Raw genomic sequence first — 71,261 nt, 5'->3', positions numbered from 1 at the left:
GAGTGATTGGAAGCTTGGATCTTGGATTTTGAAGAAAGAAGGATGTTGCTGGACAGCTTGACCCCTCATCAGTGTTTTGGCCATATCTCATGAGCCGTAACTCCGACTGACGAGATTCAAAATGTTATGAAAACTAGACACAATTTCGGACGACTTTCGTGTTTTGAGAAAATGTTGATTCCAAAATAAACTCGACGAGTTGGTTAGAATGTTCCAGATTCGAAGATGCCTTGCCGTACACGCTGTATACGCAGATTATCGAAAAAACTCGACGAGTTTTTGGTAAAAACTCGTCGAGTTGACACTGTTTTCAGAATTCATATATAGAAACTCTTCTCATTCGAACCCTAACTTTTTGTGGAGGCTAGCTGCGACTTTTGAAGACCAGAAGGGTTCTAGGAGCTGCTATTTTCGAGATTGCAACATAAGAGACAAATTAGAAGAGAATCAAAGGCAAATAATCATTCTTTTTTTCTTAATCTTTGTTTTGAACCATGTTTGAATAATTAGATTTTGATTTTAAGTTATTACTTGCTTTAGATATGAGCTAAAAGCATTTTACTTCTGTTTGGATGAGATAATTTTATGAATATGGTTTGATTGAGTGGTTGAATTGATATTAATTTGGTTATTCATCTTGTTAAGCTTATTAAAGATCCTTATGTATTGATGATAAATGTTTTTAGTTAACAAATAAGTGATTGAGTTGCATGAATATCTTCTTGATTACTTGATTCATATAGTTTTATGAATATAAGATTGTATGCCTAGGAATAGTGAATATGAAACTAGGGTTAACTATAAAATATGTAAATCAATGTGTGAGCATGTGTGATGAACATCTATACATGAGTTGATTGAATTGAACAAATTTGATTAACTATTATTATAAGTATTGCTTGATACGAACTAAACACTAGGAAACTTGTTAGTTTAATCAACTGGTCATTGTTTGAATTAACTTGTCTACTAAAGGATTGGTAATAATGAACATGAACCCAATCACATTAGGAATCGGTAACCATTGACATATTAATCCATTGCACTTGCCAGGAAATCAACCATAGGAATAAGTGAAGCGAATCTGAACAGAAGTCTCTTTTATCATTGAATCTAGTTGTCCTTTCTTGTTCTTCTTAGTTGTTAATTGTCTTTGTTTGAAAGTTAATTGATTGATTAAGTTTCTAGTCTTGCAAAACTAGAGAAATCCCCTCTTTTATTAATTGTTTTTAATTAGGTAATACAAGTACTTAATTTGATTGTTACTGTTCCTTGTGTTCGATACCCTACTTGCTTAAACTATACTATTAATCGAAAGGTTCACTGGCTTTGGTGTGTTTAATTTGTGTTTAAAGTAATAGGATTAAAACTAGTGCATTTTACACACATCAGGAACAAATTCCGCAACCGTTTTCTTTAAACGATTACTTTGATTTTAAAACAAAGCATAAACAAATCGGTCTTTTGTGGCCGTGAAATTGGGGATGTCACAGTTGTTATCAGAGCATTAGTTTAAGCGAACTAGGAATTTGTAGGTTTTCTAGACATAAACTTAGAATGCTAAGCAATGATTGTGAGATGAGTGTCTACCATATTTTAGGCACGAGCACTAGTATATTTTAGGAAAGATGCCTAAAATGCTTGTATGTGCTAAATGCTATATGTTTTCCATATATGAAATTTTTTGTTTGGATCTATGGTCTGTTGCCGACCAGATCTGGAAACCTTATGTATTTAGGATTCTAAGCGTATGACTACGATATTAGAACTAGCTTGTAAACGTTTCGTAGTGATAAGGAGATTTATACGTCTATCGTAAATAAAGTTTTCATATCTTAAATTCTTGCCCGGTACACCGAGCGTCTGTTTGGGTGTACAAAACATTATGGTGAAGACTCGTAGAGAATTGAATAAATGGAGGAAACGTAAGGCTTATGATAGAGAATGACACCTATCGGAAGATATCGTAAGAGTGGTGTCTTGCCTTTAGTTTATGTCTAATGAAATAACAGAACATTTAGAGGAGTACGGTACGTCTAAAGTACACCTTCGATTGGCAGAATGATGGAACAATTGGTGTTATTCCTGAAGTTGTCCCATCGGATGAACTTTCCACCACCACCCAAGGTGAAGTAGGATTGATGATTGGAGATACGCATGGAAGAAGTCCTAGTAGAGTCTAGGAAATTTTTTATAATTATTTGGACTGTTAAATTGTTTGGTGATTTTAGGACTTGGGGACTGCGAGACAATACTTGGGACGAGCATGAGTAGGTGTGAATAGTAGTAGAGATCTATACTACTGGAAGCACATGACTCACACTTGGATCAGGGAAAGTCACAAGGTTACCAAGAAGCTTGTAATTGAGTTCGTTTTTATTCAAGTATGTCGTTACCATTGTTTCGGTAATGACTAAAAGATGACTGATATAATGACCCTAGTGGTCATATCAAATTGAGTCCGACTACGATTAGTTTGTTACGTGGTTCAGAGAACCGAGTTCGATGTAGCATTTGACTTAAGTCAGAAGATTGAAATCAATGCGATCGATGGCATCGCGCTCGGTGTTTAGGAAGCTTGTAACTAGAAATGTTGCATGTAAAAATGTGATTATATCACATTAGAATATGAAGGAAGGTATATTCCATTCTGGAGTTTGACTCTAAGAGACCCGAGTGTAAGCGTTACATCATACGATGAGAGGTCATTAGAACGTGACCCATCGGTCTATTACAACAGATAAAGGAAACTACTTATCCTAAGAAGAAGGAGTCCTGAATAAGGATTTATTTAGTAACTCGAAGGTTACGATTGAAAGTCGAACATAGTACAAAGAGCAGGTGCAATATTGAGCATCACGGTGATTACTTATGATGGAAGGATGACGTATGGAATCATTATACAAGCCCTATTTTCGTTGATGATTCCGGGACGTAATCATCCTAAGGGGGAGATAATTGTAACGCCCGTAGATCAGGGCTAGTCAGTTTAGAGACGATAAGCATCAAAAATCACTTTTGATGGGAGATTATTTAGAAAGATTAATCTTAACTAAGTTATAGTATATGTTACAAGGATTCCGTACATATAAAGAACGCCGAAATCCGAGTTATAACGAAGAAGTTATGACCTATCGAAGATTAGCGAAAGAACCGGCACGACACAACGCGACGAAAATAGTGAATTTACGTTTGAGCGATATTTAGCCAAAACAAACTAAATGAGAATTGAAGATCTCATCGATAGTAGTGCAACGACGGAAAGACAGACGAAAACGGATGTCAGACGAAGGAGTTATGACTTTATAACGGAGTTTTCCTGTCCGGGCCTACTAATTATAATATAAAAATAACATAATAAAAATAAATTCAAAATTAGCAGATGGAGTCTAAATGAAAGTTGTAGATCTTGTTTTTACCTACGCATCAATATAAAGACTGTCGAAAACGGAGTTCGTATGCGAAAGTTATGATTTTATGAAGTTCGGGGTGCGAAACCCCAAAACTGTCAGATACCACGATGTGGCAAGTCTTCTGACACCTCCTGGAGTCCCCCAAATACAACTTGCGATGACACATGCAGTGACGATCAAGCCCACGACGTGGAAACAGTGCCCACGACGTGGAAAATGAGAAATTTGCCCTATAAATAGAAATCAAGGGCCAGCCGTGTTTGGTTGCTCATTCTCTCATCTCTCACCTGTATTGCATCGATTTACGTGCAAAGAAATATCACGAAGCCCCGGTATCAACCCCGAGACCCGAAGAAAGTCTCGAAGCCCAAAGATCCTGAGAAGAAAAAGAGTTTCCGAGCCGAAGTTCTGCCCGTGAGAAACTCGGTGTGTGAAGTGATCCCGGTTTCACCGAAGAATACTACTACTACAAGCCATAGTGCTGTCCGATCATCTTCTGATCAAGTGACTGTGTGTTCACTTTTTTCTAACACATAAATATTAGGTATTTGCTATGAAATACGTGCTATGTGTATAATATAAAGTTGTCTATACTTGTGGGTGTATAGTCCCTTTAATAAACACAATTTTAATACATGTATTGTTTGAATGTATTAAGTATATGTTTTGTGTGAGTGTGTGGTCACTTTCTTCTAACACATAAATATTAAGTATTTGCTATGAAATATGTGCTATGTGTATAATATAAAGTTGTTTATACGTTTGGGTGTATAGTCCCTTTCATAAACACGATTTTAATACAAGTATTGTTTGAATGTATTAAGTATATGTTTTGTGTGAGTGTGTAGTTACTTTCACCTTACATATAGATATGAAGTATTTGCTATGAAATACGTGCTTTGTGTTTATATATTGTTTGTTTACTTGAGACAGATGCTGAATGATTGTTTCATACAAGTTTTTAAATGATTAAAACTGTATATGTAATTTATATCTACAAATATGTTGGGTAGAACCTAGGTAGATGAAATAGTTGATATAAGACAAAATGATAAGAAGTTTGAATGATATTGATGTTCTAGTCAACTAGTGGAATAGAGATGGTGACCATAGACTGTTCTAGACAATCCAATGAAAAGTTAACAGGTTTGCAACCTGTAGGTGTTTTGAACTCAATGTGTTCATTAGTTATTTTTTAACTCTTTGTGTTCACTAGGTGTTTTGAACTCAATGTGTTCATTAGGTATTTTGATCTATATGTGTTCATTAAGTATTTTAGAACTCAATGTGTTCATTAGGTATTTTGAACTCTATGTGTTCACGTGGTGTTTGAACTCAATGTGTTCATTAGGTATTTTTGAACTCTATGTGTTCACTTGGTGTTTGAACTCAATGTGTTCATTAAGTGTTTTTGAACTAGATGTGTTCACTTGGTGTAGTTGAACTAAGTGTGTTCGCTAAGTGTTTTAGAACTAAGTATTCACTAGATGTTTTGAATTAAGTGTTCATTAGGAGTATTAGAACGAGGTGCTTGTTAAGTTTCTTGAACTAAGTGTTTACCGGTTGTAATTTGAGGACCTTGGCAACGATGTGACTTCGTGCCTATACCTTATGTCAATCCTTAGGAATAAAGGATAGATGATTCTTAGGGTAGATCCTTAAGATAAATGGAGGTAATGGGGATGGGTAATTGGGTTGATTGTCTGATGATTGAATATATATATATATATATATATATATATATATATATATATATATATATATATATATATATATATGACATAATATTGGGGGGTTAAAACCGTATATGCTCACCAGGCTCCCAAGCCTGACCCACTCAGTTTAATTGTATCACAGGTATCGATACGAAGCTGCTTTGCACTGACAGATAAAAGGAGATGTAAATCACTAGAGTAAATGAATGTATGTTCTGTTTATGCTTATGTGTCTATATCGGAACATGACATCCCGAGATTTTATTATTTAATGAAAATACATTGTGTTTGAGAAATGTTTTGATAAGTTTTTATCATATCTTGTTTTGGGAACAAATTCCACAACCGTTTTCTTTAAACGATTACTCTCATTTTAAAACAAAACATAAGCAAATCGGTCTTCTCTGGCCGTGAAATTGGGGATGTCACATTTGGTATCAGAGCATTAGTTTAAGCGAAATAGGAATTTGTAGGATTTCTAGACTTAAACTTAGAATGCTAAGCGATGATTGTGAGATGAGTGTCTTCCATATTTTAGGCACGAGCACTAGTATATTTTAGGAAAGATGCCTAAAATGCTTTTATGTGCTAAATGCTATATGTTTACCATATAGGAAATTGTTTGTTTGGATCTATGGTTTGTTGCCGACCAGATCTGGAAACCTTATGTGTTTAGGATTCTAAGCGTACGACTACGATATTAGAACTAGCATGTAAACGTTTCGGAGTGATAAGGAGATTTATATGTCTAACGTAAATAAAGCTTTCTTATCTTAAATTCTTGCCCGATACACCGAGCGTCAGTTTGGGTGTACAAAACATTATGGTGAAGACTCGTAGAGAATTGAGTAAATGGAGGAAATGAAAGGCTTATGATAGTGAATGACACCTATCGGAAGATATCTTAAGAGTGGTGTCTTGCCTTTCGTTTATGTCTAATAAAATAACAGAACGTTTAGAGGAGTACGGTACGTCTAAAGTACACCTTCGATTGGCGTAATGATGGAACAATTAGTGTTATTCCTGAAGTTGATCCATCGGATGAACTTACCACCACCAACCAAGGTGAAGCAGGATTGATGACTGGAGATATGCATGGAAGAAGTCCTAGTATAGTCTAGGAAATTTTTTATAATTATTTGGACACATTCGTATGTGTTAAATTGTTTGGTGATTTTAGGACTTGGGGACTGCGAGACAATACTTGGGACGAGTATGAGTATGTGTGAATAGTAGTAGAGATCTATACTACTGGAAGCACATGACTCACACTTGGATCAGGGAAAGTCACAAGGTTACCAAGAAGCTTGTAATTGAGTTCGTTTTTATTCAAGTATGTCGTTACCATTGTTTCGGTAATGACTAAAAGATGACTGATATAATGACCCTAGTGGTCATATCAAATTGAGTCCGACTACGATTAGTTTGTTACGTGGTTCAGAGAACCGAGTTCGATGTAGCATTTGACTTCAGTCAGAAGATTGAAATCAATGCGATCGATGGCATCGCGCTCGGTGTTTAGGAAGCTTGTAACTAGAAATGTTGCATGTAAAAATGTGATTATATCACATTAGAATATGAAGGAAGGTATATTCCATTCTGGAGTTTGACTCTAAGAGACCCGAGTGTAAGCGTTACATCATACGATGAGAGGTCATTAGAACGTGACCCATCGGTCTATTACAACAAATAAAGGAAACTACTTATCCTAAGAAGAAGGAGTCCTGAATAAGGATTTATTTAGTAACTCGAAGGTTACGATTGAAAGTCGAACATAGTACAAAGAGCAGGTGCAATATTGAGCATCACGGTGATTACTTATGATGGAAGGATGACGTATGGAATCATTATACAAGCCCTATTTTCGTTGATGATTCCGGGACGTAATCATCCTAAGGGGGAGATAATTGTAACGCCCGTAGATCAGGGCTAGTCAGTTTAGAGACGATAAGCATCAAAAATCACTTTTGATGGGAGATTATTTAGAAAGATTAATCTTAACTAAGTTATAGTATATGTTACAAGGATTCCGTACATATAAAGAACGCCGAAATCCGAGTTATAACGAAGAAGTTATGACCTATCGAAGATTAGCGAAAGAACCGGCACGACACAACGCGACGAAAATAGTGAATTTACGTTTGAGCGATATTTAGCCAAAACAAACTAAATGAGAATTGAAGATCTCATCGATAGTAGTGCAACGACGGAAAGACAGACGAAAACGGATGTCAGACGAAGGAGTTATGACTTTATAACGGAGTTTTCCTGTCCGGGCCTACTAATTATAATATAAAAATAACATAATAAACATAAATTCAAAATTAGCAGATGGAGTCTAAATGAAAGTTGTAGATCTTGTTTTTACCTACGCATCAATATAAAGACTGTCGAAAACGGAGTTCGTATGCGAAAGTTATGATTTTATGAAGTTCGGGGTGCGAAACCCCAAAACTGTCAGATACCACGATGTGGCAAGTCTTCTGACACCTCCTGGAGTCCCCCAAATACAACTTGCGATGACACATGCAGTGACGATCAAGCCCACGACGTGGAAACAGTGCCCACGACGTGGAAAATGAGAAATTTGCCCTATAAATAGAAATCAAGGGCCAGCCGTGTTTGGTTGCTCATTCTCTCATCTCTCACCTGTATTGCATCGATTTACGTGCAATGAAATATCACGAAGCCCCGGTATCAACCCCGAGACCCGAAGAAAGTCTCGAAGCCCAAAGATCCTGAGAAGAAAAAGAGTTTCCGAGCCGAAGTTCTGCCCGTGAGAAACTCGGTGTGTGAAGTGATCCCGGTTTCACCGAAGAATACTACTACTACAAGCCATAGTGCTGTCCGATCATCTTCTGATCAAGTGACTGTGTGTTCACTTTTTTCTAACACATAAATATTAGGTATTTGCTATGAAATACGTGCTATGTGTATAATATAAAGTTGTCTATACTTGTGGGTGTATAGTCCCTTTAATAAACACAATTTTAATACATGTATTGTTTGAATGTATTAAGTATATGTTTTGTGTGAGTGTGTGGTCACTTTCTTCTAACACATAAATATTAAGTATTTGCTATGAAATATGTGCTATGTGTATAATATAAAGTTGTTTATACGTTTGGGTGTATAGTCCCTTTCATAAACACGATTTTAATACAAGTATTGTTTGAATGTATTAAGTATATGTTTTGTGTGAGTGTGTAGTTACTTTCACCTTACATATAGATATGAAGTATTTGCTATGAAATACGTGCTTTGTGTTTATATATTGTTTGTTTACTTGAGACAGATGCTGAATGATTGTTTCATACAAGTTTTTAAATGATTAAAACTGTATATGTAATTTATATCTACAAATATGTTGGGTAGAACCTAGGTAGATGAAATAGTTGATATAAGACAAAATGATAAGAAGTTTGAATGATATTGATGTTCTAGTCAACTAGTGGAATAGAGATGGTGACCATAGACTGTTCTAGACAATCCAATGAAAAGTTAACAGGTTTGCAACCTGTAGGTGTTTTGAACTCAATGTGTTCATTAGTTATTTTTTAACTCTTTGTGTTCACTAGGTGTTTTGAACTCAATGTGTTCATTAGGTATTTTGATCTATATGTGTTCATTAAGTATTTTAGAACTCAATGTGTTCATTAGGTATTTTGAACTCTATGTGTTCACGTGGTGTTTGAACTCAATGTGTTCATTAGGTATTTTTGAACTCTATGTGTTCACTTGGTGTTTGAACTCAATGTGTTCATTAAGTGTTTTTGAACTAGATGTGTTCACTTGGTGTAGTTGAACTAAGTGTGTTCGCTAAGTGTTTTAGAACTAAGTATTCACTAGATGTTTTGAATTAAGTGTTCATTAGGAGTATTAGAACGAGGTGCTTGTTAAGTTTCTTGAACTAAGTGTTTACCGGTTGTAATTTGAGGACCTTGGCAACGATGTGACTTCGTGCCTATACCTTATGTCAATCCTTAGGAATAAAGGATAGATGATTCTTAGGGTAGATCCTTAAGATAAATGGAGGTAATGGGGATGGGTAATTGGGTTGATTGTCTGATGATTGAATATATATATATATATATATATATATATATATATATATATATATATATATATATATGACATAATATTGGGGGGTTAAAACCGTATATGCTCACCAGGCTCCCAAGCCTGACCCACTCAGTTTAATTGTATCACAGGTATCGATACGAAGCTGCTTTGCACTGACAGATAAAAGGAGATGTAAATCACTAGAGTAAATGAATGTATGTTCTGTTTATGCTTATGTGTCTATATCGGAACATGACATCCCGAGATTTTATTATTTAATGAAAATACATTGTGTTTGAGAAATGTTTTGATAAGTTTTTATCATATCTTGTTTTGGGAACAAATTCCACAACCGTTTTCTTTAAACGATTACTCTCATTTTAAAACAAAACATAAGCAAATCGGTCTTCTCTGGCCGTGAAATTGGGGATGTCACATTTGGTATCAGAGCATTAGTTTAAGCGAAATAGGAATTTGTAGGATTTCTAGACTTAAACTTAGAATGCTAAGCGATGATTGTGAGATGAGTGTCTTCCATATTTTAGGCACGAGCACTAGTATATTTTAGGAAAGATGCCTAAAATGCTTTTATGTGCTAAATGCTATATGTTTACCATATAGGAAATTGTTTGTTTGGATCTATGGTTTGTTGCCGACCAGATCTGGAAACCTTATGTGTTTAGGATTCTAAGCGTACGACTACGATATTAGAACTAGCATGTAAACGTTTCGGAGTGATAAGGAGATTTATATGTCTAACGTAAATAAAGCTTTCTTATCTTAAATTCTTGCCCGATACACCGAGCGTCAGTTTGGGTGTACAAAACATTATGGTGAAGACTCGTAGAGAATTGAGTAAATGGAGGAAATGAAAGGCTTATGATAGTGAATGACACCTATCGGAAGATATCTTAAGAGTGGTGTCTTGCCTTTCGTTTATGTCTAATAAAATAACAGAACGTTTAGAGGAGTACGGTACGTCTAAAGTACACCTTCGATTGGCGTAATGATGGAACAATTAGTGTTATTCCTGAAGTTGATCCATCGGATGAACTTACCACCACCAACCAAGGTGAAGCAGGATTGATGACTGGAGATATGCATGGAAGAAGTCCTAGTATAGTCTAGGAAATTTTTTATAATTATTTGGACACATTCGTATGTGTTAAATTGTTTGGTGATTTTAGGACTTGGGGACTGCGAGACAATACTTGGGACGAGTATGAGTATGTGTGAATAGTAGTAGAGATCTATACTACTGGAAGCACATGACTCACACTTGGATCAGGGAAAGTCACAAGGTTACCAAGAAGCTTGTAATTGAGTTCGTTTTTATTCAAGTATGTCGTTACCATTGTTTCGGTAATGACTAAAAGATGACTGATATAATGACCCTAGTGGTCATATCAAATTGAGTCCGACTACGATTAGTTTGTTACGTGGTTCAGAGAACCGAGTTTGATGTAGCATTTGACTTAAGTCAGAAGATTGAAATCAATGCGATCGATGGCATCGCGCTCGGTGTTTAGGAAGCTTGTAACTAGAAATGTTGCATGTAAAAATGTGATTATATCACATTAGAATATGAAGGAAGGTATATTCCATTCTGGAGTTTGACTCTAAGAGACCCGAGTGTAAGCGTTACATCATACGATGAGAGGTCATTAGAACGTGACCCATCGGTCTATTACAACAGATAAAGGAAACTACTTATCCTAAGAAGAAGGAGTCCTGAATAAGGATTTATTTAGTAACTCGAAGGTTACGATTGAAAGTCGAACATAGTACAAAGAGCAGGTGCAATATTGAGCATCACGGTGATTACTTATGATGGAAGGATGACGTATGGAATCATTATACAAGCCCTATTTTCGTTGATGATTCCGGGACGTAATCATCCTAAGGGGGAGATAATTGTAACGCCCGTAGATCAGGGCTAGTCAGTTTAGAGACGATAAGCATCAAAAATCACTTTTGATGGGAGATTATTTAGAAAGATTAATCTTAACTAAGTTATAGTATATGTTACAAGGATTCCGTACATATAAAGAACGCCGAAATCCGAGTTATAACGAAGAAGTTATGACCTATCGAAGATTAGCGAAAGAACCGGCACGACACAACGCGACGAAAATAGTGAATTTACGTTTGAGCGATATTTAGCCAAAACAAACTAAATGAGAATTGAAGATCTCATCGATAGTAGTGCAACGACGGAAAGACAGACGAAAACGGATGTCAGACGAAGGAGTTATGACTTTATAACGGAGTTTTCCTGTCCGGGCCTACTAATTATAATATAAAAATAACATAATAAAAATAAATTCAAAATTAGCAGATGGAGTCTAAATGAAAGTTGTAGATCTTGTTTTTACCTACGCATCAATATAAAGACTGTCGAAAACGGAGTTCGTATGCGAAAGTTATGATTTTATGAAGTTCGGGGTGCGAAACCCCAAAACTGTCAGATACCACGATGTGGCAAGTCTTTTGACACCTCCTGGAGTCCCCCAAATACAACTTGCGATGACACATGCAGTGACGATCAAGCCCACGACGTGGAAACAGTGCCCACGACGTGGAAAATCAGAAATTTGCCCTATAAATAGAAATCAAGGGCCAGCCGTGTTTGGTTGCTCATTCTCTCATCTCTCACCTGTATTGCATCGATTTACGTGCAAAGAAATATCACGAAGCCCCGGTATCAACCCCGAGACCCGAAGAAAGTCTCGAAGCCCAAAGATCCTGAGAAGAAAAAGAGTTTCCGAGCCGAAGTTCTGCCCGTGAGAAACTCGGTGTGTGAAGTGATCCCGGTTTCACCGAAGAATACTACTTCTACAAGCCGTAGTGCTGTCCGATCATCTTTTGATCAAGTGAGTGTGCGGTCACTTTCTTCTAACACATAAATATTAAGTATTTGCTATGAAATACGTGGTATGTGTATAATATAAATTTGTTTATACGTGTGGGTGTATAGTCCCTTTCATAAACACGATTTTAATACAAGTATTTTTTGAATGTATTAAGTATATGTTTTGTGTGAATGTGTGGTCACTTTCTTCTATAACATAAATATTAAGTATTTGCTATGAAATACGTGCTATGTGTATAATATAAAGTTGTTTATATGTGTGGGTGTATAGTCCCTTTCATAAACACGATTTTAATACAAGTATTGTTTGAATGTATTAAGTATATGTTTTGTGTGAGTGTGTAGTCACTTTCACCTTACACATAGATATGAAGTATTTGCTATGAAATACGTGCTTTGTGTTTATATATTGTTTGTTTACTTGAGACAGATGCTGAATGATTGTTTCATACAAGTTTTTAAATGATTAAAACTGTATATGTAATTTATATCTACAAATATGTTGGGTAGAACCTGGGTAGATGAAATAGTTGATATAAGACAAAATATTAAGAAGTTTGGCTGATATTGATGTTCTAGTCAACTAGTGGAATATAGATGGTGACCATAGAGTGTTCTAGACAATCCAATGCAAAGTTAACAAGTTTGCAACCTGTAGGTGTTTTGAACTCAATGTGTTCATTAGGTATTTTTGAACTCTATGTGTTCATTAGGTGTTTTGAACTCAATGTGTTCATTAGGTATTTTGATCTATATGTGTTCATTAAGTATTTTAGAACTCAATGTGTTCATTAGGTATTTTGAACTCTATGTGTTCACTTGGTGTTTGAACTCAATGTATTCATTTGGTATTTTTGAACTCTATGTGTTCACTTGGTGTTTGAACTCAATGTGTTCATTAAGTGTTTTTGAACTAGATGTGTTCACTTGGTGTAGTTGAACTAAGTGTGTTCGCTAAGTGTTTTAGAACTAAGTATTCACTAGATGTTTTGAATTAAGTGTTCATTAGGAGTGTTAGAACTAGGTGTTCGTTAAGTTTGTTGAACTAAGTGTTTACCGGTTGTAATTTGACGACCTTGGCAACGATGTGACTTCGTGCCTATACCTTAGGTCAATCCGTAGAAATAAAGGATAGATGATTCTTAGGGTAGATCCTTAAGATAAATGGAGGTAATGGGGATGGGTAATTGGGTTGATTGTCTGATGATTGAATATATATATATATATATATATATATATATATATATATATATATATATATATATATATATGATATAATATTGGGGGGTTAAAACCGTATATGCTCACCAGGCTCCCAAGCCTGACCCACTCAGTTTAATTGTATCACAGGTATCGACACGAAGCTGCTTTGCACTGAGAGATTAAAGGAGATGTAAATCACTCGAGTAAATGAACGTATGTTCTATTTATGCTTATGTGTCTGTATCGGAACATGACATCCCGAGATTTTATTATTTAATTAAAATACATTGTCTTTGAGAAATGTTTTGATAAGTTTTTATCATATCTTGTTTTGGGAACAAATTCCACAACCGTTTTCTTTAAACGATTACTCTGATTTTAAAACAAAACATAAACAAATCGGTCTTTTCTGGCTGTGAAATTGGGGATGTCATAGTTAGTATCAGAGCATTAGTTTAAGCGAACTAGGAATTTGTAGGATTTCTAGACTTAAACTTAGAATGCTAAGCGATGATTGTGAGATGAGTGTCTTCCATATTTTAGGCACGAGCACTAGTATATTTTAGGAAAGATGCTTAAAATGCTTTTATTTGCTAAATGCTATATGTTTACCATATAGGAAATTGTTTGTTTGGATCTATGGTTTGTTGCCGACCAGATCTGGAAACCTTATGTGTTTAGGATTCTAAGCGTACGACTACGATATTAGAACTAGCATGTAAATGTTTCGGAGTGATAAGGAGATTTATACGTCTAACGTAAATAAAGCTTTCTTATCTTAAATTCTTGCCCGATACACCGAGCGTAAGTTTGGGTGTACAGAACATTATGGTGAAGACTCGTAGAGAATTGAGTAAATGGAGGAAATGAAAGGCTTATGATAGTGAATGACACCTATCGGAAGATATCGTAAGAGTGGTGTCTTGCCTTTCGTTTATGTCTAATAAAATAACAGAACGTTTAGAGGAGTACGGTACGTCTAAAGTACACATTCGATTGGCGTAATGATGGAACAATTGGTGTTATTCCTGAAGTTGTCCCATCAGATGAACTTACCACCACCAACCAAGGTGAAGCAAGATTGATGACTGGAGATATGCATGGAAGAAGTCCTAGTATAGTCTAGGAAATTTTGTATGATTATTTGGACACATTCGTATGTGTTAAATTGTTTGGTGATTTTAGGACTTGGGGACTGCGAGACAATACTTGGGATGAGTTTGAGTAGGTGTGAATAGTAGTAGAGATCTATACTACTGGAAGCACATGACCCACACTTGGATCAGGGAAAGTCACAAGGTTACCAAGATGCTTGTAATTGAGTTCGTTTTTTTCAAGTATGTTGTTACCATTGTTTCGGTAATGACTAAAAGGATGACTGATATACTGACCCTAGTGGTCATATCAAATTGAGTTCGACTACGATTAGTTTGTTACGTGGTTCAGAGAACCGAGTTCGATGTAGCATTTGACTTAAGTCAGAAGATTGAAATCAATGCGACCGATGGCATCGCGCTCGTTGTTAAGGAAGCTTCTAGCTAGAAATGTTGCATGTAAAAATGTGATTATATCACATTAGAATATGATGGAAGGTATATTCCATTCTGGAATTTGACTCTAAGAGACCCGAGTCTAAGCGTTACGTCAAACGATGAGAGGTCATTAGAACATGACCCATCGGTCTGTTACAATAGATAAGGGAAACTACTTTTCCTAAGAAGAAGAAGGAGTCCTCAATAAGGATTTATTTTGTAACTCGAAGGTTATGATTGAATGTCGATCATAGTATGAAGAGCAGGTGCAAGATTGAGCATCACGGTGATTACTTAGGATGGAAGTATGTCGTACGGAATCATTATACAAGACCTATTTTTGGTTATGATTCTGGGACGTAATCATCCTTAGGGGGAGATAATTGTAATGACCGTAGATCAGGGCTAGTCAGTTTAGAGACGATATGCATCAAAAATGACTTTTTGATGGAAGATTATTTAGAAGGATTAATCTTAACTAAGTTATAGTATATGTTACAAGGATTCCGTACATATAAACAACGCCGAAATCCGAGTTATAACGAAGAAGTTATGACCTATCGAAGTTTCGCGAAAGAACCGGCACGACACAGCGCGATGTAAATAGTGAATTTACGTTAAAGCGATATTTAGCCAAAACAATCTAAATGAGAATTGAAGATCTCATCGATAGTAGTGCAACGACAGAAAGACAGACGAAAACGGACGTCAGACGAAGGAGTTATGAGTTTATAACGGAGTTTTCTTGTCCCGGCCTACTAAAAATAATATAAAAATAACATAATAAAAATAAAGTCAAAATTAGCCGACGGAGTCTAAATGAATGTTATAGATCTTGTTTTTACCTACGCGTCGATATAAAGAATGTCGAAAACGGAGTTCATATGCGAAAGTTATGAATTTCTAAAGTTCGGGGCGCGAAACCCCAAAACTGTCAGATACCACGACGTGGCAAGTCTTCTGACACCACCTGGAGTCCCCGAAACGCAACTTGCGATGACGCATGCAGTGACGATCAAGCCCACGACGTGGAAACAGTGCCCACGATGTGGAAAATGAGAAATTTGCCCTATAAATAGAAATCAAGGGCCAACCGAGTTTGGTTGCTCATTCCCTCATCTCTCACCTGTATTGCATCGATTTACGTGCAAAGAAATATGCTAAAGCCCCGGTATCAACCCTGAGACCCGAAGCAAGTCCTGAAGCCCAAAGATCCCGAGAAGAACAAGTGTTTCCGAGCCGAAGCTCTGCCCGCGAGAAACCCGGTGTGTGAAGTGATCCCGGTTTCACCGAAGAATACTACTTCTACAAGCCGTAGTGCTGTCCGATCATCTTTTGATCAAGTGAGTGTGCGGTCACTTTCTTCTAACACATAAATATTAAGTATTTGCTATGAAATACGTGCTATGTGTATAATATAAATTTGTTTATACGTGTGGGTGTATAGTCCCTTTCATAAACACGATTTTAATACAAGTATTTTTTGAATGTATTAAGTATATGTTTTGTGTGAATGTGTGGTCACTTTCTTCTATAACATAAATATTAAGTATTTGCTATGAAATACGTGCTATGTGTATAATATAAAGTTGTTTATATGTGTGGGTGTATAGTCCCTTTCATAAACACGATTTTAATACAAGTATTGTTTGAATGTATTAAGTATATGTTTTGTGTGAGTGTGTAGTCACTTTCACCTTACACATAGATATGAAGTATTTGCTATGAAATACGTGCTTTGTGTTTATATATTGTTTGTTTACTTGAGACAGATGCTGAATGATTGTTTCATACAAGTTTTTAAATGATTAAAACTGTATATGTAATTTATATCTACAAATATGTTGGGTAGAACCTGGGTAGATGAAATAGTTGATATAAGACAAAATATTAAGAAGTTTGGCTGATATTGATGTTCTAGTCAACTAGTGGAATATAGATGGTGACCATAGAGTGTTCCAGACAATCCAATGCAAAGTTAACAAGTTTGCAACCTGTAGGTGTTTTGAACTCAATGTGTTCATTAGGTATTTTTGAACTCTGTGTGTTCACTAGGTGTTTTAACTCAATGTGTTCATTAGGTATTTTGAACTATAGTTGTTCATTAAGTATTTTACAACTCAATGTGTTCATTAGGTATTTTGAACTCTATGTGTTCACTTGGTGTTTGAACTCAATGTGTTCATTAGGTATTTTTGAACTCTATGTGTTCACTTGGTGTTTGAACTCAATGTGTTCATTAAGTGTTTTTGAACTAGATGTGTTCACTTGGTGTAGTTGAACTAAGTTTGTTCACTAAGTGTTTTAGAACTAAGTATTCACCAGGTGTTGTGAATTAAGTGTTCACTAGGAGTGTTAGAACTAGGTGTTCGTTAAGTTTGTTGAACTAAGTGTTTAGCGGTTGTAATTTGAGGACCATGGCAACGATGTGACTTTGTGCCTATACCTTAGGTCAATCCTTAGGAATAAAGGATAGATAATTATTAGGGTAGATCCTTAAGATAAATGGAGGTAATGGGGATGGGTAATTGGGTTGATTGGTTGATGATTGAATATATATATATATATATATATATATATATATATATATATATATATATATATATATATATATATATATATGATATAATATTGGGGGGTTAAAACCGTATATGCTCACCAGGCTCCCAAGCCTGACCCACTCAGTTTAATTGTATCACAGGTATCGATACGAAGCTGCTTTGCACTGAGAGATTAAAGGAGATGTAAATCACTAGAGTAAATGAATGTATGTTCTGTTTATGCTTATGTGTCTGTATCGGAATATGACATCCCGAGATTTTATTATTTAATGAAAATACATTGTGTTTGAGAAATGTTTTGATAAGTTTTTATCATATCTTGTTTTGTGAACAAATTCCACAACCGTTTTCTTTAAACGATTACTCTGATTTTAAAACAAAGCATAAAAAAATCGGTCTTTTTTGGCCGTGAAATTGGGGATGTCACGGAGTCCCTTAGTCGACTCGATGAGTCGGGTAGGGTTTACTCATTTTCGAGATTCTAAATGAGTGCAGTGATGGTATAGACTATTGGTCTGCATGAACTTTTGGTTTTCTGACATTTGATGAACTCGACGAGTCACTTAGGGGACTCGACGAGTTGACTTGGGATTCAGTGGAATGGACTCGGGAGGAACACAACGAGTTGTTCGATGTACTCGACGAGTTGGGGTCAACATGGACTGTTGACTTTGACTTTGACCAGGTTTGACCAACGTTGATTTTGAGGGATGGTGACAAGTTAATCACATGATGATTATATGTAGTTGAGATGGAGCAGTGCATGGGACTTATCTGATTTATCTTGTCAGTTTAACCTCCGCGAGAGTTAAGTCTTCTCACCATACCGATGGGTCTAAGGCACCAAGGCCGGCCCATTTTATGATATGTGGATTTTCGATTGATTATGTGTTATGTTAGTATCACATCTGCATGGAAGACCCTGAGGGGTACCCATGGCAGTAGATTGAGACCACGAGGGGGTTCCCGTGGGATTTGGTGTAAGACCTTGAAGGGTTTCCATTAGTGGCAGACGCAGAAAATTGTCACAGCAGTGGCACAAATTTTTTTTGTCCGAATATAATAACATAAAAAAAAGTTAAAAGTATTAGTACATCAAATCGATCCATTACATCTTAATATCTAAATTTGACATCTACAGGTACACATTTTTTGAAACCGATCCATTACATCTTCGATCTTCACTTTCATAAGTGCTTGTTTTTCAACATAAGAAATCATGGCATCGTTCAAAAAAACATCACCTATTTTGTTACGCAAATCCGTCTTCAAAAACTTCATCGCTGAAAAACATCTTTCAACCGTTGCGGTTGCAACGGGTAAAACCAAAACCAACTTCAACAACCTATAAACCATAGGATAAGACCGATGTTTCCCCGTTTCCACCATCAAACGAGAAAGGTCGGAAATTCCTTGAAAACTAGTGAACCGGTCATCTTTATGCAAAGCGTGATAATATATTTCAAGTTCACCATCAAGTTGCATCCTCTCCGCATCATCAAAATCTTTTGTGTATAACTCACTCAACTTTAACAATTTTGTTTTGTTAAATTTAGCAAATGAATCACAAGGACTCAAAGCCCCCATGTATTCTAGTAATTGGGTGCTAATTTCACTAAATCGGTCCCCGAATTCTATAATTTGCATATCCATGACGGTGTTGAAAATTTCAACTTCAAAATGAAATTGATTAGTAACTTTAGTCTTACGGCCTCTTGATGTGACATAATTTTCCGTCATCTCCACAATATTAATATCATGTTTTTGACAAAAAGAGAATACCTTCGATAAAAGTTTAGCAAACCCCGTGTCTCTTAAAGACTTCAATGCGTCCATTGTCCCTCTAACCAAAGAAGCCGCTTCTAAAATATCTTGATCCTTTTTTTGAAGATGCTTTGACAATACGTTCGTGAGGTGTAAAATTTCATACATCAAATATAAGTAAAACACAAAATCTAACGTCTTGAAATATTTTAAGATACCAAATGCTTGATTTCGGTTACTTAAAGTGGATCCTTCCTCTTCGACATAAGCAAGAACATGACGAACCTCCGGAAATAAGTTCATCAAACTTGTGATGGTTTTGAAATGTGAACCCCATCTTGTATCTCCTGCTCGAATAAGAGAGCTCTCTTGGTTTAACCCCCTTCCAGTTTCAAGTTCACCATTTCCAATTGACATTTGCACCCTTTCTCTTTGACTTTCCCGTAGCATGTCTTGTCTTTTACATGAACCACCTACCACATTAACCACCAAAGAAAGTTGCTCAAAGAAATCATCAACACCATCATGCTTCTTTGCTACACCCACAATAACTAACTGAAGTTGGTGTGCAAAGCAATGCACATAATGCGCTGAATCATTATCTTGTAAAATCAAAGCTTTTAAACCATTAAATGCACCACGCATATTGCTTGCTCCATCGTAACCTTGTCCTCTTACCTGATAAAAAAAAGATAATAAACATTAAAGCGAATAATATTCAAATAAAATTCTTAATAAGGAAGAAAAAATGTTATATTTACCTGAGACATACTCAAATTGTTACGGGTAAAAACGTCATCTATGGCTGCTTTAAGAGTCAAAGAGGATGTATCCTTCACGTGCACCACTCCAATGAATCTTTCCTTCACCACTCCACGGTTGTCGACATACCTCAAAACTATGGCCATTTGTTCTTTTTTTGATACATCACTCGATTCATCAACCAATAAAGAAAACACATCTTTACCAATTTCTTTGCAAATATCTAAAACTATCTCTGTTGAAAAGCATTCAACAATTTGCTTTTGAGTCCTCGGGCACGTCACTTGATTATTTTGAGGAGCATTTTCTAATGTAACATTGCGAATGCCTTCATTATGGTCTCTCAAGAAAGATAATAACTCCAAGAAAAGCCCTTTATTAAGAGAGTCACTCGACTCATCATGACCCCGAAATGGTAAACCATTTTTCAATAAAAATTTACAACACCAAATTGAAGCAACTAAACGAAGTTTATAATTACTCTCCTCAATCTTGGTTTGCTTGTTGAAGGCTGCACTAATAGATTGTTTTTCTTTCAATAAAAATTCACAATTTTCTTTTGCTTTGTGATGAAAACTATCAATACCACCAATATGATCTCTCAATGATTGTCTTTTATTCCAACTATCAAAACCTTGTGAAACAAATGCATCTCTCCCATGTTGTTTTCCCACCATGTCTCCACATACATAGCAAAATAAACAAAATGCTTTGTTCTCTTTTATGCTATATTCTAACCAATCAAAGTCATCAAACCACTTAACAACAAAACGTCTTTCTTTTAAACCTATTTTCTTTGAAGGGAAAATATAACCCCTTGGTTGACAAGGTCCTTGAAGCAAATATGCCCTCCTTATTTCATCTCTTTGATTTGGATGGTAAGTTGTAATCTTTAGTCTTACACCCGGGTCTTTTGGAAGATCTTTCAATTCAACATTTGTAATTGGAGTAGTTGTAGGTTGTGGATTTACATTAGAAACCGAAGGGAATGATTGATTAGAAGGACATGCTCTTTTAGAGGATGCTTCAAAACTTAAATCATTGGAGCATGGTCTTTTGGAGGATTCTCCAACACTTGATTTATTGATGCTTGTTCTTCCAAAAAAAGACCCAATTTTATCCTAACAATTCAATATCAAACAAATAAGCCATGCAATATTCCAAGTAATTTCAAGGTTAACAAATAACAACTACTAATTTCAAGTAAACAAGTAATTTCAAGGTTAACAACTACTAATTTCACCTAAACAATAAGAAATTTCAACAAAAAAGCAACTAATTTGACTAATTTCATAAACCTAAAATTATCAATACTTACTTGTTTCATTGTATTTGTAGGATTGAAAGGAGTTCCAAGCCAAGCCAAACAAAATTGAATGGTTGAACACTTGAATCGATTGAAAGAAACAAGTGTCCCAATGTACGATTTTTTTTTCTTCGTCGATGGCCTTCACTGCACAGTTCACAGTGCCGTTTTTTTTTTTTTTTTTTTTTGCTTTCTGTAATCTCGTTCGTAGACAAGGGCACAAGGCCAGCACTCCAATTTCTTTTCTTTCAAAAGCTGATGGACACCTAATAGAGATTGGGTATTGGGCTAATTCTATTGGTTAAAAAATTAAATAAGCAATTTGGGCATTTGGGCTACAAACTCAAAATGCATTTGGGCTAATTCTAAATTGAGGTATTGGGCTAATTTTGTTTATTTGTTGGACTAGCATTTTTTATTGTTTTATTTTTTGGGCCTCGATTTCTCAAAAGTATAGTGTCACCCGAACGAATTTGAAGCCGGTGCACCTAATAGATTTTTTTTTACCCTAACGGACCGAAGCGGAGCAGTGGCCCGGGACCCCCCGGGCACCACACACATCTGCCACTGGCTTCCATGGCATCCCAGCATAGTTGCATGTTTAGTTTGTATGATATTTTCTTGGTAGGGAAGACCATGTGGGGGTTCCAATGGCAGTTAGTGAAGACCATGTAGGGGTTCCCATGGCAGGAAGACCATGTGGGGGTTCCCATGGCATGGAGTTAAGACCACTTGGGGATTCCAGTGGCACTAGGTGTAAGACCCTAGAGGGTTTCCATGGCTTTCTATATGTTTGTATGCATGACTTATGTGGTATATGTAGCTTTTATAGCTAATATGACATGTGTATATGGGGATTATATATGGGGTATGATCTGGGGAACTCACTAAGCATTAGCTTATAGTTTGTGGATTTGTTTCAGGTACATCTGAGCCCAAGGGCAAGGGCAAGGCTTGATGGCATGGCATGCACTCTCTCTTTAGCATTTTTATGTGACACTCTGATGATTTGAAATAATATTGTTATTGTTAAGAATTTTAAAGCAATTGTGTTGAGATTTTATGGTTTATGGAAAGTGTATTTCACTATTTAAAAATGAAAATTTTCTTTTGAAAATTGGGTCGTTACACTGCAGTGTTGGTGGAAGTTTCATGGGTAGGTTGTGTGGGGTCATTCGGCCAGTTATGAGATATTTAGCCTTCCTCTAGGAGTGAGGATTAAGCACGCGCCATGCATATTTATATTGTTAGGGCGTTGTGATGATACTTGAGACAAATATGGGTAGGTGTTGAAGGTAGTATGGGTTCGTACTACTATAAGCACATGATCCATATGCGTAGCAAGGAAGTCACAACCCATAGGGCTTTGTTGGGAGTTGGTTCCTGGATTATTATATGGAATGTTTGATATCTTCCTGGTACATTTATAGCATGGTGGTTACTAGACGATTTGTGACTGGATCAGGAGATGGCGTTCAGGAGGGACGAACAGTGCCTGAGGTCATTGGTCAGATGAGGTCGGATGAGTTGGACGCCAGGATTCGAGAGATCTTGCATGATGACGTTGCTACTCTATTACGGGCGAAGTTGCCGGAGATGTTTGGGTCTCTTAAGACCGCTATGTTGGAGTACTTTGACGAGCGCTATGCAACTTTTGCTGAGACGGCTGTCGATGCAGCCGTAGCCACCGCTACTGGTGGGACCAACTGGGCTTTCCAGTACCGAGACTTTGATAACACGAAGCCAACGAATTTTGATGGGGTTTAGGAACCGATTATAGCCATGAGGTGGATGTCAGATGTGGAGGGATGTTTCTTCACATGTTCATGTCCTACTGACCAGAATGTCAAATGTGCCCTAAACCTGCTGAGGTCCGAGGGAAAAGGACTGGTGGAGGTTGATGACAAGGTCGTATACAGATGATCAGAGAGTTACTGTTACTTGGGAGCAATATGTTCTGCACTCACTACAGTCTGCAGGTTTATGGGGAGCGGTTAGCTCAGTAGTTCTTGGAGTTAAGGCAGGATGTTGAGACGGTGACGGAGATCACCCGTATGTTTACTGAGAGGGCGATGTTTTGCCGAAATTTTGCTTCCGAGCAGGCTCGAATGACACATTATTTGAGCATGCTCAAGACTGACATTCGTCAGTTTGTTGCCACCCAACATTGTGATACACTGTAGGAGTTGCTGTAGGCCGCTAGGCGGTGTGAGCTTGAGATTGAGCTATAGTTATGAGAGAAGAGACAGGCCCCAACACAGTCACAGCTGATGCCAAAGCGGTCTAAGACCGCTGATTCTAGGTCGGGAGGCCAGCATGGTCACACTTGTGGCAAGTGCAGGAAGGGTCACTTAGGGGTTTGTAGATCTGATAGTGTGTGTCTTAAATGCGGGAAGGAGGGTCACTTTGTGAGGGATTGCCGCCAGCCAGACCCAGTTAAGGATATGAAGATTTTCTACTACTGCCATTAGGTTGGTCACGTGAAGACCAACTGTCCATAACTTGCTGCCAGGCCGGAGCAGGCTCCAGCACCAGCTACGCTGAGGATTACTGAGAGGGGTCAGGGTAGAGCAGAGCCTCCGAAGGCTTGGGGACACACCTTCCGACTTACAGTTGAGGAGGCCAAGACAACACCAAATGTGGTTGCTGGTATGTCTGTACCTCTTATCTTACTGTTTATTATTATATTGTGAACTTTCATTTGCCTTGTGCATAAGACGCTAGGACATAGGAGGGTCAGGGGAATTTAGTATCGAAGGGTTGTAGATGGATACGATCCAAGGATGCATTTGAGAATGAGAAGTTAGGATAGAGAATCACCATTCCAAGGTCAGTAGTTGTAATTTGGAGATTTAAAAGTATTTAGCTAGGATTCAGGTTTCTCTTGAAGTTCGGTTGCTCCGTGCTAGGACGATTGTTCTACGTAGGTTATTCATTCCATGGTTAAGTATGGTAATACCTGGTTGGGATGGTTAAGTCGTGTTTTGGTTTTGCAACCAGTAGGTATTGATTAGTGTCCCAAGTGGGGGAGAATTGGGAATTCTCAGATGGAGCATCAGCCATGGAGGGTTTTTTCTGTTGCTGTCTGGATAATGGTTTCCGGAGAGGCTGGACGATCAACATAAGGTCTAGGGTCTCCCCAAGTAGACACATGGAGGTGAATTTTTTTGAGTGTATATGTAGGTGTTCAAGGTAGGATTGGGGTTTGGCTCTACTTATGTGTATGGTTAGGTCGGGATTATAGTCTGTGAATTGGAACAAGAGTTCGAACCCTGAGTGGAGGAGAGATGGTTATATATGAACAGGGCACCAGGATGGGTTAAGGGTTTTGCTCAATAGACCTAGGGAGGCCCGAATACACAGAAGGCCAATGGGGCGTATCAGTCAGGCCGAAGGCCCGAAGAATAGTCCAGACAGGCTGAAGGCCTGGAGAGGCGGTCCAGACATGCTGAAGGTTCTGAGAGTGGTCCAAATAGGCTGAAGGCCCGGTGATATGGTCAAGTCATGCTGAAGACTCTGTATATATTTTGTTAGATCTACGTTCTGGTAATGAGCATGATGCTTTGTGATAATAACCTTTGGAATTGTATGTTCCGTGCTTTTGGGTTATCACTTATAGAGTGCCCTTAGGGACTGTCGGTGGTCATGTAGGAGAGCCTGGAAACTCTTGAGTAACAACATGTTCCAAAAGGGAATCATGCGTGGTAGAGTTTCAGCATTGCGATGCTTGTTTGGTGATTTGAGAAAGTTTAGAGCTTTTAGGCAACGAAGGAAGGTGGGTACTTTCAGTCCCGAAGGGTTGGGCCACTGGCGAGAAGACGACAACGTCGATAGGTTATCAGAAGCGTTCCAGTCAAAGTCTGTGGGCCTAATGATCGTAAAGATTCATTCCTTTTGCTTGGGGTGCTCTCAGGATTGATGTGTTGATTGGGGCCTGGTGTGTCGTAAATCTGTTGGTTGGATAAAGGAAGCAGTAAGGGCTGAGGGGAGTATCAGTCAAGTATCAGAATGAATCCGGGGAATGTTTACCCCTTATTCATGTATGTTCGCAAATTGTTGTTAAGGATCAGTTGTAATGTGGAAGTTCTTGGTTGATCATCTTCTTTCGTTGCTCCGGAGATTGGTAATGGCATGGTAAAGAGTCAAAGGTTATACTAAGGCTTTGGTGTATCATATGGACTCGGATTGTGAAAGGTTCACTATCAACCTATTTTAGGATCTTTTCTGCATGATTTGTGGTAGTTTCAATTAGAAACTTGGGTGTATTGTCATCAACAGGAAGACGAGGGTTGCTGGGTTAGAGCGTCCCTGTCTTTCAGGTTCCGAGAACCGGGTTAGATCTTTTTCCTGATTATCTATGGCAACATATCATGTTGGAAGGGTTGAGGCGGTCCTGGTCTATGCAGTAGGCCAAGATACCTGATGCGGGCCGACTGTAAGTTGTAGGCACGGAGACTCAAAAGGAGCAGTAGGGTTGCGACAGTGGGCCAAGATACCCGGTGCGGCTCGACGGTAAGTCGTAGGCACGAAGGCTAGGAGGAGCAGTAGGGTTGAGGCGGTAGGCCGAAAAACCCTAAGCATTTCAATCTGGTGGTTGACTAGATTCGACATATTAATATTCCAGCCTGAGGCTGATCGAGCTAGTCATAGGTGTTTGTGGTTATGCGTTAGCATGTGACTGTTACTGTGTGTAGATTCGGGAGCTGAAGGAGGCATTATCCTGTCAACACAAAAAGGGTTCTTCTCCCAGTTTGCCTCCCGTTTTCCGTGTTACCCCTGAAAATTCTGTCATTGAATGAGTTTCCCTTGAAAGAATATATATTCTCTTCTCTAACAGAGAATTATCGGCAGCCGCGTATGATCCATGATTGTGTTTTAGCAAGGACTCTAGGTTTTCAGGGTGTGATCTGCTTCAGGAAGAAGGGAATTTGGGTGCCCAATATATCAAGCCATTTAAGGTTTGGCCAAGGATGGCAAGGCAGCGTACCAATTGGGTCTCCCTGAGGAGCTCAGTCAGAATAATAGCACTTCCCATGTCTTGTAGTTGTGAAATTGTGTGTCGGGTGAGGATACCGTGACATCATTGGGTGATCTTCAGGATCATGAGCACCTGAACTACGTCAAGAGGTCGGTGGCCATCTTGGAATGAAAGGTAAAGGTTTTGCATAGCAAGGAAATAGCTTAGGTAGAGGTACAGATGGCATGATCGGAGGGGATCTGAGTAGATTTGGGAGCCGGAGACTGAAATGCAAAAGCATTATCTGTATTTGTATACTACAGCAGGCTTCGAGGACGAAGCCTAGTTCAAGTGAGGGAGAATTGTAACATCCCGATTTCCAAGAATGAGATTTTAGGGATTTGCATGCAATTAAGGAAGCCTACTCGACGAGTTGGAGGCCCCAACTCGTTGTATAGAGATTAGCCAGCCCGCGGGAACTTTAGGACCTACTCGACGAGTTAGAGGACCCAACTCAATGAGTAGAGGTTGTGTTTGAAAACCCTAATTTATAGGGTTTGTAAACTATTTAAAGGACTTAACCCGCATCCTTTGGCTTCCCTTATAACCTCATTACCCAGATGAGGCAACCCATGTCGTTCTTTACTACTCCTTTGTGTTTGTGAGGTTAAAAGAGTGTTTTTGGTGCATTTGTTGAAGAAGCTTAGAGCGGGAAGGAGCTTGTAAATCCAACATCTACATCGTTTTGGCTTCCATTTGATGGTAAATGTCTGTTACCTTGATCATTCTAGTGTTAGATCTCCTTATTCAAGGGTTTAAGGCCATTTTTAGCATGTTTGGGGGTCATTTCGGGTATTGGTCATGATGTGAACATGTAAGTTTATATCTGGACTCCTCTAAGTCTTCATGGTCATAAAGTTATTAAATTTATCAAGCTTTGGCCCTTCACCTTTGCTTAAACCTCTTTCTTAGCTCGGTTTTGGCATTTAAGGCCTTGCATGCACGTAAAGCTTGCAACTTTACGTGGTGACCATGCCTTAGGAGGCTAGATCTACAACTTGGAGCCTTGGTTTTGCTTAAAAGCGTCCGAATAAGAAAAAGACTGAATGGACTCAACGAGTTGCATGGTCAACTCGACGAGTAGGATGAAATTGGCCGTTTTTTGTTTCTGCATGGACTGAGCGAGTTAGTAAGATGACTCGACGAGTTAGTTATGGTTTTTCCCAACATTTGGACACCACATGGACTTGGCGATTTGTCTGGAAACTCGACGAGTCAACGAGGTTTTTCGTGATTTCTTGATTTTTGAAGGAACTCGACGAGTAAGTGGGCTACACTCGACGAGTTGGATCAACATGTACTGTTGACCTTGACCATTGACTTGACTTTGACCAAGGGTTAACTAGTTTGACTTGTGGGGGTATTTAAGTAATTTGGAATTCATGGAGGTTGATCATTGGTGGCTGTAGGTGATTGACTTTGGAGCTGTATTTAGGGAGTTTGACATTGTCATCCCGAGCTACTTGTGAGATGAGCTGTCCTCACTATGCTAACAGGGTCGAAGGCACCAATGCCGACCCTTTTCGGATTTTTATTTGGGTATATTGCATGATGATATGCTTAGTGGCCTGTTAGGCCAGTATCCTGATATATAGGATAATGCTATGTTAGTGACCGGTTAGGTCGGTATCCTGGTATGTAGGATAATGTTATGTTAGTGATATGTTAGACTGGTATCCCAGTTATAGGATGATGTTATGTTAGTAATATGTTAGATCTGTATGACTATCTGTACATGCTAGCTATCACATGATATTTATTTGCACATGATTGTTTGATTTGGGGTTGGCTTGAGGCGGTTATGCTTTGTGCTTGTGCTAACATACCTAGGCGAACCGGATAGACTGCAGAGCCAGTTAGGGCGTACCGGTCAGGTTGAAAGCCCGACGAGCGGTCCGGATAGGCTGAAGGCCCTAATAGGCGGTCTACACGAGTCGGTGGCTCGGAGAGTGGTCCAGATAGACTGATGGCCCCGCAAGGCGGTCCAATCAGGCTGATGGCTCATTCAGAAAGAATATTATTGTTGAAATTAATACGAATTTAATTAGTTTCCATAAAAAGCAATCATAAGTATGGATATCATTTAATATACATATAAATTTTACTAAATTCTAATCGGTGCGTTCTAGCACATAATGTCACGCCCCGAAAACAGGCGGAAACATTTCCGGGGTTGACTCCAAGTTGTGTATCAAATCCAATGTACATAGTAATCATAGTAAACAGCCATTACATTACATATATATGAAAGTTTACATTTGGTTCAAAAGTAAATTGTACAAAAGTTATACATATATCATATGAACAAAACGAGACGAGTCTTCCACGCACTCCGTCTTCACCAAAAGAGATCGCCGGGTACCAATCTAAGTTGGACCTAAGAATACAAGCAGTTTGAAAATCAGCATAAAGCTGGTGAGTTCATAAGCGGTTTTGTTTTATGAAAATGTATCGGTTTCCTTTAGTTTTCCGAAAAGGTTTGTTATTCAAGAAAATCCCATATTTTCTTATGTAAAGTTAGTTTAGTTATCTTTCAATACTAATCATTTACACGTCATATGTTAACCCCAGGAAGATCCCATATTTTCCTAAACGCAAGATTTACTGAATAAAACAGAGTATAGTTTAATACACAAAACTATATATTGAGGATCATGGGAGTACTATCCCGAATTAGATATGAAATACCATAATATACACGAAATGTAGATAGAAACTAGTTTGAAAACCTTGGGACTAACATCCCGAACTAGTTACAAGATAGTTTGATATACTAGGAAATATAGAGTGAAAACCATGGGAATACTATCCCGAACTAGATATAAGATTGTTTAATAAAACCATGGGATCACTATCCCGAACTAGGTATAAGATAGATAGATAAAGCCATGGGATCACTATCCCGAACTAGATATAGTTTCAAAACCATGGGAATACTATCCCGTACATGATATAGATTGAAATCGTGGGACTATTATCCCGTACTAGATACAAGTTCGATAGACTGAAAACCATGGGACTACCATCCCGAACTAGATACAAAGTAATTTGATAAAACCATGGGATCACTATCCCGAACTAGATATAGATTCTAAAACCGAAGCTGTGAATAAACTTATATTAATACATATTGTGAGTCGGGTAACCATACTGATACGACAACGAGACCTCCTTGACGTTAGTCAGACGTCGGACGATATCCAGAATTTGTCACCCCAGGCGTGCCCGCCTAACTGTAGCTAGCAGTTAAGGTGTGGGATTGTCAGTCCCAAATAGATCTATTCACAAATTCCTCGCTCTCCCTCCAGGAGACTCTGGTTACACTTCCGGGGAGGATTTACTGATCATCCATAAAGGGTAGTGACTACTCACAAACTAGTACTAAACTATTCACAGGATTCTCATACGATATCAAACATACAAAGATTATGAAACACGATACAGTGAAAATAGATACATACAAGGAAACTATCTGGCAATACATTCAATTGATACGGAGATAAACTGCATCAGACATAGTTTATCTAATAAATTTATATAGATATCAGTACATGATAAAACGAACACTAAAGAAAATCCCCAAATTATTCCCATAATAATTTGATTAGTTTGGTTATTTTCTTAACTAAAATCCATTTAGTTGTAATTGATAAATCATTCCTTATGATCAACATAATACATAAGGAGTAAAGGTGTTTATCAGTTTGCCAGATATTATTTGAAACACATCAATGTTATAATTCGAAAACAGTTATAGTTTGCTTGTATTCCCCCCCTGAAAACATTGAAAAACACGGAAAAGGGCGTAGGGGTATGAACTCACCGGACGAGAAATGTGACGATTCGGATGCTAAGTGTTGGTCCGGGGCTTGCAAACACACGAGGCTCCTAAGTATAATGTAAAGATACACATTTGTATCTAATTAGGACCTAGATTGATTATTTGATAGGGACAATTGCTTCTAGTCGCGAAAACACCCCGATACAAGTGTTTGGAGGGACCCGGGTGGCGTTTAAGGACGTGTAATGGCATTAGGGACTTGGAACTTGAGTTTACTCCCCATGAATAAACTCATACAAGAGTTTTTAGCAAATAACACCCACTTCCCATGAGTTTACGGCCGTAAACTCATGGTGGGGTCAATTATGGGCAAAAATGGCTTAAATCACTTAAGGGAATTTTTCTAGGTTTGGTTCAAAGTCTTGGAATGGATTTTAAACATCAATTTGACTTATTTATGGGAGTTTACGGCCTAGCATGGACTCCTGGCCATAAACTCCTAAATACCCATGAAAATTGTGTTAAATGATGTCAAAACCAATCACATGTGATTGCTAAATTTATTCCTAGACCTTTCATGCATTTCCTTGAAATTTTGGAGGGGTTTTTGGAGTTTACGGCCTATGAGACCCCCCTCATGGCCGTAAACTCTCTTAGAGAGTGATTCCAAATGTTTTAAGGCCAAAAACTTGATTGTAAGGACTTTTAAAATTCATTCCAAGGCTTTAGGGGTGTTATAGGGGTTAAACAACACTTTTGGAGGAGTTTACACCCCAATTTGAAGGGTTTACGGCCCAAGCATGAGGCTTGGCCGTAAACTCTTATTTGTCCTCCAAAATCCAAGATAAAAGTGTTCCAAGGCTAAAGCCAAAATTCTATAATTCATAACTAAGCCTTATAAGTGATTTGGAAGGGTTTAAGGTCATAAAAACCCCCAAATATATGAGTTTATGGCCCAAGCATGAGCCTTGGCCGTAAACTCCTTCAAATCCATCAAAATCCATGTTTAAAATGTTCTAAGTCCATTCCATGAAGTCATTTAGCCATATCTAAAGTCCAATTGTGGTTTAAAAGGGTTTTAGGGCTTAAAAACCCCTTAACTATGTGTTTACGGCCTAAGCTTCAACCATGGCCGTAAACTCACATTCAAGGCCTTAAATCATGATTAAATCCCTAATTTGGAAGCCAAATATGCTATACATTAAGGTTAGGAAGGTACCTTAGGGATTTGAGGCCTTAAAATTGAGTTTTGGACCCTTAAACTTTGGAATTAGGAGAGAGGTTAGAGAGAGAGTAGAGAGAGAGAGAGAAAAAAAAAGCTTCAAATGAAAGGTTTAACATGTTTATATAGTTCCCAAAACTTGGACACGGAGGAATTCTACCCGATACCGGCCTTAAACGAGGCTTTAGGTCGCACCCGATTAAGTTTCCGTCACCCGGCGGGGACGTTTCTAAGCTTTTTGAAATGAACATTTTTGGGCTAGTTTCATGAGTTCCTAAAGGGTTTGGACACTCATTGGATGATAATAAACATATAAATTTATTTAATTAAACCCAAAACGGAAACGAAACGAATTGATTAATGGCGTGTTTTATGGGTAGAACGGGTTTTTGGCGATGATCAACTTCGGGTTGTTACACATAATAGATGTGAGAAACATTTGAACCTCTCTCTCTCTCTCTCTCTATATATATATATATATATATATATATATATATATATATATATATAGGATGCGATCCATTGAGAACGCATAGTTTCGTGAGAACCTGAGAACTAAAGCTGGAGCATTAAATCAAAATTAACTCATTAAGGGCATGATCGTTATCTTACCGATCTCATTTAATGTTTAATTTTTTTTTTGTTATTGGAAATATTAATAAAAAGTTTTTAAAATTAACATAATAAATCAAATTTCAGATTTTTTTAAAAATATAATTTTCGATTTATTTATATAAAATGGAGATGCTTTAATTTTTTTTTTCAGAAAACTAGAATTTTTAAAATAAATTGATTTTTTTTTAAAACTGCAATTTTTCCAAAAAATCAGCAATTGTTTTTAAAAAAGCTGCATTTTTTTAAAAAAATATCTTTTAAAAAAACTACAATTTTTTCAAAAAAACTATATTTTTTTAAAAAAAACTGTAATTTTTTTAAAAAACTTCAATTTTAAAAAAAAATGCATTTTTCAAAAAAAAAATACAACTTTTTTAAAAAAACTGCATTTAAAAAAACGACAGTTTTTTCAAAAAAAAAAAGAAACTACAATTTTTTTTGAAAAAAAAACTTCATTTAAAAAAAGCTGCATTTTTTTTAAAGTAAAATTCTTAAGAATTAATAAAATTATATATAAAAAAAAAACTAGAATATTTAAAAAAAAAAACAACGCATATATATATATATATATATTTCTTCAAATGCATATCTGCATATTTCTTATGCTATAATATATTTCACCTCTTGTATTAATCATAAAAAATCTCATTTTTATTAATCAATCTATAACATAATACTACAAATATTTTATTCGATATAAAATAATATATAAAAAACAGAAAAACTACAAAGATTCACAGTATGATCATTTCTTCATATCAAGATTTCCATATTTTCTTCAATTTTTCACTTTTCACCTTTTTAATATTTTCCACAAATTCTTGAAAATCTTCAAGAAAATTAAAAGAAATTGATTAACGCCAGAACACTCATGTGAATCATATGTGATTCACTTGTGATTTACATGTGGATAATATGTGAATTACATGTGATTTACATGTGAATCACATGTAAGTCATATGTGAATTACATGTTATTTACATGTGTAATTCTTATGAGATTCACTTGTTATCTACATGTGAATCACATGTAATTCATATGTTAATCACTTGTGATTCATATGTAACTCATATGTGATTCACTTGTGATTTACATGTGAATCACATATAATTCATATGTGAATTACTTGTGAATTACATGTGATTCATATGTAAATTACATATGAATCACATGTAACTCATATGTGATTCACTTGTGAAGCACATGTATTTCATATGTGAATGACATGTAATTCATATATGAATTACTTGTGATTTACTTGTGATTTACTTGTGAATTACATGTGATTCATATGTAAATTACATATGAATCACATGTAACTCATATGTGATTCACTTGTGAATTACATGTAAATCACATTTAATTCATATGTGAATCACTTATGATTTACTTTTGAATTACATGTACTTACTATGTAGATTACATATGAATCACATGTAACTCATATGTGATTCATTTTTTATTTACATGTAAATAACATGTGATTTACATGTGAATCACATGTAATTCATATGACAATAACTTGTGATTACTTGTGAATTACATGTGGTTCATAGTTAAATTACATATGAATCACATGTAACTCATATGTGGTTCACTTGTGATTACATGTAATTCATGTATGAATCACTTGTGATGTACTTGGTGAATTACATGTGATTCATATGTAAATTACTTATGAAGCACATGTAACTCATATGTGATTCACTTGTGATTTACATGTGAATTTAAGGGTGGTAAATAGGTAAATTAAAGATTGGAAAGTTGTTATGATTGTAATACTACAAATTTAGATATGAAAATTCAAGATTTGAATTGGAATTGAATCGAAATGTGAAATTTTGCTTGGGAGGAATGGAATTCAACACTAAAAATGAAATCTTTATTTATATTTAAATATTTTTTGTTTATTGTAAATGCGTAAACCATTTATTTTCATTTTTATTTATTTCTGTATATGTAATGAGAGCATTTTGGTCTTTAATAAAAAAGAAAAAATTAAAATATTGTGTACCTTTGATGGAAGCAATCATGACCATGAAAGTCTATTCCACATTGGTGGAATCTTTTGAACTGGTTTTCGGAAAGGAATTCCAAGTTCAATTCACTAGAAACAAAGAACAAAAAATTGAATTTAGAAATTACTTTTTCTTTGTGTAATTCAAGTACTCAAAATTTGTTATCCTGTGAACAAAAAGAATTCAAGTTAATCATTATACATAAAGATGAACTTATAACAAATACCTGAGAAAAGATCATATGAGATGATAATATGAATATATGATCGTCATCTAACACATATAATATAAAAATATGGAGTTTTATAATGAAAATGAGTGATTCTAAAATGTTGACCTCAAACAACGTGTCTATTCTATATTATGCGGATGAAAAGGGTGATTTACCCTAAAAAATCACAAAGCACCCAAACATAATGAAGAAATTGCCATATATGCCATCTCTAGATCTATAAAAACTCATATCTTAATTTCAACAAAGGTATAAGTCTTTGAATCCATTCTAAATTTCAATGGCAAGGTTACATTTAATTCATATATAGACCTTGCAATCTAACATATTTTATATCAACCTCATATATTATATTCAAAAATAATGTATGTTCCATTAAATTATAGGTCACGATGTAGAGAATTGCCATATGACAATCTTCCAAGTTATTTTACTTATCAGAAAAACAAGAATGAATTAACTAGATGAAATCATGTTTTGTTAAATAAACAAGCATCAAAGTTTTCACAAAAAAAAAGCAAATTACTATAGCAATAGAATTCAATTCCGATGAAGAATAGTTGAACATGAAATTACAGTGATTATTTGCAATTTATCAATATTCGTTGTCATTTCATTGTATTTTTGAACATTTTAAGCTTATTATAGTGATTATTTGCAAGGTTCATATGTGATGTGGTTTTAGTGTGTAAATATTTACCTGGTGAATTATACTAGATAAGCATGTTGTCAAATGCATATATATTATCTCCATTTCAAAAAGGAAAAGCGTTCATCGTTGTGTTGAAATTCAAGGTATATGTTTTCTTGAATAATATTTGCACTTCTTGAAACATCAACTTGAACTAAATGGTCAATCACAAGGTCTACTGGCACCTGGGAAATATGAAGACTTGAAAGAATTAAAATCTGTTTATGCTTTAAAAAAATATGTGAAGTGGATAATTAGAATATTACTTACCAATGGGTTGATCTTCTTGGAGTCGCCACTGAGTCTTTTCATAGCATCTCATATACAAGCAAAGCAAGGTCAACTACAGCTAGAACTCTTGTAAATTCCTAAGAAAATATCATGGATTATTATAAATGAACAAAGGAATGCGAAGTTGTATACTTGTATTAAGCCAATATACCTTGATATTAAAGCAAAGCAACTCAATCTGGTTCTAGAATTTCGTCGAGCAACTTGCGTGCACTTCAGAAAACCAGACCCTTTGACTACAAATTGACTATATTTTCACCAGACGAGTCCATGTTAAAGAGAACAACAATATTAATAAGGTCACACATGAAGGAAAAGAGCACTAGAATTTTATATTTTCACGAAAATTTTATTTTTAATAAGAAACCTTCTAAACTCTAAGTAATTTCAATATCACGTACTATATTGAATTCGATAACTAACTTAGTATACGCACAAGCATATAATAAGCATATACATTGTCAACTTCATTTTGGTAATGCAAAAAAGAAAAAGTGAAATCTGATCTAAAAAACCGAAGAAATGTAAAAAATAAATACCTCTGTTTAGGCAACTTCTGGTGGAGGAAAATTGAGACCGAGATCGAGAGTTAGGGATCATCTTCTTCGTTCAGGTCTGTAATCTATAGAGGAGGCCGAGATGAAGTCGGTGATTATAGTGTACTTCGGTGAACGAATTGGTGGAGGATAAAACGATTCAAAATCAAAGCATCTTCATTGGAGTTTTTTGTATGAAGAACGTCAGATCAATGAGTGTGGCAGCGACAATGAAAGCTGGATAGATCCAGATGTAATCTAAAGCAAAGTCACGATAACGCATCTGTATGTGTGTGTGTGTGAGAGAGTGAGTGAGAAAGAGAGAGGGAGAGAGAGAGAGAGAGAGAGAGAGAGAGAGAGAAAGAGAGGAATTGATATGTGTGTGTTTGGAAGTCAGTTTTTACATTCCTAAATTGCCCTCTGTTTGATTTATTTAACATGACCCTTCTCTTTAGTTTTTAACTTATTTACAAAAATGCCACCTTGCATCTTGACCCTTTTTTTTATCTAGTGGTCTAAAATTAGTTCTTGGGAAACTATAGGTTCTCAAATGATCCTTCCCCCCCCCCCCTCTCTCTCTCTCTCTCTCTCTCTCTCTATATATATATATATATATATATATATATATATATATATATATATATATAGGGCTAGGTTGTAATGTGGATGTACAATTATTGTGTTGACGTGTGGACAGTGCGATTCTATGAGAATTACTAAGAGATAAGTTGTTTAGTAATGCGAACAGGTTCAACCTTACAAAAATATCGTTATTTTCATTCATTCTCATTAATTCTTATTAATTTTTGTTCTCACAAATCATTTTTCACTCATTTTCATTCAGACAGAATACGACTCAATAAACATTCTGACAGAATGAGAATAATAATAAAAAGTCTATAATAAACTTATACACGATTTAATTAGTGAGAATGTGTGATAATGACAATAGTTATGTAAGATTGAACATATTCATATAATCAAACAACATATTTTCTTTGTCATTCTCACGTCCGCACAATAGATGTTCATCCTCATTTGAACCAATCTCTCTCTCTCTCTCTCTCTCTATATATATATATATATATATATATATATATAGAGAGAGAGAGAGAGAGAAAGAGGTTCAAGTGTTCTAACTAATTACTGTGTGGATATAGGAATGATTGTGGAACAATCAAAATTTAAAAATAAAATAAAATTAATAAGGGCAAATCAGTAATATTACACATTTATATTAACTAATATTCAAAATTACTCATTGACATCCCTTTATTTTAGGATCAATTTTCTATTTACCTATTAAACCCTAAAGCCGACTCCAGCAGTGACATTCATCCGACCGATGCCTCCACTATTGTGTTCCTCGTTTCCCTTCTCCTGTGTGTTTTGCTACCAGACCAGTCAAGAGGCGACTGGAAACAACCAATTGCCACCACTGCCTTCGCCTTCTCCTTCTTAGAAAAATTTCGGGTACCAGAGGTTACGCTTCTGCTTATGATGTTGTCCACAACCAATCCAATGGTGGACGAGAGTGCAAACGAGGTTAGATCTTGATTTTTCATTTTCTCTAGCATTTTCGGTTTATCTATTGTTTATCCGTTTCTATATTTCTTTTTCGCATTTGATCGAGTTAGCGTTTATATTAGATTCTTCTATTTTAAGTGAAGGATTACGATTTTGCATCTCTGAAGTTGGAATTTGATTGTTCTTGTTGCGAGCAATTTCAATATTTCATAATATTTGATTCTATAATAATCGATAAAACAGGGGTTCCATTGACGGAGGAAGAACACAAGCTGTTTCTATTTGCTTAATGTGATTTAGCTTTTTTTTTTTGGTTTCAATAGTTTTGATTACACATGTACTATATACAAATTGGTGTGATAGTAGTAGCAAGTGTGCAACAGAACTATTCTACAAAAAACTTTCTGATATGCGAGATTTCATTGGATCTAATATGTATTTGTTTTTCATGTTTTTAGATTTTTCAAGCTTTTCCTAGGGATTTTTCATACTTGAGTTCAACTCCTCCTGCAACTCCAATCATAAGGCTGTTTTTATAAAATGTAATTCGTTTAGAATGGATTAGCAATATATTATGTTATAATACGTATAGTTGTATTAAAATGTATAAGCTATTATTATGTAAGAATATGTATGGATATACATTCCGGTTTCCACGAGTAAACAACGATCTGTAAGAATATGTTTTTATTTTATTTTTAACCATTCTCAAATTTATTATGTTAGAATAAATGTATTTTTTAACCATTATTACTTGTATTCTTTCAGAATTAATGTCATTTATGTATGCTCATAGTTGTATTTGTTAAGAATGAATGTAATTAATGATTTTAACCTATTAAAAATCTTTTCATATAAAATTTTTATTCATTAAAAATTATTAATCTTGATAATATATGTATAGTATTCTGTCAAAATTTAATGGTTTTTTCAAGATAATGATAAACAGATTCTTTCAGAATGTCCGAATTAATATATTTATTATGTAAAAAATTAGATTTTTAAAATTTAGAGAATTAATTAATTCCTAAAATCTGTAATTTTCCTTTTTTAAATTTATGTTAATTGACTAAAATACCCTTAGAATGAAAATAAATACGATTTTTAAATTATCTTTGATGTAATAATATGTATTAATCACTTTCTTAAAATAAGTAAAATCAATGGCTCACAATCATTCCTACATCAATACAATAATTAGTTAGAATAGAATAACCTAAGCATATATATATATATATATATATATATATATATATATATATATCTTTACTATCTTATAAAAGAAATCCCACTATTTCTAAAAATAGATTGAATATAATAATATTATTTTTTTTAAGACGTTCAAATCATTAAGCTAATAGTAGAAATAGTCATCAATAAAATAATATAAAATTTTAACCTGTGTTTTGAATCCTTATATTTCTCAACAAATTCTATCTCCTTCCCTGAATTTCGGATAATTCAAAATTTGAAACCATCAGAAAATACATGTTGATTCAAATATCCCTCCTGCAAATGGCTCTTTCTTAATAGGTTTTTATTTTAATCTTTACTTGTAATTGATTTCATAATTTTTAACTTTTTGTATTTTTATCTTATAAATATATTGGGTGAAGACTTTATTATATCAGGTTTGTTCCTAAAAAGGTTTTTACTATGTTTCTTTAATGTGTTGGATTTGCAGGTTCAAAGAACTCAACCAAGAGGGCCGGTTAGAGCATTGTATTATCATTAGTTTGTATATTTTGGCATCTTACTTTTGCAATAAAGAATGGTTAAACACAAGATTTGACATGATTAAGGTAGTTTGTATATTTTTCATCTTGTTTAGTCTAAAAATGAAACTTTTTTCATCATTGGTCCTTATAATATCAAGTTTCATCACATGGACTTCTTGATTACGGTGATTATTGTCCTTATTATAAGGTTCTATATAGATTTTGTTCAATATTTTAAGGTTTCGAGAACCTAAATCAATATGAATCCTTGAATTATATATCATCGTTGAAAATGTTTTAATTTGTGACCAAACTTGGTTTAAAATCACAATGAACAAGTTGACACCTGAGTATTTTAGCCTTCTTAAAGGCCTATTTATCGACTTTTGAATCATAACACCTAATATTCTAAAGGTTTATTTTTATAAAATATTATTTATATATTTTAGCATTTTACTTAGTAGGACATTAAATTAATAAAGGAATTAAGGAAAAAGAAAAAAAAAAGAGGACGATAAACAATACAAGTGGTTTGGGTATGTATAAATGGAAGTAATAACCATTTAGGGGCTGTTTGGCAAAAAAAGCTTATTGCTTATTAGTTTATTAGCTTATAAGTTAATAAGTAAGTGTAGGGTAACTTATAAAAAAATGACGTATTAGAGGTTCCCCACCGGAATAAGTTATTTTAATCCAAACACTTTTTTAACTTATAGTGATGTGGAACCTAATAAGTTGTTTTAAAAAAAGCTTAGCCAAACACCCCCTTAATATCATATGGTAATGCTCTTGAAAAATAGATGTCATTTAATATTCATTTCTCGAAGTGAACGCAAAATGGTTTTAACTCTAAAAAGATCAAATTATTCGCCGCCCGCCGCTTTGCGCGGGTAGACGGCTAGTATATATATATATATATATATATATATATATATATATATATATATATATATATATATATATGTTGGTATCCATAGATAAATGTGGTTTGGTTTAAATTTTAAAAATTAATATTTTCTTAATGTCCAAAGTTCATTTAACAATGGTCAAATTTACTCCAAAGTTCATGTGTGGGTTTTGTTGCCACTTAGATTCTCATCATACCAGATAGCCTAAAGATGATGTCATGCTGATAGAAATACTAGTTTATAACCCGTGGGAACCACGGTTATAAAATTAATCAAAGTTTATAGTAAAAACTTTAAATTATTAATTAATTATTTAAATAAATTATTAATTAAGATATTTTTTAGTTATATAAAATTATATTCATTGATTTAAATAAATATATGAAATTATATCACTTTATAATTTGTATTAATTTCATTTTAACTTTTGTTCTAATGTTATTAATTTAATTTGATTAAAGTAGGAAATTTGAAATTTGAAAAGGAGAATCAATAGGTTGCCAAATGGTATGCATTAGTTAGGAGATATATAATAGGGTGACACATGACAAATAAAGAATAAAATATGCATTAATTATGATACCTAATAAGGTGACACATGTTAAAAAAAAATAAACTATCTCTACATATCATTAAAAGAGAACCTTAAAATCTAAATTGAAGAAATAAGGACCCTTGATTTTATTTCACTCTTATTTCTCCACCATTGGATCATTTTTGATGACATCATCGTCGAATATACAAGCGCCTCAAGTTGCAAATTACCTCTTACGTTTCATACCCAATTTCATTCCTCACTTTTCTCTGCACACAATCAGCCATCGTCAAAGCCTCTTAAAGCATATCTCCTATGTCTCTCCTTTATCTCTTGAGTCTCTGACAGCCGTTTGTTACCATCGCTGTCAGTATGCTGTCAATACGACCTACAAGAAGGTAAGTGATCATCCTTTCTAATCTATGTTTTTGGTTTTCGATCATAGCTACACATCGTGGTTTTGAATTTTTTGGGTGTTTTTTGTTAGTTGAACAGATGGCAAGAGCATATACATCATATCTTCCGTTTAAAAAATCCAATAGTATATTGACTTCTTGGATGTTTGTTATGGACTATGGAAACTGTCCGAATGTTTTGGATGTTTGATTTTGATATTACCAAGTATTGTTAAACCAAATCGATTGGGAACTGAAATTAATAATTTCATATTGATGTTACTCTCTCTGATGGAACATTGGCCAGAGCTGCAGTACCTAGTGGTGCTTCAATAGGTAGTACACACAAACATACTTTACTACAAATTCTTTTATTACAATCATGGATGTTTTGACTTAAGGCTTATAATTGTTTTATCTTTTCCTATTTTGTATTCACAGGTATATATGAAGCCCTAAAATTAAGAGATTGAGGTTATGACTATCTAGGAAAAGGTGTCTTGAAGGTTGGTAAGCTCTTGTTCCTAAATGCTTGTGTTCTTCATATGATTTTATTCCCTAATAAGTAATAATCCCCACTAAACTAAACTTTACATGTCATTATAGACTGGTCAGGCTATGGAGAATGTGAACTCAATAATCGGACCTGCCTTAATTGGAAAGGTATGTTCTCTTCATCATTTTGTATTAGCCTCTACAGTCATTTAGTATGTGATTCTATGTCAAAAATCAAAATGCACCATATGACCTTTCAGAGCAAACAAAAATTGACAACTTGATGGTTCAAGAACTTGATGGAACTGTAAATGAATGGGGTTGGTGCAAACAAAAGGTATCACAATTCATTATCCAGTTCAGGTGTTAACCAAAAAAAAAAGTTTCAAACTCTTAACATTTTCATCCATGTCTAGGGGTGAGCAAAAACCGCACTGCGACTAAAATTAACCGCAAAAACCGCAACCACTAAACCGCAACCGCAATAAAAACCGATGGTGAGGTTTTCTGTTTTTCAAAAACCGCAAATTTGTAGTGCAGTGCGGTTATTAGTTTTAAAAAACCGCAAAAAAACTGCACCGCACAACATATATCATATATAACTTTTTTTTATTAATTATTAATATATTAAATATTAAAAATAAGACAAGTTTCATGAATGAAAGATGAATAAAATACTAGAAGGCAAAAGTGTTGGTTTTTTGTTATGTTTAACTTTGAAAAATGGTGAAATTAGACAATTTTAAGAAATTTATTGTTAATTACTATTTCTTTGACATTTTTAAGATATTAATTGTTTGTGGTTTAAGTTAATTGTCTTATACATTATGGTTTTTTTATTGTTATTACAAGTAATATTTTTGAACTCTTAAAATCGTTTGAGTTCTAAACTGTGGTTAAAAACCACACAAAATAACCGCAACACAAAAAAACAAAACCGCACCGCAAAAATAACCACCTAACCGCACTGTAAAAATAACCACATCAAGCGGTTTTGAAAATGGATTAACCACATTTGCGGTTAGTGGTGAGGTTTTAGCTAATAACCGCACCGAACCACACCGCGCTCACCCCTACATGTCTTCCAGCTTGGATCCAATGCTATACTAGTAGTCTCACTTGCTGTGTGTAAAGTAAGACCTTCAGTCAAAAAAATCCCTCTCCATAAGGTACTATACACATGATCTCTCTGTCTCTTTGATATGAAGTTGTATAAGTTTTTTGACTTATTTTTGGTCTTAATAAATAACACACACACAACACATTGTAAACCTTGCTAGAAGCTAGAAATAAGACCTTGGTGTTGCCTGTACCAGCATTCAGTGTGATAAATGGAGGTTCACATGCAGGCAACAAGCTTGCAATGCAGGAGTTCATGACTCTCCCTGTTGGAGCTTCTTCTTTCAAGGAAGCCAAGAAAATGGGTGTGGAAGTATAACATAACTTAAAGTTTGTCATAAAAAAGAAATATGGTCAGGATGCCACAAACATTGATGATGAAGGTGGCTTTCCTCCTAACATCGAGGTCAACAATTTTACTTTAATAAATTATATCTATATCTATATACATAAACTTATATGTTGTCATTATTTGTTATACAGGAGAACGAAGAAGGTCTCGAGGTCTTGAATACTGCAATAGCAAAAGCTGGATATACTGGAAAAGTAAACTTTCATATTTTAAAATAAAAAATATGTTGACTGTTGTATTGTTTGATTGTTTCTAAAAAAAAGATTAATTCCAAATTCCAGGTTGTTATTGGAATGGATGTTGCTGCTTATGAGTTCTATGAAGACAAGGGCAATACCTATGATTTGAACTTTAAGGAAGAGGTAAGAGTTAATTATTGGATTAAGTGTTATTATGAAATTAGATAAAAATTAAGGGGTTTGTAATTTTGTATTGTTGTAGAACAACAATTGATCAGAGAAGATATCAGGGGACAGTTTGAAGAACGTGTACAAGTCATTTGTGGGTGACTACCCGATTGTATCAATTGAGGATCTGTTTGACCAAGATGACTGGGAGCATTATGCAAAAATGACATAGAAATTGGTGAATAGGTTCAAATTGTTGGTGATGATCTTCTCGTGACAAATCCAAGCGTGTAGAGAAAGTAATTAGTGAGAAAAGTTGCAATGCCCTTCTTCTGAAGGTATTATGTATTAGGTTATCTTCATTTATGCATGCGTATAAATATAATAATAAGGGGAATTAAGATTAATATAAATTGGATTATTTATTTTTGGGATTATTTCTATTATGAGTGTATTTATGCTTTTGTACAGACAAAAGAACTTTTAAGGATCTTTTTTTTGTTGTTGTTGGGTGGCAGATTCACAGGAAAATATCTGTAGGTGAGCAGCTTAGTAGTCGAGATCAAAGAGCTTGGGAAAGACGATATTTCTCTTGCTGATCAAATTCGTGAATTCAAGAACAAGAAAGCAGATATTTTGATGCATCATGGAGTATGGTACACCAATGATCAAGAATTATGCCTTGATGCACATGTATTTAGTTGTAATCTTTCTTTAATCTACGTAATAATTGGTTTAATGCTCCGTTTCTCATTTAGATCCAAGAGTTTTTGTGGTGGTTACAAGACCTTTATATGAAAATTTGATGATAGTTCTGGAGGCAAATGATGTTATGTGATTTGAAGGTGAATGATGGTTTCAATCTGATTATTGCAATTTTGATTCATAGATAATCAATTTTTCTTCAATAAAGGGCTAATAACATAAAAATCATTATATTTTGTGGCTTTTTTCCATTTGATCTATGAGTATTCCTCACATACTGTAATGACCCTTGCATAAGTTTATCTATAGGTTTTGGAAGATGTAAATTCGTATTAGAGAAAATCAAAGACAAATTGGAAATACTTGTTGCAGTAACTAATAAACACTTAAATGATAGTCGTCTCAGATTTGGATGATATTTTTGAATTAGCATGTTCGTTATTGCAAACTATTTTTGTAATTATATTTCAAATTTATTGAAATATTATATATGAATTATTTCACCTAGTTTTATTTGTCAAAAACAAATTTAAAAACTATTTGCATAAATAGACATCATTTGCATATGTTAACAAAATAAAATCATGGACTAAGTATTCAAAATCAATTTTTTTTATACTGCATATATTCCATCCATAATTATATGCAGACTTTATTTTTTTTACCTAATTTAAACCCAACTAATAATCAATTCCTTTATTTAATTATATACAAAATTTATTTTTACCTAATTTAAAACATTTTAATATACATCGTTTGCATATTGTAACAGAATAAAATCATGGACTAAGTATTCAAAATATATTTTTTATACTGCATATATTCCCTCCAAAATTATATGCAAACTTTATTTTTTACCTAATTTAAACCCAACTAATATTCAATTCCTTTATTTAATTATATACAAAATTTTGTTTTTACCTGATTTAAAACCTTCTGATATACATCGTTTGCATATGGTAACAGAATAAAATCATGGACTATGTATTCAAAATCTATTTTTATAGTGCATTTATTCCATCCATAATTATATGCAACCTTTATTTTTTATTTTTACCTAAAATCATTGAATCTATTTTTGTAATTATATTTCATATTTATTGAAATATTGTATATTTATTAAAAAAATTTCTTACTCTACAATCTTTTCAAATTTACAGTTTTTCATATGGTAATTATTATCTTAAATTAGGTATGATTTTATCTATTTTTGTAATTATATTTTACATGTTATATTGAAATTATTTTCAAATTAATATTTTGTAGCATGCATAGAGGGTAATTTATTTTCTATATTTCTTCATATATTTTTTGCAATCTTAGGTTTGGGTTATATATATATATATATATATATATATATATATATATATATATATATATATATATATATATATATATTAACTTCAAACAATTATTTTTTTGTCCACAAACAGATAAATGGCTCAAACCACAATTGCTAATTGTATCAACCCTTCGTCCTTGATCATCTGCTCTGAAAATGAAGATTTCCTTCGTAACATTGATTTTCATAGTATTGCTGATCTCCAACACATACATCAGGTTTATATACACACATCACTTTCATTTAAAATATATAAATTATGTGAAATTGGTTTTGTATTTTTTATATCTTAATCCTTGATTATTATTAGTTTTTACTAAAATTTATACTTCCATTAACATTTTTTAGGAAAAAACTTTGATTGTTATCGGTACGATTAAACAAGTATGTGCTGAAGGGGAATGATATTGTTTTACTTATACTAGATGTCAACAGAAAGTCGTAAAACAAATTTTAATTTATGATAATCAGTTTCAAGATAAAGAAGCTTTTTATTGTAACACTTCAAGCTGCATGAACAAAGTCATTTATGGTGTTCCCAGGTTTTGAAACTTATTTTATAAATATTATTATATTGTTCTGTTAAATTATATAAATTTATATTACTAAATCTGTTTACATCAATGCTTTCAGTTTGAAAATCACCATTATAGTTGAAGATATTACCGGTTCGGTGTCACTTACTTTATATGATTTTGACGCAAAGAAGCTTATAAAAAAAACGCATAAGAGTTGGTTCATCAGGTTTATGAGGTTATACATATTAACTTCATTTACATAAAACAAATTTATTATTTTGTATATGTATTTTTATAAACGTTCTTTTTTTTAGGATGGTAATAACGAAATTTATCCATCTATCTGAATGTACTATTGGAAAAAAAGATGGCATTCAAAATTCAAATTACACATGACAATTTGAAGAACAAAACAGAAGGTTATGCTATCTCAAGGATCACGTCTAACAATACAATCATGATGAATTGGAAAAAATATTGAAAATGGATCGGGTAAAATTCTTTATCGTCAATACTACAAACAATATACTTATTATCATTTTAATTCGTATGTCATGAAAGATTAAATTTTAAGTTTTTCTAATATTATTGTCTTATTATTTCTTTCTTTTACAGTTGTCGTTATTGACTTTTGAACTAATTATTGAAATTCTTTCACGAACATCATTACAAACATTTGCTACTAAACATTGTACAAATATATATTATGGAAATCTAATATACAACAACCATGTTCTTCATAACTACAACCGTAGAAATAATGTGGTTTGTGGAATTATCGTTCAACAAAAAAACCATGGAGAAATATAGAGCGTAAGCTTGTTTCGTCTTCTGTTAGCAACAATCTTGACATTGATTGGCTACCACATACTTGTACTATTTTAGCATCATCATTGTGTGGACTCATTCTTGCCGAATCCTATGATCCAAATGAATACGTTTCAAAGATTTTATTTGTTACCATACCAACGACTACAAATGCCAAATGGATACCTTTTCCGACCTCTGAATACACTGCGGCAAAGTTTGCTTTGGTAGTTATCAGTTCGAACCCGTTACATTTGAAGGTCATTCGATTGTCATACACAAAGCTATCGTAAGAGTTTATATGTAGTATATTTTATGTTATTAATTTACTTTATTATTTAGTTATATGTTATTTTATTTATAGTGATATGCCTAAGGAAAAAGTGGACTACGATTACTACAACATAGAATTGTTTTCATCTACTACATGACAATGGAGGGAGTTTCAAAATATCCAGTTACCATCATCTGTTTATCATGTTTCTGATGAGGCTGTTATATGTGGCGGTGTCGTTTACTTCTTATTATCTAATGATACCATATTGCGATTTGATATTTATTTAGAATAACATATACTCATATTTGCACTTTCTACTAGTAATGACTTCAAACCATATGCATCGAGACTGATCAACTTTCACGGAAAATTGGGATATTTCTCTGTAAGTGGAGATTGTTTGTGGGCTATTTGAGTTTTCATTCACAATCGATGGGTTAAAGTAGATGTTAGTACTTACAATGAAGGTGCACATAAATGGTGGGATTATAGAAACAATACCTTATATTTCTTTAAAGGAAATACAATTGAGTATGTGGTTCCGACACATCCTTCTCAAAAAGTTTTTTCAATCCGTTCTGAATTTGGTATAATGATGATGCCAAGTATATATATATATATATATATATATATATATATATATATATATATATATATATATATATATATATTAATTTGCATTCAAACATAGTTGTTTTTTGTAATGAACTATTTAAATATTTTATATTACTCTATGATTCATTAGTTTTTTTTTAATCTTTTCTATTAATCATAAACTCATGTTTTATTTTCTATGTACAATACAAAATTATAATAATTCAGATAAAATTCAAGTATCTGGTCATTGTTATGTCTTTCCCACACAAAAACATAAACTAATAGTTTTAGATCTCTTCTAATACAATGTTGACTTAGAACCGATTATGGACAAAATTGACCAAGTCTATTATTATTAAGTTGTTTTAAGTTTAAATAACAAATTATGTTATTGTCACCTTGTTTTAAATTTACATGTAATTTCCTTATATCTTTGCCTTATTATTTTATTTGCAGTAAATGTTTTGGTAATTTTTTTTAATATGTTATTATAATCTAGCTCTTTTATTTAATAGGGATTTGAGTAAATTAAGGAACGGTCATTTTGTCGAATTAGTCTAACTTTTGTTTTCTAGTTTTGTACCTGACCCATACCCAGAAGTTCGGAATTTTCAAACGGATTCCCACAGCTCACCTCCTAAGATATCGGCACCTAAAAAAAAGGTTGTTAGTTGTTACGAGTTACAGGGTCGACTATTATTTTTACGTCCACTCACTCTGAAGTGGGAAGCAAACAATTCCTTCGTGCCTGGGGAATTTATCAAAATTGTTTCTAGAGTTTCAGAAATCAGTGAATTCGAATGGTGCTGTTTCGGAATAAGAAGTTACCCGATGGAATTGTCGATGTCTTTGAAAGAATATACGGTAATTATTTACCCTTCTATGGAGTAATTAGTTTGATATGTGTATGTAATTAGGTATGTAATGCGATTACCTTTTTCTGTTAAAAAAAATTCTTACCTTTTTCTTATCTAGTTTTATATGCTACATCATTCTAATTTAGGAGTTTGATGCGTTAGGTAGTTGAATTCCTGGACAAAAAATTGTATGAATATTAATTTATCGTTCAGCTTTACTCTACAAACTAGTGTCGGACTATGAACTTGTGGTATTATATTGAAGTGTAATTATTGGACAAATTTGTAACTTAAACTGGTCTGAAATCTTCTCAAGGTCATCATCTCTCCTATTATAAGGTTTTTGTACTTAAACTTATGACATTTTCTAGTAGATATAGAGGCAAGCATCATGTGTATACTACTTAGTGTTTGTAATGTGTCTTAAATTTCTTTGTAAGTTTGAATATATTCAAGATTAGAAGTTGGTTTCTGTTTGATTTGATGACACGCACGCCCATTTGGTGTATAGTCTTTGACTCCTGTTTCAGAATGGAAACCTGGGAACAAGAAGAATACAAACGCTACATGAGGAGAATCATAACTCAATTCAAAGAAATTAACCCTCAATTTTCACCTATGATTATGAATTTACGAGAAGGAAATACAATAAACAAGATCCACCAAGTTTTAGCAGACGACTATCTTACTATAATGGACTACCCTCGGGACTATGAAGGTTGCCCTGTGCTCACAATAGAAGTGATCCGCCATTTTCTAAAATCAAGTGAAAGCTGGCTCTCATTTGGACAACATAACATTGTGCTAATGCACAGTGAGCTTGGTGGTTGGCCTGTGTTGTCTTTCATGTTGGCTGCTCTTTTACTTGACAGAAAGCATTTCACTTCTGAAAGTAGGGCTCTTGAGATGGTTCTCAAACAGGCCCCATCTCAGAAGTTACCCCTGATGACGGGATTGGATCCTACTGCTTCTCAGTTGAGGTACTTACAGTATGTGTCAAAGAGGAATGCTGATGAACAATGGCCTCCACCAGATAAAGCACTTAAATTAGCTTGTGTGATAATCAGAATGATTCCTGATTTTGATGGAAAAGGAGGTTGTTGCCCTGCATTTAGAATTTATGGACGAGATCCGTTGTTACAAATTGATAAAATCTCTAAACTTTTATTCTCAACCCCAAGGAGGAGTAAGAATGTCCGGTCTTACAATCAGGTAGGATATATCACTACAATGTTTCTAGGTTTATGTTTCTTATTCTGATAGATTATAATTTCCATGCATTTCAGGCAGAAAATGAGCTGGTTAAAATTGATATTAATTGCAATATTCAAGGTGACATTGTGTTGGAGTGCATTAACTTAACTGATGATCTCCTGAAGGAGACCGTTATGTTTCGTACCATTTTCAACACAGCATTCATCAAATCGGATACTTTGATAATGAGTCGTGAGGAAGTCGACATATCTTGGGATAAAAAGCATCAATTTCCTAGGGACTTCAAAGCTGAGGTACTTTTCTTCACATTACTCCTAGTCACTGGTCATATTATTTTTTAGTATTAATGTGATCAAAGGGTAACAAACCATCCGAAATCTTTTCAGTAAGTCACTTAAGTTGTGTTCAATAGAGCGCTAAACAACAAAAATAATTTCAATAACCTTTTTTTCTAGCGAATATCCCAAAACAAACCTTTCATATTTCTTTTCATGCATACTTGTGCACTATATATATATATATATATATATATATATATATATATATATATATATATATATATATATATATATATATATATATATATATATATTGTGTGATTTTTGTTGGATGAAGCTTCTTTTCTCGGAAATGGATCCAGAAGCTTCTAAGGTCCCAGTAGATTTTTCTAGTTTTGAAGATGCAGAGATCCCAGCAGACGCATTTGATAAAGTTCAAGATTTGTTTAGCATTTGTCCTCCACAACCTCCTCCTGGTTGTGGAGGAGGAGGACCTCCTCCACCACTACCGCCAACACCTAAACCACCACCAGCACCACATAAATCAGGTTCACCACCACTGTGTCCAGTTAACGGAAACAAAGAAGGCGGTGCAGGTCCACCACCTCCACCACTAGCTTCAAAAGGAGGCGGTGTAACTGCTCCATCTCCACCACCACCTATAAATAAACCACATGCTCTATCAAGGACAACTGCTGTGAAAATTCAACCTGGAAAAAAGCTGAAGCCTTTACATTGGTCAGAAATAAATAGAGTAGGACAAGGAAGCTTGTGGGCTGAAGCAGAAAAATCTGGTGAAGCTGCAAAGTGGGTCTTTTTTTTTTTTTTTTTGACATATCACATTGATCCCCTACTAAGTTTTGCTTCCATGATTTTCTGTTTAGGGAACCAGGGATTGATATGTCAGAACCTGAAACACTCTTCTTAGCATCAAATCCAAATTCTGACAAGGCATTAAAAGCAAAATCCAAAGCAGCTAATGAACCCGAAAAAGTACAACTGGTAATAATTTATTTTCCTTGTGTATTGCATACAAAATATTTAACTGTACTTATGGTTGACTTCACACGTCTTTGTATAGAAGATTTGTTGATATTTCACACTTGTTGCAGATTGAGCATAGGCGAGCATTTTACTGTGAACTAATGCTTTCAAAGGTGAAGACACCATTGCCTGAATTGATGGTAAGCTGCATTTAATCACAAATTAGGTTTTCTGATAATTGTTTTTAATGCTTTAGTTGTGAAACTGAACAGGAACATGTCCTTAAGTTGGATGAATTAGCAATGGATGTTGATCAGGTAGATAAGCTTATAAAGTTCTGTCCTACAAAGGAGGAGATGGAACTACTTCAGGTCTATTTTTATTCTACATTACATTACATACCCATATCTTTTATTCATAGTATAACTTACATTTTATATGCTTAGGGCTATCAAGGAGAATATGAAATGTTGGGCAAATGTGAACTGGTACATATATAGTACCATTTTTCTGGATTTATATCATTATTATTCCAATATAGTCAAGGACCGAAATGTGAAATTGTAATATCTGATTTCTTGTAACAGTTCTTTATAGAGCTAATGAGAATTCCACGTGCAGAAGCTAAGCTCACAGCTTTCTCTTATAAGTTACATTTTAGTACACTGGTCAGCAGATATTATTCTTTGCATTTCCTGCTTTCTTAGATTTAGCGTATTTTAACTTCACTGTTCTTTTGCAAATTTAGGTTACACAACTTAGGGATAAGATAAGCATTGTATATTTATCAGTAGAACAGGCAAGTTATTAGTTATCTTTCACTTTAATTATGCAGTTATTCAGTGACAATAAGATTGTATTAAATTTTACTTTTTTTATATATGTTGATGGTGGTTATATCAGCTTATCAGTTCTATAAAGTTGAGGAGAGTTATGCAGACAATTCTTTCTCTTGGAAATGCTTTGAACCAGGGAACTACAAGAGGTGAGTTACTACTATTAGTTTTATTTTGTTTATTTTATTTGGAGTTAAAGAAAATTGTTTTGGTTTTAGGTGCTGCTGTTGGGTTCAGATTGGACAGCCTCTTAAAACTTAATGAAACGTATGCCAGGAACAATAAAATGACTCTCATGCATTATCTTTGTAAGGTAAGACATTTTATTTATTTATTTGTTTGTGTTTCTTTCACTTTGTTTATGGTATCTGCTGTGCTGTATATGTTAGGTCCTTGCAGACAAACTGCCTGAACTGCTAGACTTTTCCAAGGAACTTGGCAGCTTGGAGCCTGCGTCAAAGGTTTTGTGAAATTCATGTACATTTATTTATTTTAATTAAAGTTATGTTAGTTTCTTTTTTGTCGATTAAAATGATATACTTATTTCAGATACAATTAAAAATCTTGGCAGAAGAGATGGCACTGATTAGATATGGACTAGAGAAAGTAGTCCAAGAAAAGAAATTGTGTAAAAGAGATGGACATGTGTCTAAAAAATTTCGGAAGGTAAGCACATAAAGTTAATAAGAACCATAAATGGAACCTGTCAAAGGACTTAGAATTTGAGGGAATCGGAATTGCAAGGATTCACTGTCTTTAATGCATTGGTGGGAAATGGAATGAAATTCAATGATACAAATGATTAATTATATATTGCATTTTTACATAAAATATGGTCTTTTATATAAATCTAATGAGGTTATTTGGTCCTTTAATTAAAAGAATAGAATTGGATCCGACTGAATTGTATTCCATCTATTTGGCAACCAAACATGCCATGCAATTTTCTTATTTTTCCTCTTAATTTATTTTTTTTTTATAAAATTTTCTTAATAAATAGTTAGATTTTATATTTATAAAATAAATAAATAAAATATGATCAGATACGTAAATATATTCTCTACAAAATGATACCAATATATATATATATATATATATATATATATATATATATATATATATATATATATATATATATATATATATATATATATATATATATAGACACACGTTAGGTGTGAGACCAGTGTACTACACATGTTGATTTATAAAAAAATGTTAAATTGTGAATAATAAGTATTTTTTAAAGTATAATTTCAAAATAAAGAAGAAGATAAGTATTTAGTGCAATTTACTATCAAATTTATTACATTTAATACTTCACATATATAACTATAACTACTATGTGGCTTTATGATTTTAAAAATTGAAAAAAAAAAAAAACCATAAATTCACATTTGGATATTATTTATTTCAAAAATACTATAAAATCACAAGTGTCAAATGTCATAAAAGTCTAACATGTCGTAAAATTGATCTTGATATATATATATATATATATATATATATATATATATATATATATATATATATATATATATATATATAAGTTGGGTTGGATTTAGTTGTGAATGACTGGGACGCAGACTCATTTTAAATTTAACCGTAAATGTTTAATTTTTGTTTTTCGTGTTCAGTCTTTGAAAAAGTTTCTTGCTTCTGCGGAACAAGAGGTGAAGTCCTTGGCCTCACTTTTCTCTGGAGTGGTAGGCATAACAAAATCCAGTGAACATAAAGATTGCTATAAGTATCCTGTATCCCAATTTCTAACACTGCACTCTACACAGAGTAAAAGAGTGGATGGTTTTATTATTTACTTTGGAGAAGACCCTATGAAATGTCCATATGAAAAAGGTAATCAATCATCAAAACAATTTACGTACATGATAAAATATTCATTTGTTACAAATTGATTTCCAGTTTCTAAGTTGTGATATTGTTTTCAGTTGTTGAAACTTTGTTTAAGTTTGTGAGAATGTTTAATCAAGCCCGTGATGAAAACTGCAAGCAGATAGAGGCAGAAAAAAAGGTGGCACAAAAAGCAGCTGAACAAGAAAGATTAAAGGCAGAAGGGAAAAAAAAGTCAAAAGTACAAAATCATTCAAAAATGGAGTCAGAACTAATAAGAAATAAAACTCCTATAGAAAGTGCCGAATACCTTTTTTGCTTTTCCCCTTTCTCTGTAATTAAAAATTGGTGGAAAAATAAAAGCGGCTTACTGGTTGCAACTTCCAGTGCATGTGTTCCAGCCTTTTTTGATGAAAAAGATGGTAATGATCTGGTGTTGATTGAGGAAGAAGAAGGGTTCCAACTGATAGTGCTGGAGGATCACCAGACTGAAGGTTAGTCTTCAGTCTTGATTATCAAACTTTTATCAAGAACATGAGAAGATTTTATTTTGATTTTTTTTTCGGTTTAGTTTTATGATTAATTTGATGTAATAGCGTTGCAGCTGAGACAGTAAGATGTAGAAAATTTTGTAATAATTTAGTGGGATAGCATCCTAGGTCTCACTGAGTTTGCAGAAAATTATAGTATAGATTACAGTTAAATCTCTTAGATTTTGTAATTCTTTTATGGAACATGAGATTTTGGATGATAAATTACCACCACTGACATTTTCAGAAATTTGAGTTATTTCATTTTGCACGCATTGTGTTATCTATGAATCAGAGGCACATGCGTACCTTTTTTTGGGCACTAGTTTTTACACGTTATGTTAGTTTATACACATGATGTGACATCTGAGGGGCACACACAGCCCATGGGACTATTTACATCTAATACACTTAATTATAGAGTTTTTATGTGATCTATTGCCTCTTGCTTTTAAAATGTGTCTTGGTAGGGAGATGTATCCACAACATTATAAGGAAAGCTTGGCTCCCCACCTAAGCCGATGCGGGAATGCTTTTACACTATCATCCACCCCCATACAGAACCCAACTCGCTAACACACTTAATGATACCAATTTTGTATCATTCTATTCTGGCCTAAAGTAGCAATTTAAAAAAAAATGTATCATCAATATACATGTTAACCAAGTACATTGTCAAATAGCCGCATTATAAAAAAGAGTGATTGTTGGAAAAGTAATCATTATAAAAAAGGGTGATTTTTGGAAAAGTAATGGAAAGTATAAACTAACATGCTAGTATCAGACATATAGAATCTAACTATGATTTTATTTTTAATGTCTGAGATGCATGTATCAAGACATTGTCCGTTTTAGGCTACTCCCCATGAGTACTTCCTAGGGTTCAATACATCTAGCACTACTCTCACCTCATTATGGGATCGGTTGTCAACATTATGATAGCCAAATTGTGGCAGAGTTTTGACTAAGGCTGTCTATTTTTTTTTTTTTTTTTTTTTTTTCTTTTGCCACCTTGTTGACGCCAATACATTTCTATTTGATAACCGCATCCCCTTATGAGACATCAAAGATATTTATTACTCTTATTTATATGTATGTAAGTATGTTGAAATACATAATGAAATTCGCCTAATATTATGTCTTTTCTTTTCATTGTATCTTGTTAAAAAGAATGAATTTATATGTTTGAAATGTTAGCCTAATAAGATTTTGGGTTTTATTTTGTATTGGGATTTATGTTGGCCCATTAGCTAGAAAACCCTAATTAGTTAGTCTATATATTATGTCTTTTCTTTTCATTGTATATTGTACTTCTCATTTGATAATAATACGAAACCCTAGCCATCCTATGTCTTGTTAGTTTGCATGGTATTAAAGCTTCAGTTGGTCATCTGTATTTTTTTTGGGGCGAGTTGTAGAAGGCCTTGTTTTTGAAAATATTCACAATTTTGTGTATGGTTTTCTTGCTCGTTATTGTATCCCGTTTGATGTAATTTTCTCGTTTCATCGATTTTGAGGTTTTTGTTTCATCTGTTGGTTTTGCTGATTTTTGAGATCTTGATTATTGTTGTTGCTATTCATATTTACTGTTGTTTCTGGTTATTCTTGGTTGACTGATATTTGAACTGTGGCCTCGAGAGATGATTTTCTTCAGTCCATTCGTATCCAACTCGATGGAAAGAACTATGCCTATGGGAATTATGTTATGAAGAATTTCTTGCGAGGCAAGACTATGTGGGGGATTGTTACAGGTGACAAGAAGAAACAAACAAATGAGAAGGCTACGAATTATGCAACCATACTGGATTCACGGGAGACTAATTACTAGAAGATCATTACTTGGATTAATAATTATGTTATATTGTCTATCGGTACTCAGTTGGCGAAGTATGACACAACAAACGAGATCACATACACAGTCTTAGTCTTCACAGCAAAACAGGTCTTCTAGACATTCTCAATCACATCCCTTGTTTTAATATTTTAGGCTACCACAGTATGCCACTGCTGCACCTTCATTTGAGAACGAGACAAATTTTACACCACCATCAGCCTTGGATCCCCAAATTATTGAGCAGTTCAGATAGTTCATTGTTGCCAATCTAACTGCCATGTCAGCTTCCATGTCTCATTCGGGTATGTCTTCATCCAACACTTCAGGTATTCCTTCATCCTTGTGGATATTAGATTCTCGTGCATCTCATCACATGTTACCACATATGTCATATTTTGCTTCGTTATCATCTCGTACACCTATCCCTGTTATGTCTGCTAGTGCTACACCTATGTCAGTAGAGGGTGTTGGTTCTATTGTCAGTCCTTATTGATGGGTTTTGAGCAATACATCAATCCTATGGTGTACATGCAAACCCTAATAGCTTTGGATCTAGTTTGTCTAATGAACATACAATTGATATTCCAAAGCCATGAACCCTACATCTAATAAACTATAACAGAAATTAGGGTTTAGATCTTACTTTTGATTGTTATATAGCAATAACAATCAATCCTTGGCTTTAGAAAACTTAGTGCCTCAAGTGTTGCACCTCTGTTGTGTGTGAAACGAACTAGTTTTAATCCTACTAACTTAGACACAAAATAAACACACGAAAGGCAGTGTACCTATCGATTAGTAATATAGTTCAAGCAAGTAGGGTATCGAACACAGGGAACGGTAAACAATTAAAATAAATGCTAATATTATCTAAATAAAACAAGTAAAAAAAAGAGTTTTCTCTAGTTTTGCAAGACTAGAAACTTAAATAATTTACTAACACGCAAACTAAGCAACTAATAGCTAAGAAAACAAAGATCAACTAAATTAAATGATTAAAAAGGCCTTCTGTTTAGGTTCGAATCATTTGTTCCCATGGATGATTTTATGGTAAATATATCAGATTAATTCTTCATTGGTTACCGACTAAAGTGATTAGATTCACATTCGCTATAGCTACTCCTTAGAAAACATATTAATTCAAGCAATGGCCAGTTGTCTAAATTAATGAATTTCCTAGTTTGTTGATTCGGGTTTAGAAAGACTTGTAATTAGCTAATCAAATTGGTGATTCAATTAACCTCTTGTTGATGGTGTATCACACAAGCTCACACATTAACTTACCTATCTTCAAGTTAATTCTAGTTTCACATTCGTTATTCCTAGACATACAACTATGTGGTCACGTAAATCATATGAAATTAGCAACTAAGAGATGTTCATACAACTTAATTACTGATTTATTAACAGAAGAATAGTTATTGTTAACACATAAGGTTCTTTAACAAGCTTAATAAAACATAATCACCAATAAAAATTAATCTTAATCAAATAATCAATCCATGTTCACAAATTCATCTACCTAAACAGAAGTTCGATACAACTCGCCGAGTAATCGACCCTACCCGCAGAGTACGTTTCGAATCAGCATTTTCTCAAAAGACAAAAGTCATCCGAAATTGTGTCTAATTTTCAGAACATTTTGAATCTCGTCAATCGGAGTTACAGTTCATGAGATATGGCCAAAACACTGACGAGGGGTCAAGCTGTCCAACAACATCCTTCTTTCTTCAAAATCCAAGATCCAAGCCTCCAATCGCTAGTTCCGCTTCCTTTTCCATCCGAGCATGTCTTTGTTACTGAAAATGAAATATTTAAGCTAATTAAGCACCTTTTGTTCATTAAATGAGACAAAAACAACATAAAGTATTAAGATAATGCATGAATTTTATAACTAAATATGCCCATATCAACCTCTAATGGAGTCACAAACACCACTAAGCAACTTGGATGAAGAGGGAGGAGAGAGGAAGCACCAAAAATGGCTGAAAACCCTAAAGGAAGTATTCACCATATTTTTGGGGCCATAAGGGTTCCTTATATATGCTGGCTATTAGGGTTTACAACTAGGAAATCCTAATCTGACTGCTTAAGCCCTAAGCAGCCCATAGACTCCCTCTTTAGAAGCCTTGGACGATTTCTAATGGGTTTTCCCATAGAATAAGTCCACTCTAACTTCTATGGAGTCCATTAGCCCATCTATATAATTATCTTATAATTACACAATAAGTCCCTTAAGTTTAATTAATCTCTTTTAGCCACAAAATTAATTCTTAATTAATTCTTGACTAATATTAATTAAACAATATGATTTTGTCCTTTAATATATTATTCTCATAATATATTAATAAATCATAATTAAAACTTTCTCTCCTTAATTCATCCTACATATTGCTATGGTGAAGGCAACCCAAAAGGACCAAATAATCGGGTCAAGTACATACCAAAATAGTTATGGACTTAGACACTAATCCAACAGTCTCCCACTTGGATAACTCCAATAACTATTTTGCATAACTTCAGAACCTGATCAGCAATCGTAGCTTTCAAAAGCCGTTGTCAACTCTGATCTTATCAGATAGCATGTCCTTTAGATAAGGGATTATATATTTCTCCATTCTCAAGATATCATATAGATACAAGACATGAATTTCGATCATTCTCTCTATACTGTTTCTGGACTTCCGATTTATGACGACTGACAACAAACTACAATTGAGCACATCAACTTAGTCCCAACTTGGCCAAGCGCTTAGGGTGTTAACACTAAATCATCGAGGGGCCCACAGATATCGCTTTTATCCCACTTTGGGTAAAAGGAATGGATAAACTTTGACTCAAATGCTTGCTTGCACCTACTAATCGAATCACACACAACAATAAGTTTTATAACACCAAGTTACTGGTGCGTTTACTTATTATCAATGTGCAATCGACCAGCAAATAACAACTAACACGTCTCGGTTTCAAGAATATATAATATTATCGTCTCACAATCACTCGTGATAAAATCCATGAAGTGATTCAAGTAAGCGTGGGTTTGATCCAATACTCTAATCTTATTAAAGCACTCATGAACTCTGCAGCAAACTTGTGCTATGTCTAAACACTTAGACAATCTACAGACAGTTTCATGACTGTCCTCCTTCATACCTACTTCCAACGTATGACCGACTGTGGAGGTTTGAATAACCTAGTTATTCTGGAAGTCAAAACATGCAGAGTGAAACGCAAAAATAATATTAATCCTATATGGCCCCAAAACTTTTGAGCGTAAATAAAACACTTTTATTTAAACACCATATTGATTACTCATTATTCATTGTTTACTGTTTCAAAAAATCAACTTATTACTTGAATTACAACAATAGTTGTCCCATGCTCCGAGCATGCACACTATGTTTCCTATGGTCCATGCTTTGTGAAATAGATCAATTGAAAACTTTTCCAATGATGCTCATTTCACAATTCCTAATCCTCAACAATAGTGTAAGAATACAAGGTTCCTGCCACTACTAGAATATGTTAGATTCTAACATTTTATACAACGATCCTTTCGTAAAGTCATAGCACAAAAGTCACCAAGACTTGGCCAATGAAAATACAAGGTTCTCTGTCAGAAATTGTTACAAAACAATTCCATAGACGCGAAGTCTCACATTCAAAGTACATTCATTTGAACATCCTTCTTTCATAAAAGTTTCTAATCTAGACATAGACTCTCAATATCCAACTCCCAATATGGAAACATTTCCATATTTGCCATATGACAACTCATTCTAAATAGAATCTTATTTATTCAAAATAATGTCAACATGGTCCATCCAATACTATACTTCCAGCTACTCACAAGCAACAAATCCTTAGCGAACCTCAAATCGTCCTTTGACATTTGTTTAATTATTTTAGCCAAAACTGTTTTAGTCCTTTTTCCCTCTTAATGCGCTAAGCATTTGGAAAATTTTAGAATGATCAAACATTATAGCATATGCAATCGATCATATACCCGAAGCGTATGGGACACAATTCATAATGTCTTACATAAAGACATGATACTTTACCATTCTTTTGCTATAATATTTCTAATTGCCATGTTCTCACAATTTTTGATTAGAATTCCACAATCCAAGCCTTTAGATTTGAAATGAAGTATAATATTCTCTCCCTTACTTATAGCAAAACAACTTTTCAACCCCTACAACTCTGCCAAGTGAATCTTTGTTTTCTATAATTAATATTTCTAACTTGCAATACTTGAAATAATAATCATGCTCCCACTAACACGATGATTATTACCATACAAGCATAACACTTATGCTCCCACTAGCTTTGACATATATCTAGAAAACATCTGAACTTTCAGAAAACAATGCTTATTGAATTCCTTAAGTTCATATTTCTAAATACTTGATGCTTTGATAAGCCTTTATCTAAGCTTCTTAAACTCATACACCTTTGTCTTAGAAAGCTCACATGTGTGTCTAAACAACTTTAGAGCTTATGTTACTAAGTCCCAAATGTTCAGACTAATTGCTAAATCTCACAATTCAAACTATGAAGTGGGATGCCGTAATCATAATCAAATTTGAGAATACAATTTTCACAATTGCAATCTTCTTAAAATCTCTCTTAGTGAAAGCATTTCCTTACAATAATTTTCATGAAGGAGGGAAACCTTATAACACTTAGATTTTAAAGTGTATGCGTTCCTATCCATGTGAATTTGTCATAACAACAATCATAAGACAATGTTTGTGACAAATCCAACTCATATGGATTGAACTTGTTCAGTCTTGATTTCTCGCCTTTTGGCAGCATGAATGCCCACCATTGCTTCCAGGTTGTTAAGCAGCTCACCCTTACCTTAACAATGTACTTTGCATTTATGAGGGTGCCTTGCCTTTATGCAATCCAATTGAGAACTCATAGAACTCATATTGCATAGTTGAGTTAATCTGGAATGGCACATAAACAAAATTATGTCAACACGATAAGTTGCCAACCTTAAGTCGTGTGCTAGTGATTTACTTATCGGTTTATTCTTGATTTGTTCTTGAACTTTTCAAGACAACTGAGACTCCAACTGACGTCTTGACATATATGATTCTCTTTGTTAAGGAACTTTTCTTGACACAACAAGTATTCAAGAGTTAGTGCGTAATCCTATCAAGACTAACACTTCACATAACTGGTCCTAGTTGGTCTTTGTCTTATCCAAGACATCACAACTTACCAATTTCAAATGTAAAAGAATAAGAAAACTTTTCCCAATTGCACATTTGTTGAGTGTTATAAACCTACTAAAGACGTGTCACTCAATTCGCAATCTTGGAGTATGACTCTAAGATTCGATATTGGAACGAAGTATGATTGACTTCTTGATTTAACCATTTCCACAATTCCCGATTCCTCTTCATAGACATACAAATGTACTAAGACTCACTTAGAGGATCAATTGAGATATTGTTCTTAATCATTAAGACTTATCATAAAACACAATAAAAGGTACTCTCCCTTCTTCTTAGAATGGAGAAACTTTTATCTTTCTGCCTTCTTGATTCTTCTTATTCGTTCTGCCATTAATTTAAACCTTTTTCAATCAACTCAGAATCACACTTAATCTTATAAGTATAATCATATTTACTAAACTTTAGTAAATCATGACGAATATCTTTATCACTCTTATGGTGGACTTGATCAACGCACAACTTAGTGTACTTGATCTCCTAGTCCTTCACTTGACACTTTGTCAAAGAATTAGTCTAATTTCCAAATATGAAGTTTCTCATTCATCACACAACCACGTTGTATGATTCCATGTTTCTGTCCAATTTAAACTTGGGCGATAAGAAACTCTCCTTATTTGGTAAACTTTTGACATTTCCACAAATAACACAATTAAGAATCAAATCCATTATTGCTAATAGTAGAAACATTCAAAACATCAATTTTTTCATACATTCCATTGCAAGGATAAATTAATAAGACAAAAAGAAAATTTTATTTTATTGCAGAAAAAATTGTTGGGTTTTATCCATAAGAACTTTCCTATGTGCGCATGCAAAACCCTATTGCTTGGATCTAGGCTTTCTATCAGACATGCTTTTGAATCCAAGACTTCTAATAGCTAATTAGGTTAAACAACAACATTAAAACAGATCTAGAATCATACCTTTGAGTTCCTTGTTGATCTTCTTGTCTTGGAGCTTCTAGAGTCACAATTGTCACTCCTCTAATGGTTTACAAACACCAATAGCAAGCAAGATGATTTAGGAGAGAGGAGAGGGGATGGAATTCGACCAGAAGTTCCTTGCTTTAGGTTCTGAAAGGTTGTACACGAATTCCACACCCCAAGGGCCTATTTATACCTTTAGACTCCTTAAGGGTTTCACCCTAAACCCTAATTGGATAATCTTCACTTAAGGCTATCCAAATCCATTCATAGATATCCTTATGGACCATTTTGAGCTATCCTAAAGCTCTTAGAAACCGTCCAAAGTCCATCCTAATGGATTTATAGTCTAAAGTCTAACTATCAAACAATTGACAGTTTATACCCTCTTATTTAATTAATCTCTTTAAGTCACCAAATTAATACTAATTAATTTATGACTTATATTAATCAAATAGCTAAATATTATTCCTTATAATATTTACTCTCTCTTAACAAATCATCCTTCAAGTTGCTATGGTGAAGGCAACCCAAAAGGACCATGCACCACCGAATATAGTTATAGCCTTAGACACTATTCCAACAGTCTCCCACTTGGATAAGTCTAGTAACTATACAAGTATAATACGGTTTGCAATCGTAGCTCTCAAAGACGCTGTCAACTCTGATCTAATCAATCTTGTCCTTTAGATAAGGGATCGTACAGTCCTCTGTTAGATATCATGCTGACAATCCTATGGAATGGTTAGTCTAGCATTTAGATTTCTCAATCTTCGATTTATTTGACATAGAACTTAATCGAACACATCAATTCAGTTCTGACCGGGCCCGGCACATAAGTCAAATCAAATCATCGAGTGGCCAAGATATCTCTTCTACCCTCTTAGGATAAAATTTACAGATAAACTTCGACTTATATGCATTTACTTATTCATTAACCAACTATACACAACAATACGTTTTATAACATCAAGTTACTGATGCGTTTTCGCATTATCAATGCACAATCAATTAACAAATAATAAACCATATATCTAGGTTTTAAGACCATATGATATTATCGTCTTGCGATCACCTTTTATATCGTATTCCATAAAGTGATTCCAGCAAGCGCGGGTTTATTCCAATGCTCAAAACTAGTTCATAAGCACTCATGAACGTTGCAGCAATCCTTTGCTATGTCTAACACCATTTAGACATTCTACACACCAATTCACGACAATCTTCTTTCATATCTACTTCCAACATATGAACGATTGTGGACCATTTGAATAATTCGATTATTCCTAATAACCTCAATTATTCTGGAAGTCAAAACATGCAAAGTGAAACAATAGCTAAATAATTAACATAAGATAGTAACATTACTCATAAATAAAACTCCTTTATTTAATCATCAAATGTCAATTACATTTATCTATTACACGTTTCTAATACTATCTAATCTATGCTAATATCATCCTTCAGCCCAATACTCCTAGCATGCTGCAAGTGCTTAACCCTACTCAGTCCCTTCGTAAGCGGATCTGCTGGGTTATCTTCTGATGATATCCTCTTCACTACGAGTTGTCCTTCTTCTACACGATGTCTAATGAAGTGATATTTTCTGTCGATATGTCGAGATCTACCATGATCCCTCGGTTCCTTGGTCAAGGCAACCGCACCTTCGTTATCACAGAAAATCTCCATGGGCTCCTTTATGGCCGGTACAACTCCAAGATCACCGATGAAGTTCTTCAGCCATATCGCCTCCTTCGACGCTTCGCTCGCTGCGATGTACTCTGATTCGCACGTTGAATCAGCTACGGTTTCCTGCTTGGAACTTTTCCATGTCACTGCTCCTCCATTTAGGGTAAAGACCCAGCCCGACTGCGAACGGTAGTTGTCCCTGTCGGTTTGAAAGCTGGCGTCACTATACCCTCGCACCTTCAAGTCATCACTTCCTCCGAGGACTAAGAACCATTCCTTCGTCCTCCGAAGGTACTTAAGGATATTCTTCACCGCTATCCAATGGGCTTTGCCAGGATTCCCTTGATATCTGCTAACCATGCTCAAAGCGAAGGCTACATCAGGGCGAGTACAAGTCATAGCGTACATGATTGAGCCAACTGCGGAAGCGTATGGTACTCGGCTCATTTCTGCTATCTCAGCTTCGGTACTCGGACTTTGAGTCTTACTCAACTTGGCATTGCTTTGTATCGGTAGTTCTCCCTTCTTTGAGTTTTCCATACTAAAACGTTTTAGTACCTTCTCTAAGTAAGTATTCTGACTAAGTCCAATTAGTCTCTTACTTCTTTCTCTTATTATCCTTATTCCCAAAATGTAAGAAGCCTCTCCGAGGTCCTTCATAGCGAAACACTTCCCGAGCCAGGACTTTACCTCCTGCAGAGTCGGAATGTCGTTTCCTATGAGTAATATGTCATCGACATATAGAACGAGGAAGCTTACTACACTCCCACTGGCTTTGACATATACACAAGATTCGTCTTCGCTTCGTACAAATCCAAACTCTTTGACTTTCTCATCGAAGCAAAGATTCCATCTGCGAGACGCTTGCTTAAGTCCATAAATGGACTTCTCAAGCTTACACACTCTATTCGGATGCTTCGGATCCACAAACCCCTCTGGCTGAGCCATGTAAACATCCTCAGCCAACTTTCCGTTAAGGAAAGCGGTCTTGACATCCATTTGCCAAATCTCATAATCATGAAATGCGGCAATTGCTAGCATCACTCTAATAGATTTAATCTTCGCAACTGGTGAGAAGGTCTCATCATAGTCAACTCCGGGAGTTTGAGTAAAGCCCTTCGCAACCAATCGCGCTTTGTATGTGTGTACGTTCCCATCCACGTCGGTCTTCTTCTTGAAGATCCACTTGCACCCTACGGTCTTACGTTCGGGCACGTAATCAACCAAATTCCAAACTTGGTTATCGTACATGGATTGGATCTCGCTATCCATCGCCTCTTTCCATTTCGCAGACTCCGGGCCTGCCATGGCTTCCTTATAGCTATTAGGTTCATCAAGATTTACTAGTGTACCATCACTAATATACGTGTCCCCTTCGGTAGTAATATGAAAGCCATAAAACTGGGGATGAACTCTAACTCTATCGGAACGTCTAAGAGGTAAGGATTCGTCAATTGGTTCAACCGGAGTTTCCTCCTCGGGTTGAGTGCCAGCGTTAAAGGTTCCTTCATCCATCGACTCTTGAATCTCTTCAAGTTCGATTTGCCTCCCACTGTCTCCTTGGCTTATGAGTTCTCGCTCTCGGAAAACTCCTCTTCTTGCAACGAAGACAACATTGTCCTTCGGTCTATAGAAGAGATATCCAAAGGATGTCTGCGGGTAGCCGATGAAAATACATCGCTCACTTCGAGGTTCAAGCTTGTCGTGAGTATCTCGTCTTACGAAAGCCTCGCAACCCCAAACCTTGATATGTGCCAACGAGGGAGCTTTCCCTGTCCACATCTCGTGAGGTGTTTTGGTAACCTTCTTAGTAGGGACTCGGTTAAGGATATGGGCGGCAGTCTCTAAGGCATACCCCCAAAAAGAGATCGGTAGTGAAGCACGACTCATCATAGAGCGAACCATATCCAATAAGGTTCGATTACGCCTTTCTGCCACACCATTCAATTGCGGTGTCCTAGGAGGCGTCAATTGCGAAACTATTCCACACTCCTTGAGATAATCGTGGAATTCAAGACTTAGGTACTCTCCTCCTCGATCGGATCGAAGCATCTTGATTTTCCTGCCCAATTGATTCTCCACTTCATTCTTGAACTCTTTGAACTTTTCAAAGGTTTCTGACTTTTGCTTGATTAAATAGATATACCCATATCTACTATAATCATCGGTAAAGGTCACATAGAAGCGGTTCCCATCCTTCGTGGTTGATCTAAAAGGTCCACATACATCGGTATGTATTAGGTCTAATAGTCCCTCACCCCTTTCACAAGTACTCGTGAAGGGTGACTTAGTCATCTTTCCAAGTAAACAAGACTCGCATGTGTCATCTTCCCTAAGGTCGAATGACTCCAACACTCCATCCTTTTGGAGTTGGGCTATGCGTTTCTTGTTGACATGTCCAAGACGACAATGCCACAAGGATGCTTTATCCATACTAGTGGAAGAATCAATATTCAAAACATCATTTCCTAAGTTATCAACAATCATAACAGTTTCATATATTCCATTACATGGTATAGCTTCAAAATAAAAGACACCATTTAGATAAGCCAAAATAGAACCATTCTCATTATTAAAAGAAAATCTAAAACCTTGTCTATATAAACCATGAAATGAAATGATGTTTCTAGCCATTTCTGGCGAATAGCAACAATTGTTCAAATCTAAAACTAAACTATTCTTAAGCACCAAAGAATACACTCCAATCTTGGTCACAGGCGACGATCTTCTGTTCCCCATGATTAGATTGATCCTTCCTTGCTCCACATCCCTACTTCTTTTTAGTCCCTGCACATTAGAACAAATGTGATAACCACAACCGGTGTCAAGAACCCAAGAAATAGCATGATTAGAATCGTTAGATTTTATTGCATATATACCTGCGAAAGATGGCTTGATCTTTCCTTCCTTGATGGCTTGCAGGTAGTCCGGGCAGCTTCGCTTCCAATGTCCTATCTTGTGGCAGTGGTGGCACTCTGCCTCCTTCGGGTTAGAGCAGGGCTTAGAGGGATCAACTTTTGTCCCACTAGAAGAGGAACCATCTCGGGCTTTCACCTTTCGATAGTTATTTGAAGAAGCTTTCCTCTTCTTTCCCTTCCCTTGACCAATAGCCAAGACAGGAGCAGCGGATGGATTGGGAGTTGGTGCAACAGACTTGTCCTTGAAATTGCTCTCAGCAACCCTCAAGAGACCTTGGAGCTTACTTAGAGTGACCGCCTCTTTGTTCATGTGGTAGGTCATCCTAAATTGATTGTACATCGGAGGCAAAGAGTGAAGCACCATGTCGATCGCCAAGTCTTCGCCGAAGTCAACATTTAACTTGCGAAGGCGGTCGACATACCTTTGCATCTTTTGCAAGTGCACGGTAAGAGAATCTCCATGAGCCATCTTAGCGGAAATCATGTTGGTGAAGATCTCGTAACGCTCTTGTCTCGCGTTTTGGTGGTACCTCTCCAACAAGTCTTGATGCATCTCGTATGGATACATGTCCTCGTAGGACTTTTGGAACTCGGAGTTCATGGTGGCGATCATGATGCAATGTACTTTCGTTGCATCTCGCTCATGGGTTTCAAAGGCGGTGATTTCAGCGGGAGTAGCAATTTCGGGCTTCTCGTCGAGGACATACTCTTTATCCTCATAGCGAGCAATGGTGCGAATGTATCTTATCCATTCGCCAAAGTTCGTTCCATCGAAGGTGACCTTTTGGCAAAGGCTCATCAACGTGAAAGAACTAGCAGCAGCGTTGTTTGCGTTTGACATCTATAGAAAGGACAAAGATAGATTAGAACAAGAATCCCTAATTATCACCCAATAAGAAAATTAGGGCTAGGATCCAACAATAACATTTACATACTAGAAAAGGGATGCCGTAATCCAACATGCAAATAAATTGAAGGTAAGTGAATGACGATTCACTAATTCTCCATCACAAAACTTAAACTTTTAGTCCTAAGTGTTTTTGAGAATTCCTAGATTCGGATGAGATTCATTGAACTATTCAATGGCATGTTTAAATCTTGATATGCCCCTCTTGTTTTTGACTGGGATGCCGAGGATCACAAAGCGGGTGTGAATTACCATGCAAATTCACATGGTGCCTTCATTGTTACGATCACCTATTCGATGTGCCGGTAAACCACACACGCTCCATCGAACTATGATAAACAATGAATCACCCTTCGCCACCTTCGCTTAGAACCAATTAGTGTGCCGGTAAACCACACACGCTCCACTAACATCTTAGCAAGGTGCAAAGTGTAATTTCATGGGATTGCATCAATTCACTTTTCCTAAAGTAACTAAGATTGGGAAATTTGAAAAAGATTTAGTTACTTCGTATTTCTTATTATACTTTTAATGAGAGGATGAGGTTGCCCTATCCTACCCGTTCGGCTAACGACCCTCCACCAATCAAGCAAGCGGTGGGTGTGAGTGTACACCCATTAAGCGCCATTTTATAGGCCGCAACCTTATACCCACCTTATAGATCGGCTTCGTGAATGAGGCCTACTAGCGGTAAGACTAGCATTTAGTTATACATATATATATTATTCTAATAATGTCATATACGTATAGGGTTGTATTTTAAACTTTTCAAAATCTAGGGTTTGAAATTTAAGTTGTCTAAGTTAAAGCTTTTAATCACAAATTTAAATTTCAAAACTATGGGGTAGGTTTTAAACATTTAAAAAACATGGAGGATCAAATAACAAATAATTTCAATTAACAATTAATATCTTAATTATCTTTATTTGATTTATCTTTGATTTCTTTGAGGATAATTACCAAAAAATAATTAAAACAATTAATTAATTATCATATAAAGAAACTAAATATTTAATTAGTTGATAATTACCTTTAACTATATCAAGATAACACTTGTATTTATCAAGAAATCGGATTCATATTGATCTAATTAGTTTATGGAAAGTTAGGATAAGATAAACACAAAGAAATCCCGAATCTGGCCCTTCCTGACGCTTGGACTCGCCGAGTACACAAATGGACTCGCCGAGTCAGGCCTACTCGCCGAGTCCACTTTGGAACTCGACGAGTCAGTGACTCAAAAACCAAAAAATCGAATTTTGCAGGTTTGTTTCAGTTATACAAGCAACAATATGTAGAAAACCAATCTAGGCTCTGATACCACTGTTGGGTTTTATCCATAAGAACTTTCCTATGTGCGCATGCAAAACCCTATTGCTTGGATCTAGGCTTTCTATCAGACATGCTTTTGAATCCAAGACTTCTAATAGCTAATTAGGTTAAACAACAACATTAAAACAGATCTAGAATCATACATTTGAGTTCCTTGTTGATCTTCTTGTCTTGGAGCTTCTAGAGTCACAATTGTCACTCCTCTAATGGTTTACAAACACCAATAGCAAGCAAGATGATTTAGGAGAGAGGAGAGGGGATGGAATTCGACCAGAAGTTCCTTGCTTTAGGTTCTGAAAGGTTGTACACGAATTCCACACCCCAAGGGCCTATTTATACCTTTAGACTCCTTAAGGGTTTCACCCTAAACCCTAATTAGATAATCTTCACTTAAGGCTATCCAAATCCATTCATAGATATCCTTATGGACCATTTTGAGCTATCCTAAAGCTCTTAGAAACCGTCCAAAGTCCATCCTAATGGATTTATAGTCTAAAGTCTAACTATCAAACAATTGACAGTTTATACCCTCTTATTTAATTAATCTCTTTAAGTCACCAAATTAATACTAATTAATTTATGACTTATATTAATCAAATAGCTAAATATTATTCCTTATAATATTTACTCTCTCTTAACAAATCATCCTTCAAGTTGCTATGGTGAAGGCAACCCAAAAGGACCATGCACCACCGAATATAGTTATAGCCTTAGACACTATTCCAACAAAAATTTGTCCTTACAATGCAATTCAACTGAAAAACTATGCTATTACATATTCCTAAGCTTCCTCTCAAAAATCCAATCTTCTAACAATGCGATCGAAATCCATTTTCATCATGATTAGATTCAGCTCACTTCTTCCCTTAAGCTTCCTCTCTTTTCTTGGATCCTACAATACATCAAAATGTAATCTTATCACATCATGCATTAAGAATCTAGAATAGGAACTCAAAAGAGTTAGATAATGGATTTTACTTAAAGTAGAGCCATATGCCTAGACTCTCCCATCTCTTAGATCTCTCAGGTAGTTTGGGCAGCTTTGTCTCCAATGCCCCTTCTCTTGGCAATAAAAGCAAATGGACTCCTTTGGCACAGCACATGGGACAATCTCATACTTAGTCCATTCTGGACTTCCAATGTTGCCAGTGTCCATTGCAGTTTGGGAGTTTGATTCACCAGACAAATTTGCTTGACCAGCACACCAAATCATTGCTGATTCAGCAGCTATAAGCAAATATGTGAGATCAATGAGGGTCACGTCGTGTTCCATCATATAGTACTCTCTTACGAACTCACTATATGATTCAGGAAGTGACTGAAAAACTCAGTCAACAGCCAACTCACCTGAAATATCGACACCTAACATCCTTAACCTGTCAATGTGTGACTTCATCTCTAAGACGTGTGCACACACAAGTTTCCCATATTCGTGTTTACTTGACAAAAGGACTTGAGTGAGCTTGAATTTTTCAAGCCTTCGAACTTGTGGGTCAGGGAGAATAATTGGAGGAGGTGGAGGAAGTGAAGCATGATCTCTAGGTCCTCGATCATATCGTGGAATATCATCTTCATATGGAAAACTTGTTCCATGGGATTTGGGAAGACCATTGTTAGATTCAGACATCTACAAAACGAGAGAAATTCAAGTCAAGTTGATTAGAATCCTTGATGTAACACCCAAATGAAATATCAAGGCTAGGATCGAATAAGTACGCTACAACCTAGAAGAGGGATGTCGTAATCTAGTTGCAGAATATTTGAAGGTAGGTAAATGACGATTTACTAGTTTCCACCATGAAAAAAAATTTAAGTTTTAAATGAATTGAAACTCCTAGATCTTTTGAGATTCATTGAAATTTTCAATGGCATGTTTAATCTTGATTATGCCCTACTATTTGCGACTGGGATGCCGAGGATCACAAATAAGGTGTGAATAACCATGCGAATCACGTGGTGCACTCAATGCTACTATCACCTAATCAATGTGCCGGTTAGCTACACGCGCTCCATTGATCCATGATAAACATCAAGTCACCCTTCGCTACCAATGCCAAAAACAAATTAGTGTGCCGGTTAACCACACACGCTCCACTAACGTCTCGACAAGGGTACAAAGTGTCATTCCATGGATTAGCATACAATTTCACATTTTGCATAACGTAACTATGATTTGGGAATTTGAAAAGACATTTAGTTACTTTGTACTTCATTATACTTATAATGGAAGGTTTCTGTCCTATCCTACCCGTTCGGCTAACGACCCTCCACTAGTCAAGAGTGCGGTAGGTAAGAGTGGATACCCATTCAATCGCCATTTTATAGGCAATTTCCGTAAACACCCCTTATAGACCAGCTTCATGAATGAGGCCTACTAACGGTAAGACTGATTCTTTACTTATATATATATATATATATATATATATATATATATATATATATATATATATATATAGTATAGGGTGTATTTTACACTTTTAAAATACTAGGTGGTTTTATTAACTTTCTCTTTTAATTAAACTTTTAACTAACTTAACAAAACCATGTGGGTGTAATTTGAAGTTTTCAAAATACTAGGGTATTAGAATTTAAATATTACATAATTAAACTATTAATCAAAAAATTT

At 34.9% G+C, this 71,261-nt stretch overlaps 2 protein-coding genes and 1 pseudogene across 2 annotated transcripts; 2 read left to right on the top strand and 1 right to left on the bottom strand.

Moving 5' to 3' along the window:
- Window positions 1-18,480: 18,480 nt before the first annotated feature.
- On the bottom strand, window positions 18,481-21,211 carry LOC145067181 (uncharacterized). The gene is made up of 3 exons (XM_079014377.1): window positions 21,203-21,211; window positions 19,884-21,005; window positions 18,481-19,800 (listed from the first exon to the last, which is right to left on the bottom strand). Exons 1-3 carry the CDS (start codon window positions 21,209-21,211, stop codon window positions 18,481-18,483), a joined length of 2,451 nt encoding a protein of 816 aa, XP_078870503.1.
- Window positions 21,212-40,466: 19,255 nt separating this feature from the next.
- On the top strand, window positions 40,467-46,364 carry LOC145067180 (enolase-like; annotated as a pseudogene).
- A 1,597-nt stretch (window positions 46,365-47,961) lies between these two features.
- LOC145071263 (formin-like protein 18) lies at window positions 47,962-54,012 on the top strand. The gene is made up of 17 exons (XM_079018177.1): window positions 47,962-48,099; window positions 48,604-49,304; window positions 49,379-49,600; window positions 49,923-50,392; window positions 50,470-50,587; window positions 50,698-50,769; window positions 50,842-50,940; window positions 51,016-51,057; window positions 51,157-51,237; window positions 51,318-51,368; window positions 51,473-51,554; window positions 51,624-51,718; window positions 51,795-51,866; window positions 51,955-52,071; window positions 53,043-53,111; window positions 53,193-53,259; window positions 53,352-54,012. Exons 1-17 carry the CDS (start codon window positions 48,036-48,038, stop codon window positions 53,750-53,752), a joined length of 2,823 nt encoding a protein of 940 aa, XP_078874303.1. The 5' UTR covers window positions 47,962-48,035; the 3' UTR covers window positions 53,753-54,012.
- Window positions 54,013-71,261: the final 17,249 nt, after the last annotated feature.

This window comes from Lactuca serriola, chromosome 8, assembly GCF_051521515.1.
Source record: "Lactuca serriola cultivar US96UC23 chromosome 8, Lser_US96UC23_V15, whole genome shotgun sequence".
NCBI lineage: Eukaryota > Viridiplantae > Streptophyta > Magnoliopsida > Asterales > Asteraceae > Lactuca > Lactuca serriola.
Note: the sequence above shows the minus strand (reverse complement) of the source record. Positions and strands in the feature narration are given on the sequence as shown.

Bases quoted from the DNA above. Each gene is read 5' to 3' on its own strand.
- LOC145067181 (XM_079014377.1), bottom strand. The intron at 19,801-19,883 runs GTAAATATAACA...TTTTTTTATCAG, and splicing joins ACAATTTGAGTATGTCTCAG to GTAAGAGGACAAGGTTACGA.
- LOC145071263 (XM_079018177.1), top strand. From the start codon at position 48,036: ATGGTGCTGTTTCGGAATAAGAAGTTACCCGATGGAATTGTCGATGTC. The intron at 50,770-50,841 runs GTAAGCTGCATT...GAAACTGAACAG, and splicing joins CACCATTGCCTGAATTGATG to GAACATGTCCTTAAGTTGGA. The intron at 51,867-51,954 runs GTTTTGTGAAAT...TACTTATTTCAG, and splicing joins GCTTGGAGCCTGCGTCAAAG to ATACAATTAAAAATCTTGGC.